This window comes from Lissotriton vulgaris, chromosome 3_1 (genome assembly GCF_964263255.1).
Source record: "Lissotriton vulgaris chromosome 3_1, aLisVul1.2, whole genome shotgun sequence".
Lineage (NCBI taxonomy): Eukaryota > Metazoa > Chordata > Amphibia > Caudata > Salamandridae > Lissotriton > Lissotriton vulgaris.
In genome coordinates, this window is record NC_141689.1 from 675,365,084 (window position 1) to 675,437,172 (window position 72,089).

Sequence of the window (72,089 nt, forward strand, 5' to 3'; positions counted from 1 at the left end):
AAGCAGGCCTATATCCCAATATGGCCAGACAAAGGAGGATGCCTGTTACACATCACAGCTTTCATGCAAAAAAGAAAATCTGCATTGCTAAAAAGGTTGGAAAGTTATACAACAACAACACATACAACAAAGGCATTTATTAACACACATCCAAAAAGTTAACTACACCCCAAACACCACATTTGGGAATTCAATCCAATGCCATCCATGCCCTAAATGATGTTTAAATACAACAGTCAACATAGAAACAGCTACATCAAGCACCGCCGTGAGTACCTCTGAGACTCTAGGCCTACTGGCAGAATAGGCCACAAGTTTTGAGTCCTATGGCAAAAGTACAGTGGAAGGTCATACAAAATGGCCATCACCACAGGGCCTGGCCACCCACAACAACATGAAAAGAAAGACAAGACAGACAATGCATGCCTATAGCAAAAGCACAATGCTTGGCTTCCCAAAATGGCCACCACCCACATGGTCAGCCCACCCTCAAACAACAAAGTACATACAAAGGACAGGAACAGGAAGTTGAGGTCTCTGGGGAACTTCCTTCCTCTTTTAAAAAAAATATGAAAACAGAAAAATGACTCCATGCTCCAAAAACTACAACCAAATGACAACCAGAGGAGATTTTTTAGCAAAATGAACAACATCATCATTTTCGAGAACATTTTATGCAACTCGAAACCTATTGCTCCCGAAATTGCAAATTCGGCGTGTTTGGCAGCGCAATCTGTACAAAAAGTTGTTATCGAGTGCGCGAGCACGCAGATTGCGCGCACGAAGAAGACAAAAACTGTAAGGTCGCGTTGTCGCACTGTGCAAAGTTACCAAAACTACGCGAGCTGAAGTCCTAGGGTTATCTACTGGCAGAAAAAGCCCTAATATTTAACACACACCCGAAAACTGAAATTCCACCTCAAAATCCACATTTTGCAAATCAATCCAAAGCCATCCATGCCATATAAGATGTTAAAAATTAAACAAACACCACAAAAACAGTTGTTTAACCTTTATGCACCCATGATGACTTGAGTAGTACCTCTGGGCCTACTGGCACAAGCTTGGAGGCCTATGGCAAAATCACAGTGGTTTGTCCCACAAAATGACCGTCACCACATGGCCAGGCCACCCACAGAAAGCACATACAATGAACTCAAGCAGACCTACACTAACTATATGAACTCCTAGGGTTACCTATTGGTCGAAAAGCCAATATTTAATTAACAGAAACAAAAAAACTGAAATTCCACTCCAAAAAACACAGTTTGCAATTAAATCCAATGACATCCATGATGTTTAAAAACTTGAAATTCAACAGACACCCCAGAAACATGGTTGATCCATGGGTACCTCTGGGCCTACTGGATGAAATTTCAAAGAAATACAACTTGGCTCCTCATGAAAGTACAGGCCTCCCGCACCAATAATTTTTAACAAGGATTGAAAAGCCCAGAAAACTGTAGGTGAAAAAAAAGCCCAAATAAAACAAACATGTACACCAATTCTCCAACTTACTTGTAAAATAAAATTTCAAATCCAAAAGTCCTCAATAAATCCAATCCAATGATATGATGCAGCAGACATGACAAAAAGTGATCCTTCCAGCTCCAAATCCGAAGTAAAGTGAACAGCACATGGACAAAGCACTGGGAGGAGCCTGCTAGACAGGAACAGGAAGCTGGAGACTCACGGGCACTTCCTTCCTCTTGAAAAAAAGAGTAGAAAAAAAGAGGATTCCTTGCACAAAAGACTACAGCCAAATCACAATCTGAGGGGTTTTCTGAGCAAAATGATTATTTTCAAGAAGGTTTTATCATGCTCGAGAGATATTCTGTGCCAGATTGTAGTTTTTTCCGGTTCGGAAACACAATCTTACCAACACTGCACCGGAAGGAAGATTGCGCGTCCGAATGACATGATCGTGCTTCCAAATGACATAATCAGGTTCACACAGTTTCCCGGGATTGTGCGTACCGATTCCAAACCTTGTGGCGCACGCGACCAGGAGAAAAAATCAAGTAGGCGAACGAAGAACCATGATAAGTCGTTACCCCGCACACGAAAACTCTATTGAGCACTTGAGGAAGAAAACAACTACGCTACGCTGTAGATTGCAAAGTATTCGACAACTTTGCAATCATTGCGAAGCTTGAAGTTGCCAAAACTTTGCAAACTCCATGAGCGGAGCATAGTTCACCGCCCATGGGTATTATATACCCATTTATTCATCCATCGACCCTGAGATATACAAATATAAAACATATTTAATTTTCAGAAAAACACACATTCACTGAATGATGTCATCAGTGATGTCATTTGAGAAGTCATCAGTGATGTCATGAGTGATGTCACTGACCATGTCATGAGTGATGTAATATGTGACGTCATCAGCAGTGCATTGCGGGCGCGCAAGTTATAGTTAGCTGAACTAACTATAACGGGGGAATTTCTATGGTTTTGTATGAGTGAAATGTCCAACTATCTATAACGCCCCTGAAACCTATGTTTTTTCAGTGTTTATATATATATATATATATATATATATATATATATATAAATATATGCGTCCGTTGTAGTCTCTCCCACCACCTCACCAGCGATAGAAAAAGACCACGCGACTCCAGTGTTTATATTAGGCAAGTTGATTTATTTTCGTCATGCCACCAGATCCGCGCGTTTCAGGCGTCCGCCCTTGCTCACAGATCGTCAGGTAAGTATTTTTTCACACTTTATATATATTTTTTTTCCCGTTTTTTTTCAAACCCATTACATCAACACCCCTTGTGACTATAGATGTGAAAGACATACTACAAACATTAGGCTTAGTAGTCTGTTTTCTAATGATGTTCTCTACATATATATTTTTAAAAATTGCAATTCGTTTAAAAATACATAAGTGTTTAAATTTAAAACATATGTTGCTATATACAAGATTAGAAAGGGAGTATAACTGCATAAATGCTGTACAGCCAACATGTAAAGTAGCAGAACAAAAGAAAACAAATTAATGGTTTAAAATCCAAGTGTGCAAATTACGCAAAAGATTTTTTGGTGCAACATAGAGCATATAAAGTGCTATGTGCAAGGTGCAAATTTCGCAAGCAATCAATAACTGAGCAAAATAACGCGTTGTAAACAAGAATCTGTAAACAATCGAACACTGTGAAAAATCACGCATTGTAAATAGTTCTTGGAACCCATATATAGATACACTACATAATGGGAATGGTTCTGTTACATACATATGTTCCTAGGTATTACTGCATAAATGCTCATTTGTGTGGTTGGCTCATGTACATAAAATCTTGCATTGTGCAACTCTATAATGTCAAAACAAGATTGCAAAAAAATGTATATGAAGTAGAAGAGATCTAGCCTAAGGACTACTTATCATCATGCCCCTTTGTCTATGTCTTATAATATGTAGTGCCCTCTACTAAGCGGCTATCTATCATCCAAAAAGGAGGAAGATAGAAATAACAAATTGGAAAAAATATATCAAGAAAATTAATTCATAATTGGTGCTGTTAAGATAATGTGAAAAGGTAGAAATAAAATATTTCTTTCAGAAACTCATAGGTAAGGAAGACGGTTGAGGCAGGAAGCTCCAAAGCCAATCTAGCCAATATTTGGTGCTCTCTATATTAGAGGAGTACATGAAGGTCCTCAGTGGTATTCAGACCATTAAGGAAACGACTATCTAGTTCCGGAATAAACTGGGATTCAAGTCTTCTCAACATTCTGTCACAATCACCTCCCCTGGGGGGTCTGGACACTGCGGCAATCACAAAGTATGTAAGACCTTGTAAATTATTATTGTGGACTGCCTTAAAGTGTCTTGCCACGGGGTAGGAGCTATCATTGTTAACTATTGCTCTGAGGTGTTGTAGTATCCTGACATGCACCTGTAGTCGGGTACTGCCCACATATCTAAGACCACAGGTGCATGTCAGGATATAGACCGCAAATTCGGTTTTGCAATTGAAGGATCCCATGATTTTGATTGGGATGGGATTAAATGGTGTACAATACTCTTTGGTATTAATCTCGAACTTGCAGGCCCTGCAGTTAGGACAGCGAGTAAACCCTGGTCGAAGCATCCAATTGTCTTTTATGGTTAGTTCAGGGAATTCTCTGCTAATTTGGGTCCTAAGGCAAGGGCCTCTTCTATATGTTATGTTCGGTCCTTCTGGCAATCTAGGTGACAAAACTAGGTCTGTTTTTAAGACTGGCCATCTTTGTTTTACAATTGATCTGATTTTCCTTTCCTGCTTGTTAAAGGTCATAATTAGTCTAGGGGCCATTGTTTCTGTGCTTAAATTAGAGATAATATCAGTATTGTCAGATGTAGTTTCAGTTGCCAATAAAGATTCTCGAGATCTTGCTTTGGTTTTGGCAACGGCTTGTTCAAGGATGCATTCTTTGAATCCTCTGCATCAGAATCTTTCTAGGGATTCCTCCATACATCTGCTGAAATCTGTTTCCGTACTACAGATTCTCTTGAGTCTCAAAAGGTCCCCATAGGGGATATTATCAATAATGTGTTTGGGGTGAGCACTGCTGGCATGAAGAATGCTGTTTCCAGCAGTGCTTTTGCGGTGCAATTTAGTGGCCAATTTTCCTTCATAAATGAAGACCTTAACATCTAAAAATTCAGCTTCCACATTGCTGATGGATGATGTAAATTTAAGGTTTTGGTCATTGATGTTTATATTTTTGATAACGTTTTCCGCACTCAATTTGTCCCCTCTTCACAGAACAAACACATCGTCAATAAAACGCATCCAATGGACTACGTTGTTGTTCATTATGGCTCCATATGTGCGCTTGAGTACCTGCTCCTCCCACCAGCCTATGTGTAAACACGCATAGCTGGGGGAGAAGCAGGCACCCATCGCTACACCACGTTGTTGCAAATAGATCTCCCCGCCAAACATAAAGAAATTATTATGAAGACACCAAGTAATTAGTTCCAACAGCATTTTGTTATGTTTATAACAATCAATAGTTCGTGTTCCTAGGAAGTGTTCTAATGCTCTTAAACCAGTTTCATGTTCGATGCTTGTATAGAGAGACTCTATATCGAGTGTTATAAAAAGCAATTCATCATTCCAGTGAATATTTCTAATTTTGCTGATGAAATGGCCAGTGTCTTTTATGTGTGTAGGTAGGGTTTTTACCATATTTTGCAGGAAGTAGTCAATGTATTCCCCAATGTGCTCAGCAACACTAGATATGGCAGAAATTATGGGGCGACCAGGTACAGGAATGGTTTTTTATGTACTTTTGGTAATAGGTATAGTTTGGGAAGTACGGGTGATTCGACATGGAGAAATTCATGTTCACATTTGGACAACATACCTTCTCTCTTCCATTTGTATAATAGTTTTTTCAGCGATTCCTTTGCCTCATTATACATTTTCATGTTTGTTTTTGTGTAACAAGCCCCATCGCCTAGTTGTCTTGAGGCCTCTTGAATATAGTCTGTTTGGGGCCAGATCACCACGTTGCCTCCCTTGTCTGCCATTGTTACAATAATTTCTTGGTTCTTGTTCAATTTATTAACCAAAGTCATGTATTCCTGTTCCTTTAGGCTTTTGTAGCGTTTTCGGTGCTTTACCTTGTGGTAAAGTTGTTTCAGATCCTCCACTATAACGTCGTGAAACGTGTCTATAGCATCCTTAGGCATGTTTGGTATGAAATTAGATTTGGGCTTGAAGGGGCTCATACCCATTCCAATTTGTGCAATTTGTGCCATGTTTAATTCTTCTTGAGTAGAGGATGGCTCATTGTTTGTTGTTGTGGGCACAGCCAATTGGTGCATTGTTAGAAAGGTTCGTGTGTCTCCCGCTTGAACATTTGGATTTTTTTCAACTGTTGTCCCTTTTGCACCATTTGTATTGGGGTTGTTAGCTAAGTTTTCCTTCAGGCCATCTTTAATGTTAAAGAATTTCATTAGTTTCAGCTTACGAATGTAGCAAAATATATCAACCCGAGTCCTTGTATAATTGAAGTCAGAGACAGGACAATATGTTAGTCCCAAACTGAGGATTTGTTTCTCCGCCTCAGTAAGTACTGTCTCAGATAAGTTGATGATGACATTGTTATTTATTTCTTTTGCCACCAATACTGCCGCTTTGTTTTTTTTGGTGATTTTTTGTTTTTTGCGGCGGTTCCTTCTCCTTTTGTTACATTCAGATCTATTTACGGCTGCTGTTCTTGTCGCTTCCGTGGTCTTAGGGTCTGCAGGCGGTCCGAGACTAAAAAATCAATCTCTTCTCCTAGATTCAAGATTGTAGTGCTTACTTCCAGGGATTGCCCCTCACCGTCATCTGATGTTGAGCCACTGGTCAGTGATTCGATCTCACTGATTTCTGCTGCATCGTCACTTCTGGCTCCCGCATTGGCTGATGTTGAAGCTGAGGCATTAGATTGTTGTTTCGGTGCACTTTTTCCAATTTGCTGTGCTACTTTTGTTTTTTTGGCTATTTCATATTTTTTTGCAAATGTGAAAATGCGGCCCTGGGCTTGTCTCTTGCAAATTTAAATATTTTGCGTGTTTTGATTTTTTCCTCTTGTAGTTTTAGTCTATCATCAATTTCTTTCCGAGTTGTTGTGATGAGTTCCCTGGGTTAAAATGAAGCCAGTGTCTCATTGATGTTATCAATTTATTTCATCAGTTTCTCCCTGTCAATTATAGCATATTTGACAAGGATCTGAATTAGTTTGCTCGAGGAATCTAAATTCGTTTGTCCCCACTCTTTTAGCATCTCGGGGTTTGGGTCTTCGTAGCTGGGCGCCAGAAGTATTCGAAGGCCTCTTGGGACGCGACCCTCCTCCAAGTATTTTGTGAGGGATTTGTGCTCCCACCACTTCGTAAGTTCCTGACGCATGCATTTCTCAAGCCGTTTCAATGCCGTTTTTATTTTGCCCTCCTCCGTGTCGTTGTTTTCATTCGGCGCGGGTTTGATGTTTCCCGGCTTCGTGGGCACTTTGGGTAGATTAGAATAGAGCACATCTGCCGACGCCTCCCTTTCTCTTACAGTTTCCGCTGACATGTTACGGTTGGCTTGAAAATACTTATACGCAAAGATATTATTACAATAAACCTTGAACGCGATTAGTTCCCAAAGTCTTATTGTTATGTGCCTTAAAACTCCTCCCCACCGTTCACGATTCCGGATACACTCACCGCTACGAGATAAGTCAGTTTCAGCGTTTTCAGCGTTTCATCAGATGGATTTCGCTTGAGCCAATTCTCGTGGAGTTAGATTCCGGTTAGGAGCGGGGGCTTCTGCTTGAAGCTTTCCTTGGAGAAACAAACAAATCCTGGTTGAAAGGCTGCAGCCAGCTTATGGGGAGTGGAGTCGCCTCGGAAGCAACCACCTTCCGATTTCAAATGCGTCCGTTGTAGTCTCTCCCACCACCTCACCAGCGATAGAAAAAGACAACGCGACTCCAGTGTTTATATTAGGCAAGTTGATTTATTTTCGTCAAGCCACCAGACCTGACGCGTTTCGGTCGTCCGCCCTTGCCCACAGATCGTCAGGTAAGTATTTTTTCACACTTTATATATATTTTTTTCCCATTTTTTTTCAAACCCATTACATCAACACCCCTTGTGACTATAGATGTGAAAGACATACTACAAACATTAGGCTAAGTAGTCTGTTTTCTAATGATGTTCTCTACATATATATTTTTTAAAATTGCAATTCGTTTAAAAATACATAAGTGTTTAAATTTAAAACATATGTTGCTATATACAAGATTAGAAAGGGAGTATAACTGCATAAATGCTGTACAGCCAACATGTAAAGTAGCAGAACAAAAGAAAACCAAATTAATGGTTTAAAATCCAAGTGTGCAAATTACCCAAAAGATTTTTGGTGCAACATAGAGCATATAAAGTGCTATGTGCAAGGTGCAAATTTCGCAAGCAATCAATAACTGTGCAAAATAACGCATCGTAAAAAGAATCTGTATACAATCGAACACTGTGCAAAATCACGCATTGTAAATAGTTCTTGGAACCCATATATAGATACACTACATAATGGGAATGGTTCATTTGAGATGTCATGAGTGATGTCATGAGTGATGTCACTGACCATGTCATGAGTGATGTTATATGTGACGTCATCAGCAGTGCGTTGTGCGCACGAGAGTTATAGTTAGCTGAACTAACTATAACGGGGAAATTTCAAAGGTTTTGTATGAGTGAAATTTCCAACTAACTATAACATGTATGAAACCTATGTTTTTTTAGTGAATTTTCAAGGTTTTTTAAATGCTAGTTCCAAACTATAACGTGTGTGAAACCTATGGTTTTTTCAGTGAATTTACAAGGTTTTTTAAATGCTAATTCCTAACTATAACGTGGCTGAAACCTATGGTTTTTTCAGTGAATATATATATATGCACTGGAAAACGAAACACCCACTTCCTTTACAAAGAAATGGAAACTTTGCATCTCTGCAACCGCTCTAATTTTTCACCGTAGTCCTCTTCCGTTCAATCAACACAACAACCACAAATACACACACCTACTTGCTACCATTCTTAGCTGAGCTTATCAATTATTCTTCTTTAATTCAAATTCAAAGTGCAGGCCATTTATTCAGCCTTCTTGAATAGCAGTGGGTAATTTGCACACTTCCGTCCTTTCTTGCGTCTTTTCTACCACACACTGGGACTGGTTTACAAGCCCCTTGTGCCACTTTTGTATCAATTTTCCCACTAGCTTGTAAATCTGCCGAACTGTGTGTACACATCATCCACACATACACACATCTAATTGCTGCATTCCTTAGCTGTGATTATGAACTATTCTTCTATTTTATATTCATATTCAAAGTGCAAGCCCTTTATCAAGCCTTTTTGTTGTAACTCCTGCTCCAGGAATTCTGCTCATACACAGAACTATGCATTAAGACTTAGGACCTCAGTGAATAACGGTGTACCAAAACCCACCTTACTACACAAACCCCCTACCAGACTAGCAATAAGGGACTCATTGGTTCTTCACCCTAGACCAAAAACACCAATGACTAGTCCACCCAGAACATGCAACTTAAATTACATGAAGTAAAGTGGATAACAAGAGCACTCTTTAACTATAGTCTTACACCAGTCTAAAACAAGATGTAAAAGGTAAACACATTTTAAATATACCAACATTTCACCCTTCCTAACTAGCAGTTTAGTTTATAACTACAGAAAGTCTCATAGGATTACATGAGCAGACCCATACCTCTGGTAGTCAGCAGTAGTGGATCACATTCAGTGCTCCACAAACTGTCAAGATACGAATGTTCTCCAACTGTGTGGAACTTTACCTCCGCAATGCATTATGAAACGTGCAAGTATCAGAGGTGGCAACAGCTGCATATGTGTTATGGCTCGGACGTGCGAGGATCATTCTGAATAACAGACACAGTATTCAAGATAACCTTGATGTTCCATGCTCTCACTATACACACAAAACTAGCGAGTCAGTTTACAAATCTAGCATACCAAATTGTTCTCATATAAACTAAAATACTCAGCGTTCTCTAAACAATATCACATGTACATGTCGTGTGCAAAGCAGAGCAGGAAAGCAAAAATAGCATGTAAGCTTCTAATAAACCCATGCTAACTTAACAGGGTGTGACTGCAAGGCTCAGCCCCACGGCACCCTTCCTTGATCGAAGCATGTGATATAAATGTGGGCGAATTAGGAATGCAGAGTCCAAGCCTAAAAAGCAGAGTCAAGTTCAGATTTCCCCAAAAAAATGATTCGCTCTTTTTTTTGAAAATCTGTTTATTAGCATAGTAGGTAAAGCAGTTACAGAAATTTCCAGTTCCCGTAGGAAACAGGGTAATACATTCGCATGTTCGCTTAAAACATATAATTGCATAGTTATCTTGATTTTTCATTTTGTTGATGACAATAACCGTCACTATATAGATAAACCCCGGTCAACGCAGTCCCTCCCCCCACCCTCAACTAATCCACCCGACACTCTCACAACAATATATGCCTGGATGATCAATGAACTGGGTCCCTTACGGCATTACAACATACGGCTTCATCTGTCTGTACAATTAGGTGGAACGAGGCAAGTACAGTGGTGTGAGGTTCCTCGCACCTCATCGTAGTGCTCCACAGTCAGTGACAGTGCATGACAGTCTGGCTAAGGACACATTTATCCGACATTCGGCGAGGCACATGTATCTTCGTCCTCCCCGTCTTCCCCGGTTTCAAACATTCCCAATGTGGCAAACCAGTCCAGCGAGATTGGCGTTTTCCGCAGACCTCTGTATTCCTCCCGCTGCAGTGCCTCTCCCTCCGCCTTACCCCACCGCACCACCTCTGCCTTCCACAGTTCAGGGTTAGGAGGTTTGGGTGACTTCCATCTCATCGTGACGGCACGTTTCGCCAGTAACAGGGCCAGGTCCGAGAAACGTGCCGCCACGGTTCTGGTGCGTTGTGAGGGTCCCAACCCCAGTAAGTGTACTCTAGTGTAGGAGATCGGGACAGAGCACCCGCTCTCTCTAGTGAATCATGGACCGTGGTCCAGTAATAACCTAGTTTGGGGCATTGCCAAAGCATGTGTATCAGTGACGCGTCTTCGGTGTTGCATCTGGGGCAATTGCTTTTCGCATCAGGGAACATCACATGTATGCGGTGCGGGGTCAGGTAGGCTCTATGTAATAGCATCAATTGAATGAACTTAAACTTGGGATTCCTGGCTACCTTTTTGGGAAACTGAAGGATGCGTTCCCACTCTTTGTCCCTCAGGGGCCTGCCAATGTCTCCCTCCCATGCTTCCCGGAGTGGTGACAGATCAAATGCCCTCCCCTTCTTAATGCTAGCAGTGAGCCATCGTGTCAAGTGGGCGCCCGTGCCCATCAGGTAGTGCATTGTGATGAGAGGGTTTGTAATCGGCTCTCGGCCCTCAGGGGACCACTTGTGTGTGATATAATGGCGCAGGCCAGCGTGAAGGAGGAAGGTGCCTCTAGGGACTCCATGAGTGGTTCTAAAGTCTGCAAAGGACAACAGGTGCTCTTCTGCAAACGGGTCACCTACATGCGACACTCCTGCGTCATGCCACAGCTCCAGCGAGTCCGCCGTTAGAGTCCCCGTGGCCAGCGGGATGCCCAAGAGCGGGATCGTGGGCGCATAAGACGACGCAGGGGACGTATACTTCAATGCCTTCCGCCAGTAAATTATCGCTAGTTTAAGGAGAGGCGGGGCATCCCTCGGTATTACCGAATGGGGCAAAAGTAACGTGTGTAATTTTCCTATTGTATGATCCCTATCCGACATATCGATCTCCTGAAGATTGCGACCCGCCACCCAGAAGGCCAGCCATTGTAGCTGACACGCATAGTTGTAAGCTCTAAAGTCCGGCAGGCCCATGCCACCAGCGTCAGAGGGGAGCTGCAGCTTGGACAGACCTACACGCCTGCGGCCGTGCCCCCACACAAGTTCGGTGAGTAGAGTGTCTAGAGTCTTAAATGTCGCTGCTGGGATTAGGTGTGGCAAGTTAGTGAAGTGGTAGATGAGACGGGGGAGCATCACCATCTTGGATACAGCCGCCCTGCCGGGTATGGAGAGTGGTAGTGTAAGCCAAAATTGTATTTGCGATTTCAGTGCTCTGATGGCCCTCCCAAGGTTACCGCCAATCATCTTGTCAGCTTCCCTATAAATCTGCATCCCCAGGTATCTGAAGGTGGTGTCAGCCATCTGGAACTCGTGGGGGGCGAAGGGCAGGGGGGCAGTCAGACCTGCAGTTGCAAATGCGAACCCATAGGACTTGGATTCGCTTATGGTCAGGCCAGAGATCGTTCTAAAGTCCTCAAAGACCTGGGCAATAGGGCTCAAGTCGTTCCTCAAGTCTCGGAGATATAAGATAATATCATCCGCGTAAGCGGACACTATATGTGTCGACCCATGCCTTAGGATGCCATATCGGGGGGCCATCAGCCGGAGTTTACAGAGCATAGGCTCAAGGGCAAGGACAAAGAGGAGGGGGGAGAGTGGGCAGCCCTGTCTGGTGCCCCACGCTATAGCTATAGGAGCTGAAATATGGCCGGAAGTACGCACTCTAGCTGTGGGGATGGTGTACAGCAATCTGACCCAAGTGAGGAATTCGGGTGGAATCCCAAATTTAGACAGCATGTCAAACATATAGTCCCACCTAAGGGAATCAAATGCTTGCTACAAATCTAGGGATATGCAGCCTTCGAAGCTCGTGTCCTCCTGGTCTCCGAGCATGAGCTGGGCCAATCGCCTGAGGTTCATGGCCGTGTTGCGGCCCGGTACAAAACCACATTGGTCCGAGTGGACCAACTGTGGTACGTATTGCACGAGCCTCGATGCCAGTACCTTGCTCAAGATCTTGGAGTCAGTATTGAGAAGGGACATGGGTCTGTAGTCAGCCATCTGAAGCCCTTCTTTAGAAGATTTCAAAAGGGACGTGATTAATGCCTGCATAGACGATTGTGGTAGGGCAGTTGTCCGTAGTGCTTCCAAATAAACAACGTGTAACTGTGGGGCCAGTAGGTCTATGTATGTTGCATAAAAGTCGGCTGGTAGGCCATCGGTTCCGGGGGTCTTGCCCTTAGGGAGGGCTCATATTGCCTGTCTGATTTCAGCTATTGTAATGGTGCGCTTCAGGTCATTGATTTGCCTGTCAGTGAGGTGAGGTAGTTCTAAGTCCCTCGTGAAAGCCTCAAATGCTACCTCAGGGAGGGGCTGTGGGGGGCTGTACAGTGTGGTGTAGTACTCCTTGAACGCCGTGTTAATCCCAACCTGGGTGGTAGTTGGGCTGCCCGTCTGGTCTAAGATTTTCAGAATAGGGTGGTTAACTGGGGAGTCACGTAAGAGGCAGGCTAGAAGGGGGCCAGCTCTATCCACTTGTGTATGCTGCCTGTTCGTGTATTCTCTATAGTCTAGGAGCCTCAGGTCTTCCAGCAGCTCTGCGTGTCTAATGTGAGCCTCCTGCAGTGGAGTGAAGGGTGCATGTGTGCCGGCAGCTTCATTCTCTAGGGACGCTAGTGAGCCCTCCACCTCCTTCAGTTCATTAAGTACCTCCCGTTTCCTGCCCACTCCAGCAGCCATTGCTGCCCCCCTCAGACAGACTTTAAATGCGTCCCATTCCACTTGACGGGTGCTGGCCGTGTTCGTATTCGTGGAGAAGTAGGTTACTATAGCATCGGACAGAGAGGCCCTGAATACCGAGTCTTCAAGGAGGTCTGGAGACAGTCTCCAAGTGGGGATGGGGGCTAGTCGCCTGCCCCACTGCCAGGTGAGTTCTACGGAGCTGTGATCGGATAAAGTTTTCCCCATGTGTTGGCTCTGGACAATTGCATCTGCTATGGAGCGGGAGCAGAAAATGTGGTCAATTCTGGTGTGAAGCTGGTGTGGTGGGGAGAAAAAGGTATATTCCCTCTTCTGTGAGTGTGTGCTGCGCCATGCATCTGTCAGGTCCCAGCCCTCAGCCCATCTAGTAAGAGCATCCGCTTGTTTCCTACTCTCAGTTGCCTGTAAAGGGGGATGAGACCTATCCAATGTAACATCAAGCACAGCATTGAAATCACCCCCTATGAACCAACGATGATCAGCCCATTCCGCAAGCACCCCGTTCACTGTTAACAAGAACTCCGACTGATGTGAGTTCGGCGAGTATACACAGCCAAATACAATAGCATCCCCGTCTAATAGCCCCCGCACAAATACATATCGACCCTCATTATCGATTCTTTGCTCCAACATCTGGAAGGGGACAGAGCCGCGAAACCATATTGCTGCACCTCTCGAAAACAAAGAATAGGAGGTAGCAAATAGTTGCCCCCTCCATTTCTTGTGCAGCTTCACAGTTTCAGCAGCGTTCAAAGGTGTCTCTTGTAAGCATGCAATCTGTGTCCCCCTGCGATTAAGCTGGGCCAATATTCGATGACGTTTCTGCACTGCTCCCATGCCACGCACGTTCCAGGTGCATAGTTGGTAATTATTAAGTGGCCCCATAACCCTCTATGTGATGCGACCCAGTGAAACACCCGGGTACCCATGTCAGTTCTGCTTTGCGATAAGGTGAGAGTGTCGTGAGAACAAACAACCCCTGAACAAAAAGGTCCCCAAGCCAAAGTGCCCGGGAGCCAAACCGTGGTGCCCAACGTGGGCACAAGTCCATGAAGTCCGTGTGCATACCGGGGGGTGACAGGCCTCTGTCGACTGTCACTGTACGGTCTGCAAGGGCTAGGTAGCCCTCAACAAAGTGGGTCCCCCATGTAACCCACCATATACTAAAGAAGGGGGGGGTCAGTTATACATTACCACGCGGAGGGGATCATAGACTCAGCAGATCAGAACTCCTCTGCCATCTGGGCTGTAATTTTCGGGAACAGCGGCAGGCTGTCCAGTGACCCAGACACCTCAGTATGGGTGTCGGTGGTGGCGGTGTGCCTGTCTCCAAGTGCCTCCGCGTCGTGAGCTGCCAGCGCCTCTTCTGTGAGCTGTTGTCGCTGAGTTGAAGACGAGTGGGCTGTCATCCGAGAGCCAGGAGGGTGCGCCTTCGCTGATGGTCCATGGGAAGAGTGGTGTCCCGGGCTGGGAGTGTTTTGCCGTCGATCCGGAGGGTCTCTGTGGTCGCTGTGTTCGCCTCCGTGGCTATCCTCAAACGGGTCCTGCGAGGTCGGCGGCGTTAGAGTGACTTCCATCCATTCCTCTGCCTCCTCTGGTGAGTCGAAGAAGTGAGACTTATTGTCATGTAGTATTTTTAGCCGAGCAGGGAACAGCAGTGCATATTTCATATTCCGGTCTCTTAATTTGCGTTTTACACCCATGAATGTGGACCTGGCGCGCTGGACAGTGGGCGTGAAGTCAGGGTAGACCGAAATGTTCTTATCCTCGAAACGTATCGGTGCCTTCTCCCTGGCCGCACGCAGTACAGTGTCTCGGTCCCTGTAGTGGAGGAGGCGCGCGATCAGGGGACGAGGAGGCGCCCCCGGTTTGGGGGGCCGTGGAGGCATCCTATGCACCCGTTCCACACTGTACAGGGCAGTGAGGTCTTCTTGGCCCACCATTGTTCGTAGCCAGTCCTCCACAAATTGGGTGGGGTTCCTCCCCTCGCTTCTCTCCGGAATGCCCAAGATGCGGACGTTGTTGCGGCGCGCTCGTCCTTCGGCCTCGTCCACCCTGTCCCAGAGATGTTTAAGCTGTTTCTCCACGCCTTCCAACTTCGTGGAATGTTCCGTCTGCTGTGGCACTAGGTCATTCAGCGCTATCTTCTGCTCCACTACTCGTTCCGCCAATTTGTTATGGTCCGCCCTTAATAGTGATAGGCCAGTCGCCATATTGTCTATTCGCGATTCCAGGGCTTCGCGAGTCGCGCGTATCTCATTGAGGATAAGGTCCAACTTTGCGTCCTGGGATCTTTTTCCAGTCGGCGGAATGATGTCAATGTTGGAGGAGGCCAGCGGGTCATCGGAGCCCGTTGATTGCAGGTCCGCCGCCGCGCCCCGGTCATGGGTCTTGCCCCTCTGTTTGCCCATGGCTCTCGTCAGCAGGGTGGCGCCGGAAAGGGCACAGCAAGCTGCCGCCGCCCTCGCACGTGTCGACTTTGAACGCTGGGCCGTGTCCACCGTAGGTATAGGTGGTGATGATCAAAGGTGGTAGGCTTGTAGACCCCCGGATTGGTAGGGATTGCGTGGGATCTCTGTCTGTAGCGTCGGGAGGGACGGCGTCCACTGGTGGGCCCTGTGGGCAGACGTGCCCTTGGTTCTCCAGGGAACAGACGAAGAGAGATAGTTAGGCCACTGCAATGGGCAAGTGAGTCGATCCCTAGCAGGAGCGCGACAGAAGTCCGGACCAGCGCGTGGTGGCAGGTCCGCAATGCACGTGAATCACTCCTCCACTACTGGTCAGGGCTGGCAGCCTGGGTATTCAGGGTCTGTTGTCCGATGTCTGCTGCCCACCGCTGGACACACTGACCCCAGCCGCGCACCACCTCGTGCCAATTCTCTGTCCCAGATCCACCGGTCAGCAAGTGTGAGGGGCCAGAGTGATGTCGCAGCTCAGGCCCAGGGACACTGCTCGCCTCGGGCGCGAAGACAAAATGGCGCCGGCGGCACTGCGTTCCAGGTCCGCAGTGTCTGGGGAGGCCCGGGGGAAGCCCGGCCCCTAGCGCCGATGTCGAGTGTCCGGCACCTTCTGCCCCTCTGTCCCGGTCGGCGCCACAGGCAACAGGCGTGTCACGTACCGTGAAGGCTGGCGGCGATCCGGGTAGCTGGTTATGTAATGCTCCCTCTTGCTCCGTAGGTCCCACAGCAGGGCGGCCGGGCAGGGCTCAGCTGCAGAGAGGGAGGCCGCAGGGTAGTAGGAGGAGTAGGGCGCTTTGTTGTTGCCGGCGTCCGCCGCCGGCGTCCGCCTCCGCGCCCGGCGCGAGTTCCCGACCGGACCGCGCCAACAGCTATGGGTGGGCCGGGAAGGCTGTCAACTCGAGCCCGGGGCTTCACTGCGTCCCGCAGGCCGCGGCCGGAGTCGATGCTGCAGCGCGTCCGCTGGGCGGACGGAGTGGAGAAACACCGCGCCGCTACCAGCAGCACCCCCCCCCGGTGTCACAGGCACAGAATTCAGGTGGGCTGCAGGTGGGGGAATCAGGATAATTAGCTTGTATGGAGGGCTACGGACGGAGCTCTAGAGCTACACGTCCACCATCTTCGGCTCCAGGCCACGCCCCCCCAATGATTCGCTCTTTGATAGAAAGCAGTAGCTAAATAATAAAGAATACGTAGAAAAATCAAAGAGTCTTAATCCAACAGCGTGTAAGCACAGTATGTAGCACCAGCCTCCAACAGGAAGCCATTGTTCTCATCTGAAAATATTTCAGCCATCCAATTCAATAGTGGGAATGAACATACATGTTCCTCAACAACCGGAGCCTCTATCACCATCAGAGGAAAACTCAGGTCATCTTCAATGTAACTGCATGCCAAGAAGTCATGCACCGCTGCAAAAACATTCCAACGTCCCATTATTCCATGTGTCGCTGCTAAGGCCATCATCCCGCCGCCAGAAAAGAGCAATTCATGAGCAACTAAGGGGCTCATCAGCTGATCATAATCCGCGTTAGGAGACACCGTACTACAGAGACACAAATCCAGGGCCCAGTCGAAAACGCAGCTCAGGCAATGGAAGACAGGTTGAACGCAGGTGAAAAAGGAAAATCGAAACGATAATCCATAAGCTACACTCAATGTAGCCAGAGGCAGCTCTCCGTAATAACTAATCATTCGGTTGCGAACCATCAACAGCCGGGACATATTGTCGTCTGCTACAGGATGTCCATCCATATTTATGTAAACAAATTAATAAAAGCACACCGGCAACTAATGCGAGTATTAAGCGCAATCCACCAAAGATGCTGGAAAAAATCGAATGAAAAAATCCAGAAAAGACACCAAATATACTTTCTACAGAAGTCACAAGGCCACAGCTTCTAATTATAAAAAAGTAAGGTAACCCCGTAGTCAAGGATACATTAAAGATACTCTAAATTAACTCCCCAAAATTCAGGAACACGTCTGTATTTAATAAATCATGCACTTCTGTGCAGGTGTTTGCTACATGAAGGACAAATGTTTCTGTAGCAGATATAACAGCAACCTCTTTTTGAGACAATAGCGCTCTTATGCAACTCATTTGCTTGACTCTGCAAGGACCATGTCAATCTGGCCCTGTCTGAACACTTAGCCCGGTCCAATGCCCTCGATCCCACACAGAATGGATTCCGTGCTGGCCACAGCACGGAGACTGCCCTTCTGGTGATGGTGGAACATCTCCGTGCAAGGCTGGATGCTGGACAGACGTCGGCGCTGATCTTGTTAGATCTCAGCGCCGCATTCGATACTGTGTCGCACAGCATCCTCCTTGGGCGGCTCGAGGCGATTGGTATCGGTGGCCAGGCGCTACAATGGTTCCGCTCCTTCCTAGACAACCGCTCCTTCTGTGTTGCCATCCCTCCCTTCAAGTCCGGGTTCCAGCCTCTGGCCATGGGGGTTCCGCAGGGATCCTCGCTGAGTCCCACGTTGTTCAATCTCTACGTGAGACCGCTGGCTGATGTCGCTAGGCAGTGGGGCCTAACCATGGTCTCATATGCCGACGACACACAGCTGGCGGTTACTCTCAGCGGGGATGCGGAACAGGATGCCCCCAGGTTTCAGTCCGGCCTGAAGGCGGTGGCCAGCTGGTTGACAGGTAACTGTCTCCAGCTTAATGCCACAAAAGCAGAGGTGATGGTTGTCGGGAAGGGAGTGGAGCTTTGGGGCGATCAGTGGTGGCCCTCGGAGCTTGGCCCCACTCCGACCCCAGTGTCGGAGGTGAAGAATCTCGGGGTCTGGCTAGATGCTGGTCTCACTTTCATAGGGCACACCAAAAAAATCGCAGCCTGTTGCTTCGGTCTCCTAAGAGGGCTTAGGCCGGTGCTTAAGTTTTTCGACGCCCCGACCAGACAGCTTGTGGTCCAGGCAACTATCATCTCACGCCTGGACTACGCAAGCTCTTTGCTGGCGGGGGCTAACCAGGCCGAGCTAACTCGTCTGCAGCGGGTGCAGAACGCCGCGGCGAGAGCTATTGTTGGACTTCCTAAGTTCTCCCCGGTGTCTCATGTCATCCGCTCCCTGCACTGGCTCCCGGTCAGGAAGCGTATTCTCTTCAAGGTCCTGTGTTTGACCTTTAAAATCCTTAGAGGCATAGGCCCTGAGATCTTGGCCAACGCTATCTCCTTTTATGTCCCTACCCGCAACCTTCGATCGCAAGGTCAGGCCCTTGCTGTTGTCCCCAGATTTAGGCTCAGCAGGATGGGTGGCCGTTCCTTCAGGGTGAGAGCTGCTTTAATCTGGAACACCCTCCCTGTTGAAATTCGGCAGATAGAGGACTTGCTGTCGTTTCGTAGAGCCATACAAACTTTTCTATTTTAGCCCCCTTGGTTCAGCACTTTTTTGTTGCTTTCGCCTTGTTGTGTTATGTCTGCTCCGTGTCTCTGCGCCAGGATGCTCCTTCGCTGGAGTCGCTGCGCGCATAATAAATTGTTATAACATAACATAACATAACATAACGTATTATCAAGCCCATTCTCGCAGTTTTATCGGCACTTTCCTGCCTATAAAATGATGATGATTTTATCACCGGTCCTTGATAATATGCCCCTTTGTTTCCGAAACAACAACAAATTATTGGTGAAAGGAGAGACTAGGTAGTCTGCAGCACCTTCACTGTGTAGAAATGTATAATTACCTCCAAGCAGTAAGAATAGATAGGTTAAAACAGTCTGAAAAACATATCTACAAGGTTATTGCGCCACTTTACTGTCACTTTTAACAATGGGCAAAGTGAAGCAAGGAGCTTGTAAATCTACGTCTGACTTTTCAAAAAAAATCTCAACTCTGCACTGTGCGAGACAGTTATAATGTTGTTTTCTCTCTCTTTCTCTCTCTCACTCTCTGACATCATTTCTCTTTCTCTCTTAAACTTATAGACACTGCTGTCTGATTTGACGTGTAGAAGATCAGCCAAACTGAAGTTGTGAATTCAACTGGCCGAAGCGTTTGGCCGCAGTGTTTATACAAGGGTAAGCCCAGACGCCTTGATCTACAAAGCCTTTTCATTTGAATAAACACTTACCGTGGGCAGCAGAATCAGCGCTTGTTGCACCTCCGGCTGTTGGTCCCCCCGCCGCCGCAACAGGAACACCACGTGCCCGCTGAGCGGGGGGACTACAGCCCCCACAATCCTTAGCGGCCTGACTCCGCCCTCTTTCGCCTACTGACGCGCCCGGAAGGCGCTGAAAGAACAGAGCTCCATCTGGGGAGCGGGCGACTTATCATTTGAGTAAATACTTACCGTGGGCAGCAGAATCCCAGCATTTGGAGGCTTCACCGGCCACAGTATTAGCGCTTGTTGCACCTCCGGCTGTTGGTCTCCCCCGCCGCCGCGACAGGAACACCACTCGGCTGCTGAGCGGGGGGACTACAGCCCCCACAATCCTTACCGGCCTGACTCCGCCCTATTTCGCCTACTGACACGCCCAAGAGACGCTGAAAAGAACAGAGCTCCATCTGGGGAGCGTACGACTTCTCATTTGAGTAAACACTTACCGTGGGCAGCAGAATCTCAGCGTTTGGAGGCTTCACTGGCCACAGGACTATCAGCGCTTGTTGCATCTCCGGCTGTTGGTCCCCCACGCCGCCGCGACAGGAACACCACACAGCCGCCGAACGGGGTAACTACAGCCCCCACAATTCTTAGCGGCCTGACTCCGCCCTCTTTTGCCTACTGACACACCTGGAAGGCGCTGAAAAGAACAGAGCTCCTTCTGCATTGTGGGACGTGCGCGGGCGACGCCGGGCTAAGCCCGGGCAAAGTGCGCGCCGTCTGTCGGTCCGGGGCCTGAAGGGGACTGGACTGGGCCACCCCTCTTACATCTTGCCCTCTGGGACTTGTGATCTGTGAGTAAAGTGCCTCTCTCTACCTTCATTGAATTTTACCTAAGTTCCTGTCTTTTGCCACTCTGTAGCTACCAAAACTGTTTGGCATTGATCTTACGATAACTCATAGTTAAGTGGGGCACTGTACGTACACTATTGTCGTTGCTGGAGGGCTAAAACTAATATGAGCAAGAATAAAAATACACCTATGTCGACTCGTTCGACTACAAGGAAAAAAGCTCAAACTATCAGGCCACTTCCAAGCCTGACTGCAATTGATAGAATGCTACAAAAAAACATTGGTGTTGTTGTTACTACTATAGAGAGCACGGAGAGGCGCCTCTCACTACCTCCAAGTATGTGCCTATCTACCCAACCCACTAAGGAAATAAGTACGCACACAAATTTTTCTGTAACTAATGCGTACTCACAGGACTCATGGAATCATATGCTGACTTTCCAAAAAAAGACACTAATTGTGCTACTACACCACGCCGATCTCCACCTAATGACTTTGTTAACCGGGAAAATAGATTGTCATTGACCCCAAATATGCGGATAAATGTTGACTACCCCCTATTAATTAATGTGTCAGAGGGGTCTGATTTCGAAAAGGGAGTAAATAAGAGCCATGCTTCAAGGATTGTCAATAGCGCCGCACAAAAGTCAATACTTGTAGATCCAACTCAGGTAATTGGCAACCAAAGGATTATGGCCACTGACACTACTGCCATAGAGTTGCTCGACCAGGCATCGGATAATAACATTTGTGTAGCGACCCTCATGCTAAGGAGGGAAAACCTAATGAAATCACTTATGCTTCATATGCATGAAAGGGTCAAAAAGATAGGGGAGAAACTGGAAAAAATAGAGGAAATGGTACAACAAAACAACGAAACTTTAGTGAAACATACCAAATCTTCCTTGATACAGACAAAAATGACAACAAATGATAAGCCAGTAAAACCACCAAATAATAAGGAAATTCTAGAAGTCGCACCAGACAAACATAAGCCTGTTAAACAAACACATGCATCCTCAACGCCGGGCAACGGGCATAAAGAGTTATCAAAGGACCCTCCAGTAAATCTAGGTAGGAGCAGAGATAAAATGCCTGCTAACACCCAGTCTAGAGCACCAGAGTCTAAAAACATAAATGGAATGGATGAGCACAAGAGGGGAGCTGAGGGTCCAAACACAAATATTCAACTGAAGCAGCCACTAGATAGAGTAAGACCATCTAATAATAACACACGCATTGATTTGCCACCCAAATCCCACCCTTTTACTGTGGTCATGATAGGAGTACCAGTTCTAGGAGAGGGAAAGTTAGAAAGCGACTCTGACCTAAAAAACAAGGTTAGCCATTGGCTAAGTAGGCACAGGCCAATCCCTCCTTTTTTTAATGGCCAAATACTTCACGTCAGAAGACTAAGCTGGGTGGGACAGAGGAAAAAAGATCAAGAAGGTGATTGCATTATAATAAACTTTAAAGATAAGCGTGTGGTAAACTATATTAGAGGTTGGAGGGAAGGTGACCTAGAAAGCAGGGTCCAAACCGTAGATCTTAGTTACTTTTAGCCTCCTTCTCCCATGGCCCAATGTCATAGGTACTCAAATTGTACTCAAGGAAGAAGGTATTACGAACCTTATGAAAACCAATTCACGATACCTACCAACAATCGATTTGATGCCTTTCCTTTCCAGAAAGGTCTCGAGGGCATGGACTGACTTGATGAGGAGATAGGGTCCACAATAGCTCACATCTCGTTTAAATCCTTAGGAGCATAGTAAATAGGGCACAGGTAAAGGCGGATACTCACTCTGCATTAGCTATATGGGATAGCTCAGATTTATTGATATCAAACACCTCGAGGGAAAGGTTCAAGATTGAAAAGCACCCAGGACATCTGGCACCACACAATGATCCTCAGAATGACAAAAATCTAGCCAATTACCCACCCGCCCAAATATCACTAACCCCAGTTGCTGAAGCGACAGCAGAAGCTAGGAGAGAAACCATAAGCCTTAAAACAAAGTTAGTCTCCTGGAACATCGCTGGACTTAACAAGAATTTAGTAGATGGCACCTAGATTGAGTTCATAGACCAGTATGATATAATATTCTTACAAGAGACGTGGTCACAAGAATACCCCCAGAGACTGGGTTACAAAACATATAGTGTAAATGCGAGCAAGTGTGGTAGAGGCAGACCTTCAGGAGGTTTAGTAATTTGGATCAGTATCACCTTAGAAGTAGATATAATCCCTTTATGTATTGACTCCCCTGATATATTGGGGTTAAAAGCTGTAATGCGCGATAACAGAATATTATATCTATTGAATGTTTATAACAGGCCTCATAGCAGTAGTAAAGAATCACCAGTTATTGAACAACTGAACCACTGTCTAGCGCTAGTAGAGGCTGAGTCAGGTGTAATCTGCGGCGGGGATTTTAATTGCAAATACGAACCCTTGACAGGCATATGTGACCTTTTTGAAGAACAAGACTTAGCTTATAACATTCCCTCTCTTGATCATAGTAGCGGAGACAACATGTACAGTAGCAGCGACACAACTCTTAAAATTAACAGTAGAGCACAAACTACGGGCGTGCAATGGTTGCCTACCCTCAGATAGACCTGGAGGTTGTACATTCCATAGACGTAATTACTTAAGCCAGATAGATTACATAATGCTGTCCCTAAAGCTATGGTACAATACAATAGATCTAAGGATTATTACTAGGGAGGAGAGCGACCATTATCCTCTAGAATTAGTACTAGAATCTGATCTATTTAAAACTAGTAATACACGAGAGGAAGAGAATATACTATCTACTGGAGAGCTACAAATAACTAATAATAGAAGAGCCATAAAATGGCCCTACATCCTAGCCAAAGACGATAAAATGGCAGATATTTATAACACATTCTCAGACATAGCTACTCCACTCCAAGAATTAAAAGAAGGAGAAGATAAGGTGTTACAGTTACACTACACCTTAGTAGAAACTCTACTCCCGTTACTGACGAAATTGTACAAAAAGGAAGATAAAGGGTCTAGCAAGCATCATGAGATTGCCAAACCCTGGTACAGTAAGGAATGTAGAGCAGCAAAAACGGAGCTTATACATGCCATTAAAAATAAGAGCTATTTAGAAATTAGTACGTATAGGCAAAAGTATAAAAAGTCACTATTAGAAGCTAGGAAGGCCTAGGACAACGACTTATGGTCGGACCTAATAGCTGCTGCTAGAAGAAAAGACCAGGCTGCCTTCTTTTGCCTCATTGCCAAGGGAAATAAGACCGGGAAAACTAATAAAGATCTCTATCTAGATGAGAAAACCTGGGTCGACCATTTCACTAATCTCTACCAATATTATAGTGGGGATGATTGTACAATTAGAAATGGCATATATGTCAACAGTTTGACCACTGTACAGTACTTTAGCCAGGAGGAGACTACTAAAGCAATAGGTGCTATGAAAGCTGGGTAGGCGCCAGGACCGGATAGGATCCCAGGCGATTTATTAAAACACGACTTAGAAGTCTGGGGCCCGTATGTAAATTTTTTGTGCAACTCGATAGCCGCTGGGACACCAATTCCCCATACGTGGAAAGGGGCTGAGATAGTTACAATCTTTAAAAAGAGCAACTGCCAAGATCCAGCTATCTACCACCCAATTAGTTTACTGGACATACTACAAAATATTTATGCTAGGCATATTTTAAACAGAGTAACAGAATGGATGGATGAGATGGACATTTTAAGGAAGTTTCAAGCGTGTTTAGAGCGAAAACAAGCACACTTGACCAAGTTTTTAAGTTCATGTGTATTTACTGGAAATACATTTTAATTAGGAGGGGCAGCCTTTATGTCGCTTTTATAGACTTAAGGGCTGCATTGGACCTAGTCCCTCGCTCTCAGCTATGGGAGTCCTTAAAGAAAATTGGGGTCCCTTTGGAAATACTAAGGCAACTAATACAGCTACATACTGGGAACTATGCCACAGTGCGTTGGGGGCCAGGGGGAGAATTAACAAAACCAATTCCGGTGGGAAGAGGAGTAAGGCAAGGGTGTGTATTGGCACCAACCCTTTTCTCACTATACGTAAACGACATCCCCGACTTTCTATCAGGAAGTACGCATGATTCTCCTTGTTTGGGAGGAGAGGTGGTATCGGCTTTATTATTTGCCGACAAAACTATTTTAATATCTCAAACACCAAAGGGACTTCAATCACTAGTAGACACCTTCGATAGATATTGTTTACAAAAGGGACTTGAAATAAACTCCAGTAAAACGAAATACATGTCACTAAACCCCCACAAATCTTTAAAAAAAAAAACCTTGTTTTAAATAACCAGCCACTGGAATACGTAGACAGTTTTAATTATCTAGGAATCAACTTGGATAGCAAAATGACCTGGAAAGGTCCAATTGAAAAAAGCAGGATTATGATGGTCCAGAACTCGGTACCAATCTTGAAAAAACATGAGGTTAGCACATCCAGAGCTGTTTCACCTGCACTGGAGGTATTCAAATTCAAAGCACAATCCGCCGCGCTCTACGGAGCTGAGATTTGGGGCCACCAGTGTAGGAAGAGCTTTGAGCGGTAAGAAAACTAATTTTACACGCAAATATTAAAGATCCCCAATAGGACCCCTTTGCTGTTAGTTTCTTTGGATTTAAATATAAAACGTACGGACCATCATGCGGCCTTAGGACCACTTTTGTTTTGGGTCAGGATCTGGATCACTCCCGAACTGATCCATTATAAAACTGGCTTCGTTGAAATTTTAAAGGCCAATCGAACCAAGGATATTCCATGGTTAAATCATGTTATGACGTGATTGCAAAAGCTAGACCTACCACACTACTGGGACGACCCACAACAGCTACAACCATTAAGTAAAAAACAGCTAAAAATGATATTTTGGGACGACATAAATAACAATTTAATACACAATCCATCTGTGGGGCCTCTAACTGTGGACTGTGGAGATGTAGCTTCCTTAGAGCCATTCTTGGATGAGATAGAACCTCCCTTAGCTAAATCCTTATACTTACAGTTTAGATATGGTATTTTGCAAATAGGCTCCAACACGGCTAGTTGAAAAGGAAACGGGGCGGGCTCAAGAAATATCACATGTTCTAAATGTGTAACATTAGAAATAGAAAATGAAGCCTATATATTATTTTTTTGCCCAGCGTATTCAACTGCCAGAAACCGCTGGATCAGACCCCTATGCAAGCTTTTAGGCATAAGGCGTTATAGTGTTGTTGAGCGCATATTGAAAACTGACTCATTACAAACTATAGTCTTTTCTGTAAGTAGATTTCTTTTTAAGGAAAAGAATGGGATTGAAATTTTAGAGTTGCACGTAGCCCAAAATATTATCCCAAAGCTGAATTAACATAAGGTCTATTTTTATCTCTTTTAACTTTTTGTGTGACAATTTCTTTTTAGCCATCCCCATCCACCCTTTGAGGTCACCTTGTGTATGATCTTTTTTAACGATGTAATATTTATAACTGTTCTTAAAACTAAATTCTAATGTATTAATGTATTATGATCTGGTATATTTTGAGTGTGTAGTGGCTGTGCCACATGTTGAATATATCTTTGAAATGTAATATGTAGACGCTGCACTGACCTGTGATGATTTTATGAACTGTATCTTTTATGGTCCAAGTGACCTAAAATAAAGAATAAATGAAATGAAATGAAACAAAGCCTTCATTGCAATGCATTAGAAATAAGTCTGCATCTTTACAATCCAGTTGTGCCACTTTTGAGTCAGTATCACAGTTGGCACTTCCATATAGACACCACTTGAACGCGCCACTATAACAAGTGAAATGTACCAGGTACACTGCACTAGTAAAACCATAGTGTTACCTTTATTTCCTAAAGGAGAGAATGCGTAGTGTGCAGCAGCTTCTCTGTGTAAAATGAAGAATTTCCTCCGAGCAGTGACAACAGATAGGTTACAACAGTCTGACAAACAGATCTACAAGCTTATTACACCACTTTTGTGTCACTTTTAACATGGGGAAAGTGACACAAGGAGCGTGTAAATCTACGTCTGACTTTTCAAGAAAAAATCTCAACTCCAGACTCTGCGAGACGGTTTTAATGATCTTTTCTCTCTCTTTCTCTCTCTCACTCTCTGACATCATTTCTTTTTCTCTCTTAAACTTATAGACACTGCTGTCTGCTTGGACGTGTAGAAGAATTGTTCAAAAGAAGTTGTGAATTCCACTGACTGAAGTGTTTGGCCGCAGTGTTTATACAACAGTAAGCACAGAGGCCTAGATCTGCAAAGCCTTCATTGCAATGCATCTGAAATAAGTCAGCCTCTGTACAATTCTGTTGTGCCACTTTTCTGTCAGTAACGCAGTAGACACTACCATATAGACACCACTTGAACGCGGCACTATAACAGAAGTGAATTGTACCAGGCACACTGCACACGTAAAACCATAGAGTTACCTTGACTTGTAATGCTTCAGCTCATTTACTCACATCTACATGATTCTAAACTCTAATTTTCTTTTTTGTTTTGCAGATTACCAATCGGACATCTTTTGGAGTCCATTTCTCAATTTGTTTATAATATTGTTTTTTTAAAAGTTATTTTACTAGTTGCTTCTAATATAGTTATAATTAAGTTTCGTTTACAGTTATTGTTTTATTAATAGCTAATAAAAAAACTACATACTTCTTTTATTTTGTCGAGGGGGTATGACGGTCCACAATAAAAATAATGTTGAAATACTATAGTAAAATGTTCAAGACTAGGATTGAAAAGTACTGAGTTATATTTCCTCTGGATAGACTACAACTTAGAAAAGAAATCAAAATAATACGAAACTATGTGTACCACATTTACAAACCTCATGCAACATTTTCCCGTGCAAACCTACCCCCCTACAAAATTAAATGTGTGTGCCTCAATGAAGCCCCTCAAACCACGGAAACAATGACCCCACAACAATTTCTATATTGTATGAGGGGCTGCGTTGCCCTCCACCTACTGCCTTGCAGTCCACAATGTCCAGACCAAATTGCTACACTGTCCATTGGGAGGAAACAGGCATTACAACGAAGGTATAAGCATGCTTGATCATCACCACAAAGCCATTAGCACGCATGCCTTTACCACACATGCTTTTACAACTAGTATACATTTACCACGCATGATAAAGGCATAATCATAATAATGTCTTTCTGTTGACGAACACGCGTTCTAATTCCTGTGGCTTACGTGCTTCAATTTAGTTTGTACGTATACGTGTGTCCAAGTCTGATAACATCTGAGGCCACAGGCAAATACGTGGTGTCTGTGGCAGGAAATCCCATCGATCACAGAGAAAATAGGAAGACGGTAAAATGAAAGTAACAGATATAATAAAAATAATGGTGAAAAACTACAAAAATGGCGGTGGGCGGAGTACATAATCAACGTTTGGCGCCTCGGCACTACTTTTCAAATAAATATAGATAGAATATAATTATTAATATATTACAAAGGTACAGCAGCGGATGACACACACAACCTGGAAAAAGAAAGCGGCAAATTTAATACCTGAAATAAAGAAAGGTTTGCTTGTTGAACTTGAAGAAAAAGAAAAAAAAGTTGGCTTGGAAACGAGGCTGCGGATGCGTACACAGTACAACTGCTGCACAAAAAGAACAAAAAGTTTTACAGACTATCATAGAAATATAGCTCTTTTTTTAACCAGTTAACTTAGGGGCATATTATCAAGGACCGGTGTTAAAATTATCACCGTTTTATCGGCATGAAACTGCCAATAAAACGGCGATAATGGGCTTGATAATACAGCCTTGTTATTTCCCATAGAAGCCCATATTAACACCAGAACATCGGCTTCTATGGGAATTAACAAGTGCGTATTATCAAGCCTATTATCACAGTTTTATCAGCAGTTTCCTGCCGATAAAACGGCGATCATTTTATCACCGGCCCTTGACTCTGTTTTTTTTCTTTTAGCCCCAATGCCCCCATGATCCCAGACGGCTCCCCGCGTCCTACCAATCTGCTTTCCTATTCCAAAGAGAGAGCAGATTGACTTGCTTTCTCTTTCAAATAGAAAAAACAGTTTGCTATGGTAAACTGGGATTGGCGTCGTGGCGACAGTACCGCCCTACCATAGCAAACAGCAGTGTCTCTTGAGTACACACCCCGACACACTGCAAGAGCCGGCCCTGAGAAATGGTGCTCCCCAGGACCATCAATGGTTCCACTAAGGGGGGCGCGCGATGCCCTCCCAAAATTAATTTTAAAAAAACAGACAGTGCAGGTACCCGGAGCTGGAAGGTAATTTTACATATTACTGCCCCAGAAAGGGGGCGTTCCCCGTGACGTGTACGGGGAGAGAGGGAAGAAGAGCTCAAAACATTTTTTTTTTTAAAAAGCCCTGAGGGGTGCCGCTCCCCGAGACTGAGGGGAGGAGGACCGTAACCCCCCGCATACTTCAAAATAAAACCAGGGGAGTGGCGTTCCCCAATGCTCGGGGCACCTTACAAGCCCCCCATTATGGAAAACAATTGCCCCCGTAATTTACTCCCCGGGACCTAATGAATAAAACAGACTTCTAGTTTTTTCCCATTTTCCACCGCGTACGAGTACCACATGAGTACCCCTCGATTTTTATTTTAAAAAAATAAAAAATTTAGCCTAAAAGATCCATGTTCTACCCCCTGAGCAAGCCTATAGGGTCAGAATGTTTCTACACTGCCCCCTTTCCGTATTTCTCAACTTTATTTTACTCTTTTGTTGTGACTCAGTTCTCGCAACAAACAAGATGGCTACCAACACTTCCTGGTTTGGAGTGTTGACAGCCAATCAGCATGAAGCTCGCAATTGTACGGATTTCCATACTCGTACGCCACAATTTTTCATTTAAAAAGAAAAAGGGCCTAAACATCCATGTACCACCCCCTGACCAAGCCTATAGGGATAGAATGTTTCTACCCTGCCACCTTTCCTTATTTCTCAACAATTTTACTGTTTTCTTGTGCCTCGGTTCTACAGAGACACAAGATGGCCACCAACACTTCCTGGTTTCAACTGCTGACAGGCAGATGACAGCCAATCAGCATGCAGCTATCGCTCGCACTTGAACGGATCTCCGTCCGCGTGTAGAAATCTGTCTCTAGATATCGCTATGATTTTACTTGTAATTTTCTCAGAAACTACTGAACGGATTTACACCATTTAACAAAAAGCACAATCTGTGAACTGAACTCTACCTCTCTGCCAAATTTGCTGTAATTCCGTTCAGCCGTTCGGGCTGTAGCCCTGGCTAAAGGTTCCTATGGAAAATTGCATGGGGAAAACACGTTGTGGGACCCCCTTTTTTTCTCGGCCCCCACTTGATGAATCATCCCAAAACATTCAGGGAAGGAGCGGAATGGAGCAGGCCATGTTCCTGGAGAAATTAGCAAAGATTTGTCCACCGGCGCCAAAGTTATTCCAAATAGAATGTTGTGGCTTTCCTATGGAAACTATGTCCTAACTATAACTACCTACTATATATATATATATATATATATATATATATATATATATATATATATATATATATATATATATATATATATATATATATATATATTACCTACTGGCGGTCGCCAGTAGGTATATATAGTTAGGATTTTTTCTCTATGGGATTTTTGAAAATTCTATGTCTAATAACTTTGGCGTTTGTGGACGGAATTGGCTGAAATTTTCAGGAAAATGGAACATTTTGTTTCTGAGCAGCACCTGACAATTTGGGGGGGTTTCATCAAGGGGGGGCCGAGAAAAAAGGGGGGTCCCAAAACGCGTTTTTCCCATGTTAATTTCCATAGGGCGGTTGGCCTCACTTTTAGCTCGAACGGTTGAATGGATTTGCACGAAACTTGGCAAAATTGTAGGGAGTGTTAGCCCAATGTGCCCTTGCTAGGTCTCAATATATGTGCTCCAGTGGATTTTGAGTAATTTAGGTTCAAAAAAGATATATATCTGGGCGGAGCCTAACCACACATCTGATCTGATTGGCTGTCAGCACTTCATCCAAGAAGTGTTGGCAGCCATCTTGGGACCAATATACATGATAGCACCTCATTAAAAAGCATTGTAGTTAATAGAGGGTTTTAGGACTTTAGTTACATTATAAATCATTTGTTGATGGTACCATGTGGTGGGTTCTAAGGTGATTTTACCATGTGAAAAAACCTTCTGCTGTGATATCATGAATATTGTTTGAAAGAAAACTAATATCTCATGATTTTCCCACAGTGGTTTGGAAGGGGATCTATAAGCTAAACTGAAAGCATATTTTCTCTAAATTCACATTATCTTTCTCAGTCATGTGAAAATGAAGTCTGACATTCTCAGTAAAACATGTACATCCAACAAGGACAGAGACTGTCAGTTGATTCCTTTGTGTTCTACTGCAGCCTCCTAGAGTGTTCTAAAGAACAACTAGAGTGCTAACAGTCCTACTTATTACAAAGGTATGGCACACCTGAAGCCATCGTGATGGGAATAAAGTGGTAACTCTTAAAACAATTAATTTAAAAAGGAACAAAATGAGGGGGTATATTATGCAATAGAAGGTATTATTAGTGCTGCAGAAAGAAAAATTAGGGCACATTTTGAGTGACTTTTCAAATCCTCTTCTATTTCATTAAAAAAATTCTGACATGCAGTCTCCCAAAATGGCCACCACAGACAAAAGAGCCCAAATGTAGCCCAAATATCACCCAGATGTAGCCCAAGTATAGCCCAATGACAGAATGTCCCAGAGTGTTCTAAAGAACAACTAGAGCGCTAACAGTCCTACTTATTACAAAGGTATGGCACACCTGAAGCCATCTTGATTGGAATAAAGTAGTAACTCTTAAAGCATTTAATTTAAAAAGGAACAAAATGAGGGGGTATATTTTGCCATATGAATTATGATTAGTGCTGCAGAAAGAAAAATTAGGGCACATTTTGAGTGACTTCTCAAACCCTCTTCAATTTCATTAAAAAATTCTGACATACAGTCTCCCAAGATGGCCACCAGAGACAAAAGAGCCTAAATGTAGCCCAAATATCACCCAGATGTACCCCAAGTATAGCCCAATGACAGAATGTCCCAGAGTGTTCTAAAGAACAACTAGAGCGCTAACAGTCTTACTTATGACAAAAGTATGGCACACCAGAAGCCATCTTGATTGGAATGAAGTGGTAAGTCTGAAAACACTCAATTTAAAAAGGACCAACATGAGGGGGTTAATTTTGCCATAGAAAGTATGATTAGTGCTTCAGAAAGAAATATTAGGGCACATTTTGAGTGACTTCTCAAATCCTTTTCTATTTCATTAAAACATTCTCACATGCAGTCTCCCAAAATGGCCACCAGAGACAAAAGAGCCCAAATGTAGCCCAAATATCACCCAGATGTAGCCCAAGTATAGCCCAATGACAGAATGTCCCAGAGTGTTCTAAAGAACAACTAGAGCGCTAACAGTCCTACTTATTACAAAGGTATGGCACACCTGAAGCCATCTTGATTGGAATAAAGTGGTAACTCTTAAAACATTTAATTTAAAAAGAAACAACATGAGGGGGTATATTTTGCCATAGAAAGTATGATTAGTGCTGCAGAATGAAAAATTAGGGCACATTTTGAGTGACTTCGCAAATCCTTTTCTATTTCATTAAAATATTCTGACATGCAGTCTCCCAAAATGGCCACCAGAGACAAAAGAGCCCAAATGTAGCCCAAATATCACCCAGATGTAGCCCAAGTATAGCCCAATGACAGAATGTCCCAGAGTGTTCTAAAGAACAACTAGAGCGCTAACAGTCCTACTTATTACAAAGGTATAGCACACCTGGAGCCATCGTGATGGGAATAAAGTGGTAACTCTTAAAACAATTAATTTAAAAAGGAACAATATGAGGGGGTATATTATGCAATAGAAGGTATTATTAGTGCTGCAGAAAGAAAAATGAGGGCACATTTTGAGTGACTTTTCAAATCCTTTTCTAATTCATTAAAAAAATTCTGACATGCAGTCTCCCAAAATGGCCACCACAGACAAAAGAGCCCAAATGTAGCCCAAATATCACCCAGATGTAGCCCAAGTATAGCCCAATGACAGAATGTCCCAGAGTGTTCTAAAGAACAACTAGAGCGCTAACAGTCCTACTTATTACAAAGGTATGGCACACCTGAAGCCATCTTGATTGGAATAAAGTAGTAACTCTTAAAACATTTAATTTAAAAAGGAACAAAATGAGGGGGTATATTTTGCCATATGAATTATGATTAGTGCTGCAGAAAGAAAAATTAGGGCACATTTTGAGTGACTTCTCAAACCCTCTTCAATTTCATAAAAAAATTCTGACATACAGTCTCCCAAGATGGCCACCAGAGACAAAAGAGCCTAAATGTAGCCCAAATATCACCCAGATGTACCCCAAGTATAGCCCAATAACAGAATGTCCCAGAGTGTTCTAAAGAACAACTAGAGCGCTAACAGTCTTACTTATGACAAAAGTATGGCACACCAGAAGCCATCTTGATTGGAATGAAGTGGTAAGTCTGAAAACACTCAATTTAAAAACGAACAACATGAGGGGGTTAATTTTGCCATAGAAAGTATGTTTAGTGCTGCAGAATGAAAAATTAGGGCACATTTTGAGTGACTTCTCAAATCCTTTTCTATTTCATTTAAATATTCTGACATGCAGTCTCCCAAAATGGCCACCAGAGACAAAAGAGCCCAAATGTAGCCCAAATATCACCCAGATGTAGCCCAAGTATAGCCCAATGACAGAATGTCCCAGAGTGTTCTAAAGAACAACTAGAGCGCTAACAGTCCTACTTATTACAAAGGTATAGCACACCTGGAGCCATCGTGATGGGAATAAAGTGGTAACTCTTAAAACAATTAATTTAAAAAGGAACAAAATGAGGGGGTATATTATGCAATAGAAGGTATTATTAGTGCTGCAGAAAGAAAAATGAGGGCACATTTTGAGTGACTTTTCAAATCCTTTTCTATTTCATTAAAACATTCTGACATGCAGTCTCCCAAAATGGCCACCAGAGACAAAAGAGCCCAAATGTAGCCCAAATATCACCCAGATACTCCACAAGAGCTGGAAAGAGGATTTCCAATGTATTTGTAGATTCACATCCCCTAGGTCAGAGCCCCATATTGACTCTGGTAAAACAAAGTGTCCATCTACCTCCTCCATTATAGAGTTGTACCATCTAGATATTTCTTTCTTTTCTGGCCCTCTGCTTAGTAGATCGGAGATAAAGGGGCTATGTCCACCTAGTTTGAACTTATTTTTATTAGCAGGAGATGTTTTATAGGCTGCTGTCCAACTGTAAATCTGGTTATATTTGAAGCGAGAAAAGTTAGGACCGATCTTGGCTTGCAAATATTCCCATGGAAATAAGTCTCCTTCGTAGAAAAGATCCCCCCAAACCTCCATGCCCGCCTCCCTCAAAGGGACTGCCAGGATATCATCAAGCCAAACCGGACCTTCGGGTAAGCCCCACAACGGGGTTTTTTCGCAAAAGTAGTTTACTTTTATAGCTTTCATGATTTCTGCCCATGTTCGTGCAAGACCCTGTAAGATCTTCAGTTTAATCTTCTTAAAAAACTTAGGATTTCCAAACTTAAAAAGAAAACTAGAGTGATTGATATTTTCCCCCTCCAACATTGCTGCATACATCATACCCACCCCAAGGAGTCAGGGTTCTTTAACAACATCCTTGAGTGGGATAATTGAAAGGCCCAGGCATAGATTTTTAAATCCGGAGCCGCCAAGCCTCCCTTTTCACGTCGCCGTCTTAGTTTTTTCCAGGCAATTCGTGGTATGTGGTTGTGCCAGATAAAAGAAGAGACGTTTGATTGAAATTTAGCTAAGATTTTTTGATCAAAATATAGGGGAATGGTATTAAATAAAAACGAAATCTTTGGAAGAATAGACATTTTGATAAGATTTATCCTACCTATTAATGAGAGGGGAAGATGTAACCAAGATTGAAGAAGCTTCCGACAGTCTTTAAGTACTGAGGACAAATTAACCTGGACTATTTTATTTATGTCTTTTACAATTGTTAAACCTAAGTAGCGCATTGAGGTGCTAGGATGAAGTTCTATAGGTGGATTCTCATCATTCCAGATAAGCATTTCGGTTTTGGTTGCGTTTATCTCATACCCCGACACCTGACCAAAAGCGGTAGCTAGCTTCACTATGGCAGGGAGAACCGTGACGGCCTCTGATGTTAAAATAAGTACATCGTTGGCATATAATGCCACCTTTCTCGTCCAACCTTGATAATGAAACGGTTTAATGGTGGGCTCCTCCCTTAAATATTGCGCAAACGGTTCGATGTAAAAATCAAAAAGTAAGGGGGAGAGTGGACAGCCCTGTCGAGTTCCCCGGGTAATAGAAAAAGGACTTGATAATTCACCATTCATGAGAAGAGATGCCGAGGGATTGTTGTACAAGAGACTGATCGCCCTACGAAAACCACCACCCACACCAAATTTGGCCAAGGCCTCCGACAGGTAAACCCAATTAACCCTGTCGAAGGCCTTGGTTGCGTCCAGGGTCAGGGCTGCCAATGGAAGCTTATTAGATGTTGCTATATCTATGGCACCAATTAGATCAAAGGTTAGTTCATATATTTGTCTTCCCTTTAAGAATCCCTTTTGATCCAGATGAAGGACCGATGGTGCGATTTTGGCTAATCTTGATGATAAAACAGTGGTAAAGATTTTATAATCCACATTCAGGATAGATATTGGCCTATACGACCCACATTCTTCCTTCGGTTTACCTGGTTTTAAGATAAGGGTAATAGAGGCACTATCCCAGGATGTTGGAGGAGACATACCTTCTAAGAGAATTTGATTAAACAACTTTGTGAGAAAAGGAGCAATCTCTGAGTCTAAAAGTTTATATAATTCAGCCGGAAGGCCGTCGGGACCCGTTGCTTTCCCCTTCTTAGAATTCTTAATGGCTGAGATCACCTCACTCTCAGTAATGGGGCTGTCAAAATATTGGGAATGTTCTAAAGAGAGAGAAGGTAAGGTAATATTATCCAACCAGCTCTTAACAGACTCAGCCGATATCACTTTGTCTTCTTTATTAATAACCTGAAAAAATTTCCTAAATGCCTCCCTGATGTCCTCATCGGAGGAGAGATTAGTATTACCTATTTTTATGGTTGCAATGTTGTTCCGGACCTGGTCTACTTTAGTCTTCCAGGCCAGAAGTTTGCTTGCACCTTCACTATATTCGAAGTGGGCCAGCTTGCTGGCTTCCCACCTCTGTTGGACTCTCAAACTCAAAGTTGATGCCAGGGTCCCCTTCAGGGTCGTGAGTTTGTTATGTAGGGGGTCTAATATTGACCTTGAAAATCCATTACTTAGATCAATTTCCCGTTCAATAGAAGCCATATCTGATTCTATAGAAGAGATCGTTTCGTTGTAGCTCTTTCTCTGGAAGGCAACTTTGGCAACAATCCACCCTCTCAATGTTGCCTTATATGAATCCCAGATAATTTTATCAGACGCAGTACCATCATTAGATTGGGAGAAATTACGTGTCTCTGTTTTTAAAAACAAAATGTCCTCCTCATTAGTGAGCAAGGAACGATCAAAAGACCAAACAGTCGAGGTTTTTTTCCTGCGAAGACTCATCACTAATTTAACAGCAGAATGATCTGAGAGGTGTGACGGGAGATATTCTATTGTTATAACTGAATCGGCCAGTCTTTGGGTCATTAAAATGTAGTCTATCCTAGACTTATGGTGATACTTATGATTCTTATAAGAGACCCCCTGTTGGTTTCCCGATCTTTGCCGCCAGACGTCGACGAACCCTTGCTGTCTCATGGCGTCTAATAAAAAGGATCTGGTTTTAGACAAAACCCTGGAACGATTGTTGGGAGATTTATCCAGGATGGGGTCCAAAACAATATTAAAGTCACCTGCTAAGATAATGGGTCCTGATATTGATAATAACTTCAAAAATATTGTTTCCAGTATCGTGGGGTCATCCTGATTCGGACCATAGTAGCCAACTATTGTAATTGAGACCCCAGAAATAAGAACTGTGGCAATAGCCCATCTGCCAGAGGAATCCACAACCTTTGAGATTAACTTGGCTTTGGCTCCCTTTTTAAAAATGATAGCAACCCCTCTTGTATGGGATGTTTGTGTGGTAGTAACCATAAAATCAATCCATCTATTCTTTTTAATTATTTCCAACATTTCAGTATGCATAAGATGGGTTTCCTGCAATACAATGACCTGCACTGCCGAATCTTTCAAATATTGTAGAATTCTGTTTGCACAGGGCTTTGTGCGCAGGCCATTGATGTTCCAGGAAAGGAGGTCTATACTACTCATCTCCTAACCGATGGAACAGTTTGATTAATGTTGCAACAAAAAGAGATCTTTGTAGTGCTGTTAACTGATTGTATCCGGCGATTATAAAAATATGAAGGTTATGTACAATATATGAACCAATAATTATTATTCCAAAAATTTCGATACTAATTATTGAGGACATTTTATAATTTTGCCACCCCTGTGCACTCACCCGCTCAAGGTGAGAGCCCCCCCCCCCCGTGAAGAACCCTTGCATTATCTAACCGGAACATAGTCCCAGTAGATAGTGCCCCACCGGTTGATCCCCTACAGAAAAGTCCCACCGCTAAGTATTCAGGTGAGTAGACCTAAGTCCATAAGATAATTTTTGTGTTTTATTTATTTATTTATTTATTTTTTATTTATTTATTTATTTATTTTTTCCCCGCCCTTTAATTAATTGCCCTTTTCCCTCTTTTTTTTAAAATCTTTTTTCCCCCCTTTTTTTTTCTATTAAGTTCCTTATCCAACCCCTTTCTGTCTCATTTTACCCACATGTAGCCACATGTGGAGATATGTACCACTGGTCAACTTTATCAAAATTAAGACTATGAGAGTATGAAAAGACAAAGATCAAACATATTGAGTCCATTTGGTATTGGGGAGAGGGGGGAGCTAACTATATACAAGATTTATGCCTAGATTCTTTCCATTCAAGCCCACTTATGGGTCATTACTTATTATTCAGATCATTGTTTTACTTTTGCCCTAAGATGCTGTTTTACCCAGATCCATCAGCAACTCATCTGCCGCTTGCACTGACCTAATGTTATACATCTTGTTATTATGCATAACTTTAAGAGCTGCCGGAAACATCAGCTGGGCCGTTGCCCCCAATCTTCTGAAAGTATCCAAGCGTTTGCCAAACTCCCACTGTTTTTCAAGTGTTATTCGGGACAGGTCAGATCTTATCAAAAAAGTAAAGCCTTTCCCAGACAAAGACTTTTACTTCAGGGCCATATTCAAAATACGTTCCTTCAAGACGTAAGTGTGAAAGTTTACCAAAATCTTTCGTGGTTTAGAACGCTGAGGATTAAGCCTAAAGGGGTCTCTATGTACCCTCTGGATGTCAACAGACAACTCCTCGGTAGTGTGTTCTAATGGCAAAGTTTCTTTCAGTAGTGAGACGATGTATTGCTTTATATCTGACCCTTCAGAGCCTTCCGGGACATTTAAAATGCGGATATTTCCTCTTCTCGCATTATTCTCGAGGGTCTCCATCCTCTCACTAAGGGCCAGATCTTCCTTTGTAAGTTTGACTATATCCTGCCTCGCTTGATCCAGATAAACTGTATGAATGCCTACTGTTTCCTCTAATACTCCTGTTCTTATAGTTAGGTTTTCGATTTTATTGTCAAGGGATTCGCAATAATTCTTGAACCCTTGTTGATTAGCTGCAGACTCAGCAAATCCTTTCCTTATCTCCTCAGTGAGGGCTGAAAACATCTCTAGTACAGAGGCTGCTGTCAACGGAGCTTGAGAGATTAGAGGGGCTAGTAAGGAATTAATCTCGAGTTGAACCGAATTTGCTGAAACTTCTTCAAGTGTTCCCCCAGATGCCCCACCAACAGCCCCCAAATCAGTAGGTTCTAATTCTTCATCCTCTTGAAAAAAATCTATAGTGGGAGATTGAAGTTCACTCAAGTGCTGCTCCAGAAACAACTTTGATTGTGACTGATGTTTGTCTGGATCTAATATTCCTCGCGAACTAGCCTCTCCACCAGAGATTATGTCAGTAGCTTTAGCACATTCAATCATTTGATCAGGAAGTTTCCCGTCTAGAACCGACTCTTTGGATAATACTGTATCATTTGATGTGAGTGATTTAACAACTGATGTAGTATTGGAATCCGATGTTGCAGCCATACCGTGACTATTTAAGCCTTCAGAAAGGCGAAGAATCTGAGGAATGGCTTTAAAATAGGCACGAAGTGAGGGTGTTAGTTTAGAACCTGTGGGTAATACCTTGGTGTCCGTGGAGATACTCTTGGCTTTTAATTTGGATTTAGCCCTCACACTTGAGGCTTTAGACTTAACTTCGGTATTTAAATATGAAGAGGATTTTGGTTTGGATAATGTTTTAATTACTTCACCTGCTTCTGCCCCCTCTTCTAGGGTTCCGTCCTTATTTGGCACTACCTTCTTCTTCTGTCGATGACCGAGACTGCTCTTAGTACCACTTTTAGGAGTATTAGATAAGTCGCTAATTGCATTAGATGCACCAGATGCTGCTGACGTGTCTTTATCAAGAAGGGACTGTGCTTGCTCCCCTACCTTGACTGTGTTACCCCTCTGATCAGACAGAGCGATATCTAGTAATTCCTGACTGTTAAAGCTGATGTTAACCAACTCGTGCTCAAGAGACCCCTCCACTGTTGAGATGATAGCAGGAGCTTGTAAGTATTGGGGGGCTTCGTGAGAATCACCCTTAGAAAAGAAAACCCTACTTGTTTCAGGCTTTAAAACTGTATTTAAGTTCTTGGGGGGAGAAAAAAGGAGGTTCCTCAATGTTTTCCCTTTTCTAAGCTCCAGGGCGGCTGTGCAAATCCTCGGACTAAATAACGATGTTTTAAGGCACTTGTTAGTAGGAATTAAGGAAGTTGAGGGAGATATAAAGTTGCTTCCAACTCCTGCTTGATGTGGAGTACAATTAATGCAAAGAGTTTCAAAACCTTCTCCACTCGAATCACCACCGCTCCGACTGCAGCAAATTCCAACGTTCAGAACAGAAACAAGCGACTTACCCTTGGGTACTGAAGCCTCACTGACTCCCCCGTTACACCCGTTACCTCTGCCGCCACACTCGCCACACTCGCCACACCCGCAGCCGTCCTCCTCGCAGCATACCTCCCAGCTGAGCTCGCGTTCGAATGCAAGGTAGCATGGAGGTAGAAAGAGGACTCCTGCTCTGCTCCAGCTGCCTCGCCAGGCAACCACCATTGAGACGGGACGGGAAAGCGAAAGCGGGATCCGTCAAAAGTAGGTGGAAATGTTTGTTTGTTCGCCGTTTGCCGTTTGCCGGTTACATTAAGCATAGAAGTGCTTTATTCAGGGCCTCCGTGGTCGTGCAGTCATAGCTCAACGGGACTGTCCTGCGGGGATCGACCTGAAGCACCGCGGCGAGCTAGTGCGCTGCCGCCATGTTCTCCTAAAAAAGATTTGTTTGTATTTATATAGATATACAGATGATATATGTTTATATATGTATGTATATATATATATTCACTAAAAAAACCATAGGCTATAGACCATATATAGTTAGGAATTAGCATTTACAAAACCTGAAAATTCACTGAAAAAACCATAGGTTATAGACCATATATAGTTAGGAATTAGCATTTACAAAACCTTGAAAATTCACTGGAAAAACCATAGGTTATAGACCATATATAGTTAGGAATTCGCATTTACAAAACCTTATTTTACTCACACAAAACCATTGAAATTCCATATATAGTTAGTTGCACTAACTATATATCGCGCACCCGCAATCCACTGCTGATGATGTCACATATTACATCATTCATGACATGGTCAGTGACATCACTGATGACATCACTGATGACATCTCAAATGACATCACTGATGACATCTCAAATGACATCACTGATGACATCACCGATGACATCTCATTTGACATTACTGATCACATCACTGATGATATCATTCATGTGATAATACGATGAACCTCTTCAGACTCTAATATAACCTTAGATACAATCAGTGTAAACAGACACTCACAGACTGTCACTCATCCATGGAGTTACTCACACACCTAGTCAGTCATGCAAAGAATCAATCACACCTCCATTTCCTCAACTATACAGTTATACAAACTTTACTTATTCAAACATATACTAACACATATTTACTCTCTTATACAATCTCTGATACAAGTTCACAATGATCCATACAGCCACTCACACATTCACTGGCTCTCATGCACAGTTATTTATATATGTCAACTCTCACATGTACTGTGTTTTACATATGTACTTACTTTGACATGTAGCACTGAGATATCCATTCACTCACCAATACACTCATGCACACAGTCAACCGCCCATACAGCTGTTTCCACATGCACTTTTGAAACCATACATCTAGTGAATCAACTGCTCACACATCTATGCACAGAGTCATACACCTCCCAGCCACCCACACACACACTCAGTCTCCCATACAAATACTTGGGCAACCAATCAATAACCCATATAGTTACTCATATAGCTACTTATCAACACATGCAACAGTTTACAGAACAACAGACATAATGATGCACAAATTAAGACAGTTTAGTCACTAACCCATGCACTCAGTGAGACACATTTAATCACTCACTCATACAGTCAGTCATGCACCTACTAAATCCTTCATCCAGACACTTATACATCCACTCATTCTTCAATATGTAAGACATATTTTAACTTTACAGAAACATACAGTCACTGGATGTTGTCATCAGTGATGTCATCAGTGATGTCATTTGAGATGTCATCAGTGATGTCATCAGTGATGTCACTGACCATGTCATGAATGATGTAATATGTGACATCATCAGCAGTGTATTGCGGGTGCGCGATATATAGTTAGTGCAACTAACTATATATGGAATTTCAATGGTTTTGTGTGAGTAAAATAAGGTTTTGTAAATGCGAATTCCTAACTATATATGGTCTATAACCTATGGTTTTTTCAGTGAATATATATATATATATATATATATATATATATATATATATATATATTTATATATATTGAAAACAGCTTTTCCCTCTTTCTCTACAGCAAGAATTCATGGCACAACAACAGAGGTAAATGTTAAAAGTGTTTATTGGCACAGCATGGTGGAATACAAGATTGAGAGGACGGTCAACGCGTTTCTTCATTTATTGGCACACCATAGTGGAAAACAAGCTTAAAAGGATGGTCTACGTGTTTCAGCTTCCCAGCTTTCTACTGGACCATAGATTCCCATTGTCTAGAGCATGTCTTAAAGTGCACAAGTGCTAGATCCCTCTTTACTTTTTACTGCTAGTCAGCATATAGACTGTTCATCCTCAAATGAAAGTGATGACAAATATAATCACCCATTTTTACCATATTACTTGTGAAGTAAAATCAGTTTTTATCATATGCAAAAGGGACATTTTAGTTAGGTGAAAATGTCAATGACAACATAACCTTTTAAATACAAGAACCACTGAGATTCAGCAGTTATCTCTAGTAACTATAATTCGTGCCCTAAGGCAACTATAACTCATTCCTGCCATACACAGTGCTGTCATCAATGATGTCATTGAAAATTGTGCAGTGCTACTATCAATGATGTCCCAGAACATGTCATGAGTGATAAGATTTAATGTGTGGGGTAATTAGCTATGTCTGGTAAAATATAGTATTTTTTTAGTTTAAAATGTCTTGTCTTTGATATTTTCACCTAACTATAACGTTAGTTTAATCTTTGTATTTTTTTCAAGGAATATATATATATATATATATATATATGTATATATATATATATATATATATATATATATATACACACTGAAAAAAACCGGGGTGAAAGTGACAAATTAGGTAATTGAAAATGTTATTTAAAAACATTTTAAACTGAAAAAACCCTTAAATTCACCTGTTTTAGAGTGTTTGCCCCCACCATGCCCAGTGTTGCATTGATTGATGTTATTTTGGGTGCTATTAGTGATGACATTAATTATGTCATTGAACATGTCATGAGTTATGTAATCTGTGAAGTCATAAGCAGAGCATGGGAGGAGCAGATGTTCTAATTAGCTGAGTTTTTAGACCTGATAACCGTTAGGGTTTTCTTCCCTCAAATGTTTTGCCTACTCACCTCTTGTTGCTGGAATTATTCTTTGGACTCAGTGCACTTTACCATTACTAACTAGCCTCACCTGATTGGCAAATTTAATTTAGTTTTAAATCTCCAGTAAAGTGGCAGAACGTATACCAAACGTATACCCAGAGCCTGCAAATTAAATGGTACTAGCGGTCCTGCACCCCTTATTGTGCAACCCACTAAAGTATCCTTTTAACCATGTCTCAGGTCTGTCATTGCAGCCTGTATAGATACTCACTCACAATTTACAAAACTCATTCAAAAGGAAATACGGGCACCTGCGGGGTCTAATAATAATAATAATAATAATACTGATATTTGTAGAGCGCGAACAGCTACCTCGCGATGAGGTGTCCCGGCGCTAAATGAGCAGTTTTAGGCAGAGCGAGAGGGGGGAGAGTGCTTAGGTTTTCTGCATAAAGAGCCAGGTCTTTAGTTGCTTCTTAAAGCTAGATTCTATAGTGGCATTTTAGATGGTGGAAAGCAGGGTGTTCCAGAGTATCGCCGTGCCAGCAGAAAAGGACCTGCCACCAAGTCTAGCTTTTCTGGCTCGTGGGACGAGTAGCTGGAGCAGGGAGTTGGATCGCAGGCACCTCTCCTGAAGGTATCGGGGGAGTCTAAGTTTTAAGTAATTGGGACAGGTCCCCTTAAAAAGTGACATTTATTGTATCAGTGAGCAAACGCATGTTGGCCACTGCCTCTGTCAATGCTCCCTTAGATTACATCAACACCCCTGCAACAGTGCTCCCATTATAGGATTATACTTTTTTTTTGATTTTCAAAAACCTTTATTGACAAAATTTCAAATATATAAACCATACTTGCATCGAATAAGAGCACCGTAAACATTAGTACATTTGTTGTAAAATCAAAAAGCCAGTAAGACAGAACAACGTGAGGCAACAGCTTTTACAGACACCACGAGGGCATATTTGGACCACAAACCACTGCAGTGGAGGAACATATAGACTGCGGGAAAAGAGAGTAGGCCTGAACTAAGGGGAGTAAGGATGGGAAAGGAGTGGCTACTGACCATCACCGGTGGCCGCCACGGGTGAAATGCCAGCAGGGATCGCGGGAGATGCAGAATGGCTTTGGGGTGCACGAGCATGGAGGTATGAAACTAGGGGGCGCGAAAATCAAGCGGGCGAGATCTAGCGGGCATGAAATCCCAGAATTCAGATAGTAGGGTCTGGCGGTGTGATGCATCCTAGAGCCATTGGCGAACTTAGCCGCAGGTCTATGGCCCCAGCACATGGAAACCCTACATCGCGCGAGGACAAGCAGCATGGCAATTAAGCGGCGGGAGGGGACTGGACAACATTTAACAAAGCCAAGGAGGCATAGAGGGGGATCAGGCTGAACAGGAGCAGAGGTGATGTCGGATATTGCAGAGCAAACCTACCACCAGTAGTTGCAGACCTTTGGACACAACCAAGAAAGATGGGAGAATTCCGCAGCAGGAGCAGAACAGCGCAGGCAACTGTCACTGGGAATGAGTCCTAACTTGTGAAGCTGAACAGGGGTGCGATAGAGCCTGTGCAAATATTTAAAATGTATGAGGTGCAGGTGATAGTTCAGAGATAATCGCTATGTTTGGTTGCAACAGTAAAGCCAATACAGAGGTTGCTCTTATGGGAACGTGCCTCCAAATCCTCATTCTTGGAGCAAATTAGTTCCAGGATCTTGTCCATTTGAAGGAGTTTTTGGTGGTCCTGAGTGGAAGCATCTTCAGCGTCGGAGACACTTGACTCGACATGCAGCAGGCGGTTGTCGTGAGAGTCCACACGAATTTAACCACATCAAGGCAGGAGGACAGCTGTTCCAACTGAGTAGTGATGCCAGAGACTGCGGATTTGACCTCCAACATGATGGTCTTGAGGTCACCATCACGAGAGACTGCCATCCCAGCGGGGGTAGTCCAATCGCCCGCAGGTGATTGCACCCTCCTGGCGCATCTGTCTGCGCTGGTTGGAAGTGAGCCTGGGTTGCTTGGGGTGGTACAGAAATGGGAGTATACACAAAGTAGTCACTGGGACCTGGGTTGCAAATGGTACAGATACAAGTGGTCCCAGCGTGGAACCGTTAAGAAACAAAGAGAGACAAATTGAAGATTTGAAAAGAAATTAGAGAGAGACACTTGAGATTCAGTGTTGAACATTTACATTGAAATAAATAGACAATATATGGTTCACAATTTAATGAAATCACAGATAGGTTCAATAATTTAAAAATGACCAAACAGCAACAGTGCCCCGAGGAGGGAAAGGGAATAGTGCAAGGAAGGTGTGTGGGTTTGGGGGACAAACAGTGAAATAGTACTGGTTGATAAGACCCAATTATAACAATGATTACCACACGTGTTGGCTTATAAATTCAGCCACACTAAGTACCTCAATGTTATAAGACATTGGATCACAAGCCTTCAATGATAACCATTTGGTTTAATACAACAATATGGTTGGTTCATAGGCAGAAAAAATGATTGTCAACGTTTCAACCCCTCAAGTTCTAGGTAACAGTGGTACCTTAGGCTGGGGTCTTCATCAGGACAAATGAGGAAGGGGCAGGAAACCTGTGAGGAGGGGGGGCAGACAGTAAGTACGATGCAATGTGTGAATGAAAAAAGACACAAATCATATGTGGTTCGGGTTGTTTGAGGGCAGCCTTTCCCATTGCGGCCACTCAAAATGAGGAGCGCACAGGGGGGAGCTCAACAGAATGGTGAGTAAGCGATAGAAGGTCGAGTAATTGCTCAAGTGGGGAAACAATGAGGTTGGAGGGCAGAGAGTGTGAAGTCCGTCTGCCGCCAGGGGGCAACCAGCCTGGTCCCCGGGACAATGTAGCTTATAAGCTGGGCACTTGTGCCATAGCACAGGTCAAGCGAGACCGGAGAGAGGGTTGGCAGTAGAGGCCTTCACCCGCCCGTGGGGTGAAACGTGCCAGGGGGGGCGGGTCCAGGGGGAATGGCAGCAGCTAGGACGTAGGGGTGGTGCACGGTAAACCACCACGAGGTCAGGTCCAACAAGTAGAGAGGGAGGCAGTAGGAATGTGGCGAGCATTGGAATTTTAAGCCCGCAGCTCAGGGGACACTGGTCGGGGAGTAGGAAAATGGCGTCGGAGTGAGAGGACGTACCGGCTGCTTGCTCCGTGAGCTCTGATCTGAAGTCTCTCCTAGCAATGCTGGAATAAGCTCTGCCAGTTGCTGCTTTGCTCGACTCACTGCTTTTCCCGTTGGCAGTTGCCGTCGAGGCCGATGGTCTAAAAAAAAAAAAAGACTCTGTTTCTGGTACTGCAGGTACTGGCACTGAGGGCGATATGCGATTTGCAGCGGCGTGGTATGGTAGTGACGGTGACGACAGCGTGCTGAGATTGTAGGCTGTGGGGAAAAGAAAAGAAAAAAAAGAAAGAGAACACCCTTTCCTTCGTCTTTCACCCGCTATCTCACCGGGGGTCTGCAGAGGCGCTGCACGGTGAGGAAGGTGCAGCATCGGTAATGAGGGAAAGATAAGGACAAGGATTAACCAGAGAATTGCGACCTCCAACCAGTGACCCTGCCTTGAGCTCTCAAGCGTGGACTTGGCTTGGGCTTGGGTCTGGACGTGTCTGTGGATATTGGGATTGAAAGGAGCTGAGACATTTCAGGACACCTCAAAAGCCTGTTTAAGTACAGCTGCATGTAGCACTCTGCACCATCCACCGTGCTGGGCCGGCCGAACGAGGCTTACTCCCCGCTGTCCTCCTAATGCTTTATATTTTCATCTGCTTTCACCCAGCTTCACACACATACCTTTATTGTCTGCGGTGCGGCAGAAGGGCGTCCTGAAGGGTCACGGCAAGTCGGAAGGACACGGCATGCAGTGTGGGGCCTTGTGAAGGAATCGGGCGCTTACTGAATCATTAAATCACTGGTTAAGCATCTGTAGCTCCGTGGCTCCGTGGCTCCCTGCGTTGCATACGCACTGAGGAGGTGATCAACTACTCGAGTGTCCCAGGCAGATTCTTCACAACATCTGCAGAGTATGAGATGCTGTGCTTTAAGAGCTTGAAGGATTAAAGGGCCTCTGACTTTTTTGCTTAATTTATCATTCATTTTCGAAAAACTTAGTGGCTTTGGCAGGCATCCAGCCGCTATCAGTGGAATTTTCGTGGCATCTCCACTCTCATCCTCATTCTCAGCAGCTGCTTCTTTAATTGTTATTTGTTAATTGTTCTGAGTTTCACTGCTAATTAGCCGAGGCCTACGTGGCAAAAAGCTGGGAAAAAAACTGAGACCACACAGGGCACACAGACTGGGCAGATCGACAGACAAAGAGCAAAGAACAAAAGTAAAGCAAAACCGATACAAAGTTAAGCTGAACAACAAAATAGAACCGAGGCCAGTTAAGAAAGAGAAAATAGCCAAAGTATAAGTAAAGGCCAGTTGCACTGCATGAGTTTTTCAAATACTATCAATGCTAATCTGCTGCCACGTATAGTGCTGTGTTTGTGCTGTATAAGTGCCAATATGCCTCTACCACTGCGCTGCTCCTGAGCTATTCTGAAGGTCTACAGTGCTGCTCTGCTGATTGACTATCTATCTTGGTACGGCTCAGGGCATAGTAGACTTGGCAAAGAGGCAAGAAAGACAACCCTAAAAATAACTTAAAAACAGTCAAGGCTGGTAGACTAAACAACCAACTAAGTAACCAAACCCCCAACAACGAAGAATAAAAAAGCTGAGCAGCTAACTCCAGACCAGAAATACGGGTGGGGTGGCTTTTTAAAGGCTTGTTGAGGTAGAGTTCAGGCTCACTTCGATAAACTGGGGGGGACAGCAGGGGCTCAAAGAACGGGCACTCGGGTGCTTGTGAAGTTTAAAAGACAGACCGGTCAGCCAAACGCTTATGCCAAACTCCAACCAGGCAGATGCGCACCGTATTACCTCCACCGCATGCCAAGTGACAGAAATACCATAAGTGGGTGGTCTGCGCGAGATCCACAATCATTTCTAAAACATAAAGGAAGGGCATTAGCCGTATCAGTGGCCTCTGAGGTAGTGGCAGCAAAGGGGTCAAAACTCTCTAAATTCTCCACTATAACCATTATAGCTACTATCACTCTTGCCCTAAGAACACACAAACGAACTCAGGCACAGCTGAGCAGGCAAGCTGCGGGCCAAAGCCTGACTCAGGCACAGAGGATATACGACATGGCAGATTTTACTCGGGCAGAGGGACAGGCATCGAAGCAAATATCCGAAAAAATATCTGAACACTTAATTGAATCAAACACTCAACAAGGTAATCCAGAAGACCCAGAAGGGCCAAAAGTGCCAGAAGAACCCAGAAAAGCCACTTTAGAGACACAAAACACCAACAATGTCCAAAAAGCAAAAGATGGGCAACGACGACCTGAAACCAGAGGGTCCAAGGCTAAACAAAACCTCGATGAGAAAAGCAACGCTAGTAGTAGCAATGTGGAGAAAAATAAAAATAAGGACAAAAACAAAAATAAAGCAAAGGAAAAAAACACAGACAAGGCCTTTGATAAAAAACTGGAAAACAACATTGATAAAGATAACGACAAAGACAAGAACAAAAATGAAGGTAATGATAAAGTAAAGGAAAAGGACAGAGTAATCCTAATAAAAGAACAAAGCGATGACAATGAGAATCTGGAGTTGATAGCCAAAAAGGCAAGGAGGTTGCAAAATATAAAAACCTGAAAGCAGCAGCCAAAAACACAGGTCAGCAGGTAGACTCCCAGCCCAGGATCTCTAATATTTTTACGCCATTATTCAAGGAAGGGCAGAACAAATTGACAGCAAACTCAAACGCAAATACGAGTAAAAACACTCTCTCATCCGCAAATACAAGTGATGCGACTGAATCTTTGCCTATACTCTCAACTGAACCACTGAGAGTTGAACACTCTTCCGCAAGGGCCCTAGTACAAACATCTAGTGATGGTGGCGAACTATACCCTGAGCCTAAAGTATCCGCCATAGATGTGGACTCTGACTCGGACATCTATGAGACAGGAGTATCTATTTCTAGTGCGACAACTGATTCAAGCGAGGCAGGAGAGGAAGATAATCCAGCTGAAAGAAGCTCAAGCCTCAAACTGGTAGAAGCAATGCTGGAGGTCTCTGATACCATAGGCAAAGGGAAATCAGGGGCAGGGTGTCAAAATCCAACTCCCAAAAAGAAGCTGGAAAATAAAAGAACTAGACATAGAAGACACTGTAAACTATCATATGATGAAACCACTGACCCCGGGGGTAATACGGAACATGCTAAAGAAAGACCTAACCATACCCAGAACGACTCATTATTTAAAAAGCCCATAGAATCCGAATCAGATATGTGTTCTAATCGGTTTCCATTGGAAATGGCTTCAGCACAAAATGGAAAGTACAGCGACAAACATGAAAATACAAATGAACCATCTCTGAGTGAAGTACTCAATTCTATAAAACTCTTCCATAAGGTTGTCAAAATGGACAGCAACAGGAATCATGCGGCTATACAAAAACTCCAAGATGCTGTACAAAAAGTAGACCAAACTTGCTCCGAAATATCTAACCGAATGGCCTCTGTCAAAACCCGTACTGAAAATCTCGAGCTCGATGTCACAAAACTCCAAACTCAGGAAAAAGAACATGAAGGTGTTATTAAAGACCTGATGCAAAAGGTTGAAGACCTTGAGAACAGAGGCAGGAAAAACAATCTGCGCTTTCTCGGCATTCCCGAGGGCGCAGAGGGAAATGGTCCAAGGGGCTTCATGGTTGATCTTCTGAAAACATCTTTTCCCGAACTCCAAACTTGGAACCTGAATAAAGAGATCCAACGTGCACATCGCTTCCCCTTCGTACTCCCCAAACATAACCATCAAACCCCACAGTACCCGAGGGCCATGTTGGTCTACTTCGGAAATTTCATCTTAAGGGAAAAAATCTATGATATTGCCAGACCGTCAAATAAAACAGAATTCAAGGGATTTACTTTCTTTGTGCGCGGATAAAGTAGCAAAGGTCCAAGAATTCCAAGGCTTTAACAACGCTTAAATAAGCTATGTTTGTTGGTGAATGGAGACACACTCGAAGCTCTGGACCTCTTGGGCTTCATGTAGAAAAACAAGTTTAGGGAATGGTGAGTGTGTACTCCATAGAAGATTTCGAGAGCTTTTCCAAGATTAATATCCGTTCTTTTAAATTGTGGTACAAAGGACAGAGCTATTTTTCATTGCAGAAAGGTTTTCTTTATTGTTTTTCATAGAACATGGACAGCCGACACGTGTTTCGCCCCCTCATGGCGATTTGCGCCGGGGCTTTCTCAAGGCTGTAGAAGAAGATGAAATAGATTGTTAAGGTGTGCGATGTGATAGCAGTTGACCCCAATAGGAACAGAGAAATCACCTAAAGTGCAAGAGTGATTGGGATGATTTGTGGTATCATAGCATCAAGGCCTTATCTGCGTTTTCAGGTAGTGGTGAATCGTGAGTCAAATACAGTTATTGTGACTAAAGTTATATTGAGATAGTGCAAGTTAAAAAAGTGCAAGGGAACAGTGAAACAGATGTGTTAAAAACGGCAAGGTATTTGAGAGTGGTTTCTCGATGTTCAAATTTCTTTTGGCAACCCAAAAAAAAGGGAGAGAAGAAGTGTCCCAAAATGCCAGGTCAGAGAAAGAGTGGGTAGACAAGAGAAGAAATCACAGCATAAAAAACAGTATATAATAGTAATACCTAATTTTACTTTTCTGGCGTAAAATATTTTGGTTTCCAAATAATGTCAATGTCCGAAATATCGTAAATATAATTTTTCAGGAACAAGGGTTCTTCTGTCAATTCAAAAAGAATTATTAATACATTAGTTTTTGTAACCAAGTCTGATGCTTCCGCATAGTATGTAAAGTAAACACTTTTAGCAAATAAGGAGTGCAGACAATACGTTCAGTGTTAGTAGCATCTATCTATGGTAACAAGTGATCAGAATGGTTCACATTTGCTCACAGACTTTGTATTATGTTATTACATTTTGTAGGCATTGCTGTTTTATTCACTGTATCAAATTTTGTCTAACCCTGCATGGTAACACCTCTACTCATAGGAGTTGGACCTGGCTGATATGCCTACATAACAGGGATTGCCAAATGAAGGACATGTATTAGGGGGTGGCTCGAGCTGTGAGTAGTTAGAGGAAATAACATTAAAATTAAGCGTACATATGAAATAAACAAAACCAGAGTAGCCTATATTTCATAGGGTTTGCTTAGTTTCTATAATCAGGAACACTTAGTTTAAAATAGCAAAACTGCACACATTTGTTACATTTAAAAGGAGAAATAGTACCTGTCTTTGGTTATTTAACAAGGTTGGACATTATTTACGTGATAATACAAGTATTTCGCCATGTGTATTAACTTCTTGTCAAAACGGCGTAAAAAGGGCCCCTTGATTTTAGCTAAACCACATTACAGGACAGACACTGTTTTTTTAAAAAGAGCAATTTTACACAACTAGATGCGACTGGTGGTAAAGCGAACCGATAATGTGCAGGCTACTGTGCAGCGCGTAGTGCCCAAATAGTACAGTTTAAGAAGGAGCACATTGAGTGTGAGTGTGTTCCCCTTCACACCATATTAGTTGTATCAAAATGCATGTTAATGCATTTTGTTGGTTATGTAGGCAAGTCGTAAATTACATTGCGTTTAATATATTGCGGGGCAGAGACATCGAACCCGCAGATATGTTTGGGTTTAAATAAACGGGGACACGATGTATCAGAGTACGGAAGTAAGCACGAGCACTGCGGTAAACTTTCCGTCCCGTGAGTGAGGGCCGGCATACGAGTAAGTTACACACGCCCGATTAGTCGGCGTTCCCGAAAACTTACTTGTTGGGCTAATGCCCTCTTTGGTCCCTGCTCCTAGTTCTCCAACGTCAAAGCGGTTCTCGGGTTGAATCCCAGCGGTTCCCACGCCCGCGGTCACCCGGTAGTTAAGGGATGTAAACCGGAAGGAGATCCGGAAGGGCGTGTTATCTCGGTTAACTTTGCTTCGCTTTGGATTTTGTTATTATAATTGTTAGGGAACCCGATTTGCACGCGAAAAGGACTGTGCTATATAAGTTTATAAATACGTTGTGTGAATTGAGCCAAAACAAAAATTGCTTCGAGATTTTTTCAGATGGAATATAATTCGCTCAGTTCGGTAGCTGCCATTTGTAAGTGGTGTGGATACCTAATTAGCGAAATAGCAGCCTGTAATGGCCTGGGCATCACAGGGCAAATGTCGTTCTTAGTGATTATATTCCCTATGGTTTGCATGTTTTTTCGTCAGTGTTACAGAAAAGATGAGTATTAGTGAGTAGTTTTTATCGAAAAGGCAGGAATATAATTGAGATTGAGTTGGCAAAACTCTGTCAAAGAACGGAAATTCATAACCTACGGGGCAGGTGGAGAGGGGAGTATAAAAACTATTAACCGGGCACAGCAAAGTACCTCAGACTGAGTCCTGATCTAATATTAGATTCTTGAGGATAATCTAAACCATGTTAATTTATAGGGATTGTCAGTAAGACAAGCATCAGTATCACATTTTCTTACGTTTGTACATTAGATCTCAACAATTCCACATTCTTAACTGAGCAAGTCTTATGGAAGAACGGAGGTTTGACTGAAAGGTTCTGTCTGGGGAAACTGCACATTTATACAGGGCCTAGTACAATTGTTCATATCATCAGTTGTAAGCTTATGGCTATGTTCATGGCATTGTTTCATCATCTCATAGAGTGGAAAATAAAGTTGATTACAGCCAGTGATGCCATTCATATTCCTGATTCAGGCCATTTTTTACTGTTTCCATTCCTATGATTAGTGAACTCTCTTCTCGACGAAGCATTTGGTCCAAATCACCTCCTCGTTTGGGTATTTTTAGTCTTTTTATACCAACAAACGTAAAGTTCAAGTTGTTCTTATGGTGTCGTAGGAAGTGTTCTACAAGGGACTGTCTAGTGACTGTTCCATGGATGTTCCGATAGTGTTCTTGTATTCGGACTTTCAAGGGTCTTTTTGAACTACCGATGTAGTGTTGACTACAAGGGCATGTTATTAAGTAGATTACATGGGTGCTTTCGCAGTTAATGAGATCTATGATCTTGTGTTTGTGGCCATTAATTGAGACCTCTTTGGTTCTTGATTTGCCCAGTTTACAAATTGAGCAGTTCGTGCAAGTGTAAAAACCCATGGTCTGAGGTGGAAAAGGTCTTGGTTTTGGTTTGATATCCAGAAAAGATGGACATAGAATGTCTCTTAAGTTTCTGCTACGTGAGAAGCCCATCTGGGGTTTATCTTGTAATGCATTGGACAGGGTTGGATTGTCTTTCAACAAGTGCCAGTGTACGTTTGAAACAAAGAGGTTATAAGGAACAACCACTAACTAAGACACTAACTAAATTCAAAACGACTGACAGGCAAAGCTTATTACACAATAACCAACTGCGAGAGAGGAAACAAACAATTTGGTTCAACACTAAATATAATAGCGGACAACAATACATCCGCAAGACCCTGCAAAAACACTGGCACTTGTTGAAAGACAATCCAACCCTGTCCAATGCATTACAAGATAAACCCCAGATGGGCTTCTCACATAGCAGAAACCTAAGAGACATCTATGTCCATCTTTTCTGGATATCAAACCAAAACCAAGACCTTTTCCACCTCAGACCATGGGTTTTTACACTTGCACGAACTGCTCAATTTGTAAACTGGGCAAATCAAGAACCAAAGAGGTCTCAATTAATGGCCACAAACACAAGATCATAGATCTCATTAACTGCGAAAGCACCTATGTAATCTACTTAATAACATGCCCTTGTGGTCAACACTACATCGGTAGTTCAAAAAGACCCTTGAAAGTCCGAATACAAGAACACTATCGGAACATCCATGGAACAGACACTAGACAGTCCCTTGTAGAACACTTCCTACGACACCATAAGAACAACTTGAAATTTACGTTTATTGGTATAAAAAGACTAAAAATACCCAAACGAGGAGGTGATTTGGACCAAATGCTTCGTCGAGAAGAGAGTTCACTAATCATAGGAATGGAAACAGTAAAAAATGGGCTGAATCAGGAATATGAATGGCATCACTGGCTGTAATCAACTTTATTTTCCACTCTATGAGATGATGAAACAATGCCATGAACATAGCCATAAACTTACAACTGATGATATGAACAATTGTACTAGGCCCTGTATAAATGTGCAGTTTCCCCAGACAGAACCTTTCAGTCAAACCTCCGTTCTTCCATAAGACTTGCTCAGTTAAGAATGTGGAATTGTTGAGATCTAATGTACAAACGTAAGAAAATGTGATACTGATGCTTGTCTTACTGACAATCCCTATAAATTAACATGGTTTAGATTATCCTCAAGAATCTAATATTAGATCAGGACTCAGTCTGAGGTACTTTGCTGTGCCCGGTTAATAGTTTTTATACTCCCCTCTCCACCTGCCCCGTAGGTTATGAATTTCCGATCTTTGACAGAGTTTTGCCAACTCAATCTCAATTATATTCCTGCCTTTTCGATAAAAACTACTCACTAATACTCATCTTTTCTGTAACACTGACGAAAAAACATGCAAACCATAGGGAATATAATCACTAAGAACGACATTTGCCCTGTGATGCCCAGGCCATTACAGGCTGCTATTTCGCTAATTAGGTATCCACACCACTTACAAATGGCAGCTACCGAACTGAGCGAATTATATTCCATCTGAACAAATCTCGAAGCAATTTTTGTTTTGGCTCAATTCACACAACGTATTTATAAACTTATATAGCACAGTCCTTTTCGCGTGCAAATCGGGTTCCCTAACAATTATATTAACAAAATCCAAAGCGAAGCAAAGTTAACCGAGATAACACGCCCTTCCGGATCTCCTTCCGGTTTACATCCCTTAACTACCGGGTGACCGCGGGCGTGGGAACCGCTGGGATTCAACCCGAGAACCGCTTTGACGTTGGAGAACTAGGAGCAGGGACCGAAGAGGGCATTAGCCCAACAAGTAAGTTTTCGGGAACGCCGACTAATCGGGCGTGTGTAACTTACTCATATGCCGCCCCTCACTCACGGGACGGAAAGTTTACTGCAGTGCTTGTGCTTACTTCCGTACTCTGATACATCGTGTCCCCGTTTATTTAAACCCAAACATATCTGCGGGTTCGATGTCTCTGCCCCGCAATATATTAAACGCAATGTAATTTACGACTTGCCTACGTAACCAACAAAATGCATTAACATGCATTTTGATACAACTAATATGGTGTGAAGGGGAACACACTCACACTCAATGTGCTCCTTCTTAAACTGTACTATTTGGGCACTACGCGCTGTCCAGTAGCCTGCACATTATCGGTTCGCTTTACCACCAGTCGCATCTAGTTGTGTAAAATTGCTCTTTTTAAAAAAACAGTGTCTGTCCTGTAATGTGGTTTAGCTAAACCCAAGGGGCCCTTTTTACGCCGTTTTGACAAGAAGTTATTACACATGGCGAAATACTTGTATTATCACGTAAATAATGTCCAACCTTGTTAAATAACCAAAGACAGGAACTATTTCTCCTTTTAAATGTAACACATGTGTGCAGTTTTGCTATTTTAAACTAAGTGTTCCTGATTATAGAAACTAAGCAAACCCTATGAAATATAGGCTACTATGGGTTTGTTTATTTCATATGTACGCTTAATTTTAATGTTATTTCCTCTAACTACTCAAAGCTCGAGCCACCCCCTAATACATGTCCTTCATTTGGCAATCCCTGTTATGTAGGCATATCAGCCAGGTCCAACTCCTATGAGTAGAGGTGTTACCATGCAGGGTTAGACAAAATTTGATACAGTGAATAAAACAGCAATGCCTACAAAATGTAATAACATAATACAAAGTCTGTGAGCAAATGTGAACCATTCTGATCACTTGTTACCATAGATAGATGCTACTAACACTGAACGTATTGTCTGCACTCCTTATTTGCTAAAAGTGTTTACTTTACATACTATGCGGAAGCATCAGACTTGGTTACAAAAACTAATGTATTAATAATTCTTTTTGAATTGACAGAAGAACCCTTGTTCCTGAAAAATTATATTTACGATATTTCGGACATTGACATTATTTGGAAACCAAAATATTTTACGCCAGAAAAGTAAAATTAGGTATTACTATTATATACTGTTTTTTATGCTGTGATTTCTTCTCTTGTCTACCCACTCTTTCTCTGACCTGGCATTTTGGGACACTTCTTCTCTCCCTTTTTTTTAGGTTGCCAAAAGAAATTTGAACATCGAGAAACCACTCTCAAATACCTTGCCGTTTTTAACACATCTGTTTCACTGTTCCCTTGCACTTTTTTAACTTGCACTATCTCAATATAACTTTAGTCACAATAACTGTATTTGACTCACGATTCACCACTACCTGAAAACGCAGATAAGGCCTTGATGCTATGATACCACAAATCATCCCAATCACTCTTGCACTTTAGGTGATTTCTCTGTTCCTCTTGGGGTCAACTGCTATCACATCGCACACCTTAACAATCTATTTCATCTTCTTCTACAGCCTTGAGAAAGCCCCGGCGCAAATCGCCATGAGGGGGCGAAACACGTGTTGGCTGTCCATGTTCTATGAAAAACAATAAAGAAAACCTTTCTGCAATGAAAAATAGCTCTGTCCTTTGTACCACAATTTAAAAGAACGGATATTAATCTTGGAAAAGCTCTCGAGATCTTCTATGGAGTACACACTCACCATTCCCTAAACTTTCTTTGTGCGCCCCGACTTCGCTCACGCGACAGTAGAACGCAGATGGCGAATGAGACAACTATTCGCCCCATTTGAACAAACTGGAGCAACAGTATACCTACAAAACCCGGCGCATCTGAAAATCATCTATAAAGGAACAATTAAAACTTTCACAAGTGAGATCCAGGCTGAGGCCTATCTAAAAGAAATTACTGAGAAAAGCAAGCAGAACACTGGAAAATAACCAAAAGGCATTCTGTAACGGTCTTAACCATCACAGCATTACAATTTATTGATACGGATTACACACCGGCAGTTCAGGAAAGGAAGAAAAATAAATAAATAAATAAATAAATAAACAAAAATATAGGACCAAGATAAAGAAGGAGAGCATCTCAATTTTGTAAAAATTTGGGTTAGGATGACAACAAAGTGAAGTAACTTATATGTATTCTATGTACCCAAAATGTATATATTTTTGATCAGGCCACGGTGCATGCATGCTGGGACGTTCAGTCCCTGCCGATGGCCACACCTGGGCGCCCTATGACCCAGGATGTCTTGCAGGGAGAGGGGGGATAGGGGGAGGGGAGGCGGGGGGACAAAAGTGGGGGAGGGGGGAAGCATTTAAAAGAAACTTAAAAAACAGAACCAGAGTCAATCCAAGTCTAACTTTTTATTTTCAATCAATATTACTCTTACGGAATAGGGCAATCAAAATCAAGTCAGATCAAACATACTATCAATATGAGCTCAGGGCACTGGCTGATTATGGCTTGCTAAACATAGGACCATGGGGAAGTTAACTATACGAACTTGGAATGTTTCAGGACTCTTAGATAGTGATAAACGCCAATGGCTGGGAGAGATAATTTACAGAAACCCAGCAGATATCATCTGCCTTCAAGAGACACACCTGCCCTGGCTGAAAAGACACCTTCTTAAAATCAGAGGATATAATTTATTAGCATGTACCACACAAACCTCCAATATTAGGGGGGTAGCAGTGCTTGCTAAAACTTTTCTGGGACAGGCCACTCATAAAGTAGTAGACACTCATGGCAGATGGGTAATTATCAAACTGGGCATTGGTATCACTATCTGTTCTATCTATGGATCCAATCAAGATGATCCGACTATATTTGAGACACTTGAGCTCGAGCTAGCACCTATACAGGGCCCACTTATATTATGTGGCTATCTAAACATATCATTAGGCCCTCAATTCTGTAGTCATACACATCCTCACTATAATAGCCATAAGCCACGAGTCTTTAAAGCTCTTAGCAGACTTTGTGATAGCTTTGGGTTAAGCGATGTATGGGACCTAAAAAACTATCCGGACCCTGGCTACACTTATTATTCCTACCCCCATAGCAAATATGTCAGGATTGACTATCTATTTGCTACTAGTGATTTGGCTGACAATGCTACAATTATAAGGGAATCTAAAATTATCTCGGACCATAATGCTCTAACTCTCACTATTAAACTTGGATCCATTAAAAGGGAACATAGAATCTGGACATTTGATAGGAAGCTGTTAGCCAACAAAGATTATGTTACTCACATTACTAGCTGGGCCCAAGAGTTTTTTTATATAAACAGATATAGTGCCTCTAGGGTTGTTGTATGGGATAGCTTTAAAGTGCCTCTAAGAGGAGAAACTACGAGCTATCAAGCTAGAATACGGAAGCAAAACAATATGGGATATCATCAACAATTGGCTGATTTGACCAGAGCCGAGGAAGAGCACATGGCACAAATAGCTCAAGGCGAAATTGGGAAACTAGCTATGCACTGTCTGGTAGTGTTAAAAACCTAGCTTAACTCTGGCCAAACTCAGAAAGCTGCTGAGACATATCAAGCACACCGGAAAGAAGTGTACGAGAACGGGGAGAAAGTTGGCAAACATCTCTCACTACGTACACGCCAGCATATGTCCTATAATGCCAGCACAAAGATACAATCACAAGGGCAGAGGTTCACACAAACACCAGAAATAATTGGGGCATTTCAACAATACTATCAGACCCTCTACAAGGATGATAACAGAACCAGCAGGGCAGACGCAGACTTATTCTTGAAATATCTTCTTGATCAACCAGGGGTAAACAAGACTTTAGATGATAATACCAGAGAAGAGCTTGAGAAAGAAATTACCCTTATAGAAGTCCAGCTTGCTTTGTCTTCACTGGCTTCTGGGAAGGCGGCAGGCCCCGATAAAATACCTCAGGAACTATATAAAATTCTCAGTCATACCTTGGGCCCACTAATATATGATCTATTTTTAGGGATCCAATGGAGTGGTATCCCACCCACCTTATGGAGAGAAACAAATATAATTATCTTTCCAAAAAAGGGCAAACCTCAGGATCAATTATCATCATATTGTCCAATTTGCCTAATCAATTAGGATTACAAATTATACGGTAAAATAATGGCCATCCGGCTCAGACGGGTCGTTGAACATCTGGTCTCCTCGTGGCAGCACGGGTTTATTCCCGGCAAAGGTACGACCGACCATACTCGAAGAGCAATCTCCCTGTTTGATGTAATGTCTGCAACAGGAGGCCAGATGTAGATGATCCTTCTGGATGCCAAGGCCTTTGACTGGGTGTCCTGGAACTTTTTATGGGATGCCTTGACGCAGTATAATTTCGGCCCCAAATTTATCAAGTCTGTAATGGCTATGTATTCTAAACCAATAGCAAAATTACAAATAATGGGCTCTGAATCAAGTATATTAGAGTATCCAGAGGCACACGCCAAGGCTGTCCATGTTCTCCGATATTATTTGCCCTGTATATAAACCCTTTAATTTTGAAACTCCTAGAGAACCCACTAATCACACCTATAGTTGTTAACAAATTTGAAACCAAAGTATTGGCCTATGCCGATGATATTGCGATACTAACGCCTTATCCTTCTGTGGCAATATCAGAAATAGAGGCAGTAGCGCAAGCCTATGGACGCTACTCTGGATATTCTCTGAATAAAGAAAAAACAATCATCCTATGTACGGATAACATTATTTGTAATGATCACTGGAAAACTGATAATGCTACATATCTAGGTGTTAGCATAAGCCTCGATGTTACACGAATCACTCAACTCAATTATGAGCCATTACTAGACACTGTAAAGAAAGATCTAGATCGGGTTAATAGTCTACAGTTGTCAATAATTGGTAGAGGAAACTTTTTAAAAATGAATATCTTGCCAAGGGTGCTTTATCTTTTCCGGGCTATTCCATTGATACCTGAAGAAAAGGTCCTCAAAATTCTAGACTCTCTTATGTCCAAATTTATATGGACTGGAGTCAAGCTAGCGGGGCTGATGAGAGGTGTTACCTCGAAACCGGTCCGGTCCTCGGATGCTTGATTCCGTTCTGGGAAGGACATGGCTTTTGTAGTTCGGACTGGACTGTTCCCATGGGGCACAGGGTCAGAGCTGATTTGCATATCGCCATTGTCTAACCCAGGGTGGTGTGGAGTGCAAAAAAACGATGGATTTGGGCCCAGATCTTTTGACTGAGATGAATGTGTGACATTGATCCACATTCGGTCCATCACCTGTTTTGTTTGCAATTGCCGCCATAAGTGCGCTGGGGATGCTCAGACGTGGGTCCCAGGCACTCCACACCACTGGGGTCAAGCTAGCCGGGCTGATGAGAGGTGTTACCTCGAAACCGGTACGGTCCTCGGATGCTTGATTCCGTTCTGGGAAGGACATGGCTTTTGTAGTTCGGACTGGACTGTTCCCATGGGGCACAGGGTCAGAGCTGATTTGCATATCGCCATTGTCTAACCCAGGGTGGTGTGGAGTGCAAAAAAACGATGGATTTGGGCCCAGATCTTTTGACTGGGATGAATGTGTGACATTGATCCACATTCGGTCCATCACCTGTTTTGTTTGCAATTGCCGCCATAGGTGCGCTGGGGATGCTCAGACGTGGGTCCCAGGCACTCCACACCACTGGAGTCAAGCTAGCCGGGCTGATGAGAGGTGTTACCTCGAAACCGGTCCGGTCCTCGGATGCTTGATTCCGTTCTGGGAAGGACATGGCTTTTGTAGTTCGGACTGGACTGTTCCCATGGGGCACAGGGTCAGAGTTGATTTGCATATCGCCATTGTCTAACCCAGGGTGGTGTGGAGTGCAAAAAAACGATGGATTTGGGCCCAGATCTTTTGACTGAGATGAATGTGTGACATTGATCCACATTCGGTCCATCACCTGTTTTGTTTGCAATTGCCGCCATAAGTGCGCTGGGGATGCACAGACGTGGGTCCCAGGCACTCCACACCACTGGGGTCAAGCTAGCCGGGCTGATGAGAGGTGTTACCTCGAAACCGGTCCGGTCCTCGGATGCTTAATTCCGTTCTGGTAAGGACATGGGTTTTGTAGTTCGGACTGGACTGTTCCCATGGGGCACAGGGTCAGAGCTGATTTGCATATCGCCATTGTCTAAACCAGGGTGGTGTGGAGTGCAAAAAAACGATGGATTTGGGCCCTGATCTTTTGACTGGGATGAATGTGTGACATTGATCCACATTCGGTCCATCACCTGTTTTGTTTGCAATTGCCGCCATAAGTGCGCTGGGGATGCTCAGACGTGGGTCCCAGGCACTCCACACCACTGGAGTCAAGCTAGCCGGGCTGATGAGAGGTGTTACCTCGAAACCGGTCCGGTCCTCGGATGCTTGATTCCGTTCTGGGAAGGACATGGCTTTTGTAGTTCGGACTGGACTGTTCCCATGGGGCACAGGGTCAGAACTGATTTGCATGTCGCCATTGTCTAACCCAGGGTGGTGTGGAGTGCAAAAAAATGATGGATTTGGGCCCAGATCTTTTGACTGGGATGAATGTGTGACATTGATCCACATTCGGTCCATCACCTGTTTTGTTTGCAATTGCCGCCATAAGTGCGCTGGGGATGCTCAGACGTGGGTCCCAGGCACTCCACACCACTGGAGTCAAGCTAGTCGGGCTGATGAGAGGTGTTACCTCGAAACCGGTGCGGTCCTCGGGATGCTTGATTCCGTTCTGGGAAGGACATGGCTTTTGTAGTTCGGACTGGACTGTTCCCATGGGGCACAGGGTCAGAGCTGATTTGCATATCGCCATTGTCTAACCCAGGGTGGTGTGGAGTGCAAAAAAACGATGGATTTGGGCCCAGATCTTTTGACTGGGATGAATGTGTGACATTGATCCACATTCGGTCCATCACCTGTTTTGTTTGCAATTGCCGCCATAAGTGCGCTCGGGATGCTCAGACGTGGGTCCCAGGCACTCCACACCACTGGAGTCAAGCTAGCTGGGCTGATGAGAGGTGTAACCTCGAAACCAGTCCAGTCCTCGGATGCTTGATTCCGTTCTGGGACGGACATGGCTTTTGTAGTTCGGACTGGACTGTTCCCATGGGGCACAGGGTCAGAGCTGATTTGCATATCGCCATTGTCTAACCCAGGGTGGTGTGGAGTGCAAAAAAACGATGGATTTGGGCCCAGATCTTTTGACTGGGATGAATGTGTGACATTGATCCACATTCGGCCCATCACCTGTTTTGTTTTCAATTGCCGCCATAAGTGCGCTGGGTATGCTCAGACGTGGGTCCCAGGTACTCCACACCACTGGAGTCAAGTTAGCCGGGCTGATGAGAGGTGTTACCTCGAAACCGGTACGGTCCTCGGATGCTTGATTCCGTTCTGGGAAGGACATGGCTTTTGTAGTTCGGACTGAACTGTTCCCATGGGGCACAGGGTCAGAGCTGATTTGCATATCTCCATTGTCTAACCCAGGGTGGTGTGGAGTGCAAAAAAACGATGGATTTGGGCCCAGATCTTTTGACTGGGATGAATGTGTGACATTGATCCACATTCGGTCCATCACCTGTTTTGTTTGCAATTGCCGCCATAAGTGCGCTGGGGATGCTCAGACGTGGGTCCCAGGCACTCCACACCACTGGAGTCAAGCTAGCCGGGCTGATGAGAGGTGTTACCTCGAAACCGGTCCGGTCCTCGGATGCTTGATTCCGTTCTGGGAAGGACATGGCTTTTGTAGTTCGGACTGGACTGTTCCCATGGGGCACAGGGTCAGAACTGATTTGCATGTCGCCATTGTCTAACCCAGGGTGGTGTGGAGTGCAAAAAAATGATGGATTTGGGCCCAGATCTTTTGACTGGGATGAATGTGTGACATTGATCCACATTCGGTCCATCACCTGTTTTGTTTGCAATTGCCGCCATAAGTGCGCTGGGGATGCTCAGACGTGGATCCCAGGCACTCCACACCACTGGAGTCAAGCTAGTCGGGCTGATGAGAGGTGTTACCTCTAAACCGGTGCGGTCCTCGGGATGCTTGATTCCGTTCTGGGAAGGACATGGCTTTTGTAGTTCGGACTGGACTGTTCCCATGGGGCACAGGGTCAGAGCTGATTTGTATATCGCCATTGTCTAACCCAGGGTGGTGTGGAGTGCAAAAAAACGATGGATTTGGGCCCAGATCTTTTGACTGGGATGAATGTGTGACATTGATCCACATTCGGTCCATCACCTGTTTTGTTTGCAATTGCCGCCATAAGTGCGCTCGGGATGCTCAGACGTGGGTCCCAGGCACTCCACACCACTGGAGTCAAGCTAACCGGGCTGATGAGAGGTGTAACCTCGAAACCAGTCCAGTCCTCGGATGCTTGATTCCGTTCTGGGACGGACATGGCTTTTGTAGTTCGGACTGGACTGTTCCCATGGGGCACAGGGTCAGAGCTGATTTGCATATCGCCATTGTCTAACCCAGGGTGGTGTGGAGTGCAAAAAAACGATGGATTTGGGCCCAGATCTTTTGACTGGGATGAATGTGTGACATTGATCCACATTCGGTCCATCACCTGTTTTGTTTTCAATTGCCGCCATAAGTGCGCTGGGTATGCTCAGACGTGGGTCCCAGGTACTCCACACCACTGGAGTCAAGTTAGCCGGGCTGATGAGAGGTGTTACCTCGAAACCGGTACGGTCCTCGGATGCTTGATTCCGTTCTGGGAAGGACATGGCTTTTGTAGTTCGGACTGGACTGTTCCCATGGGGCACAGGGTCAGAGCTGATTTGCATATCTCCATTGTCTAACCCAGGGTGGTGTGGAGTGCAAAAAAACGATGGATTTGGGCCCAGATCTTTTGACTGGGATGAATGTGTGACATTGATCCACATTCGGTCCATCACCTGTTTTGTTTGCAATTGCCGCCATAAGTGCGCTGGGGATGCTCAGACGTGGGTCCCAGGCACTCCACACCACTGGAGTCAAGCTAGCCGGGCTGATGAGAGGTGTTACCTCGAAACCGGTCCGGTCCTCGGATGCTTGATTCCGTTCTGGGAAGGACATGGCTTTTGTAGTTCGGACTGGACTGTTCCCATGGGGCACAGGGTCAGAACTGATTTGCATGTCGCCATTGTCTAACCCAGGGTGGTGTGGAGTGCAAAAAAATGATGGATTTGGGCCTAGATCTTTTGACTGGGATGAATGTGTGACATTGATCCACATTCGGTCCATCACCTGTTTTGTTTGCAATTGCCGCCATAAGTGCGCTGGGGATGCTCAGACGTGGGTCCCAGGCACTCCACACCACTGGAGTCAAGCTAGTCGGGCTGATGAGAGGTGTTACCTCGAAACCGGTGCGGTCCTCGGGATGCTTGATTCCGTTCTGGGAAGGACATGGCTTTTGTAGTTCGGACTGGACTGTTCCCATGGGGCACAGGGTCAGAGCTGATTTGCATATCGCCATTGTCTAACCCAGGGTGGTGTGGAGTGCAAAGAAACAATGGATTTGGGCCCAGATCTTTTGACTGGGATGAATGTGTGACATTGATCCACATTCGGTCCATCACCTGTTTTGTTTGCAATTGCCGCCATAAGTGCGCTCGGGATGCTCAGACGTGGGTCCCAGGCACTCCACACCACTGGAGTCAAGCTAGCCGGGCTGATGAGAGGTGTTACCTCGAAACCAGTCCAGTGCTCGGATGCTTGATTCCGTTCTGGGACGGACATGGCTTTTGTAGTTCGGACTGGACTGTTCCCATGGGGCACAGGGTCAGAGCTGATTTGCATATCGCCATTGTCTAACCCAGGGTGGTGTGGAGTGCAAAAAAACAATGGATTTGGGCCCAGATCTTTTGACTGGGATGAATGTGTGACATTGATCCACATTCGGTCCATCACCTGTTTTGTTTTCAATTGCCGCCATAGGTGCGCTGGGTATGCTCAGACGTGGGTCCCAGGTACTCCACACCACTGGAGTCAAGTTAGCCGGGCTGATGAGAGGTGTTACCTCGAAACCGGTACGGTCCTCGGATGCTTGATTCCGTTCTGGGAAGGACATGGCTTTTGTAGTTCAGACTGGACTGTTCCCATGGGGCACAGGGTCAGAGCTGATTTGCATATCTCCATTGTCTAACCCAGGGTGGTGTGGAGTGCAAAAAAACGATGGATTTGGGCCCAGATCTTTTGACTGGGATGAATGTGTGACATTGATCCACATTCGGTCCATCACCTGTTTTGTTTGCAGTTGCCACCATAAGTGCGCTGGGGATGCTCAGACATTGCTCCCAGGCACTCCACACCACTGGAGTCAAGCTAGCCGGGCTGATGAGAGGTGTTACCTCGAAACCGGTCCGGTCCTCGGATGCTTGATTCCGTTCTGGGAAGGATATGGCTTTTGTAGTTCGGACTGGACTGTTCCCATGGGGCACAGGGTCAGAGCTGATTTGCATATCGCCATTGTCTAACCCAGGGTGGTGTGGAGTGCAAAAAACTGATGGATTTGGGCCCAGATCTTTTGACTGGGATGAATGTGTGACATTGATCCACATTCGGTCCATCACCTGTTTTGTTTGCAATTGCCGCCATAAGTGCGCTGGGGATGCTCAGACGTGGGTCCCAGGCACTCCACACCACTGGAGTCAAGCTAGCCGGGCTGATGAGAGGTGTTACCTCAAAACCGGTCCGGTCCTCGGATGCTTGATTCCGTTCTGGGACGGACATGGCTTTTGTAGTTCGGACTGGACTGTTCCCATGGGGCACAGGGTCAGAGCTGATTTGCATATCACCATTGTCTAACCCAGGGTAGTGTGGAGTGCAAAAAAACAATGGATTTGGGCCCAGATCTTTTGACTGGGATGAATGTGTGACATTGATCCAAATTCGGTCCATCACCTGTTTTGTTTGCAATTGCCGCCATAAGTGCGCTGGGGATGCTCAGACGTGGGTCCCAGGCACTCCACACCACTGGAGTCAAGCTAGCCGGGCTGATGAGAGGTGTTACCTCGCAACCGGTCCGGTCCTCGGATGGTTAATTCCGTTCTGGGAAGGACATGGCTTTTGTAGTTCGGACTGGACGGTTCCCATGGGGCACAGGGTCAGAGCTGATTTGCATATCGCCATTGTCTAACCCAGGGTGGTGTGGAGTGCAAAAAAACGATGGATTTGGGCCCAGATCTTTTGACTGGGATGAATGTGTGACATTGATCCACATTCGGTCCATCACCTGTTTTGTTTGCAATTGCCGCCATAAGTGCGCTGGGGATGCTCAGACGTGGGTCCCAGGCACTCCACACCACTGGAGTCAAGCTAGCCGGGCTGATGAGAGGAGTTACCTCGAAACCGGTCCGGTCCTCGGATGCTTGATTCCGTTCTGGGAAGGACATGGCTTTTGTAGTTCGGACTGGACTGTTCCCATGGGGCACAGGGTCAGAGCTGATTTGCATATCGCCATTGTCTAACCCAGGGTGGTGTGGAGTGCAAAAAAACGATGGATTTGGGCCCAGATCTTTTGACTGGGATGAATGTGTGACATTGATCCACATTCGGTCCATCACCTGTTTTGTTTGCAATTGTCGCCATAAGTGCGCTGGGGATGCTCAGACGTGGGTCCCAGGCACTCCACACCACTGGAGTCAAGCTAGCCGGGCTGATGAGAGGTGTTACCTCGAAACCGGTCCGGTCCTCGGATGCTTGATTCCGTTCTGGGAAGGACATGGCTTTTGTAGTTCGGACTGGACTGTTCCCATGGGGCACAGGGTCAGAGCTGATTTGCATATCGCCATTGCCTAACCCAGGGTGGTGTTGAGTGCAAAAAAACGATGTATTTGGGCCCAGATCTTTTGACTGGGATGAATGTGTGACATTGATCCACATTCGGTCCATCACCTGTTTTGTTTGCAAATTTATGTGACAACAGGGCAAAACCAGAAGATCCTTGAAGCTTTTGTCACTACCACAGAACAAAGGTGGACTAGCTGTTCCAAACATTCTGCTATATCTCTGGGCTTCATTCCTCCAACAGATGGCTCCTCTACTTTATGAGAATCCTAGTTCAGATACTATGGAGCACGCACCTATTCCATCTATATATGAGCTATCCCTATTGGAAAAAGCTAAAGGCCTTTTTCTGAGACAAGTAGAGAGAAGCTACTACAAGAAAAATAAATTCAAAGTTATCACGAGTGCCTGGACAATCTGGTTAAGGATTACGAAATATATGCACATCCCAAAGCTTAACAGGTATTCTCCACTATGGCATTCTAACCTTCTTCCCGAACTAGGGAGCGATGTTATCGCAAAGAAATGGCACTCTGTAGGAATTACATCAGTTGGTGACCTTTTAGGTGCAAATGAGGCTTATACTTTTACTGATCTACAACAAAAATGTCATCTTCCAAATGGGCACTATTTTAAATATTTGCAGATTCATACTATGCTCAAACATAAGAACCCTAATATTAACTCGGAGAAAATTGAAATTATCGATATTATCGCTAAAAGAACAGCAAGAATAGGTACAATCTATGGTCAGCTACTGGATAAGGTACAAGATGACCTAGAACATACAGAAATTGCGTGGGCAGACAGACTTGACAATCCGAATGTAGATATTGACATGAGTCTCTGCCTATCATCACGGCTACTTATGTCAGTTAGTTTAATAGCCCAGACCTATAAGACTATCTATAATCTATACTATACTCCGGCCAAACGATATGCCTGGGGCAAAAGAGAGAACGATCACTGCCCCAGATGTCTTAAAGGCCCTGCAACGCTTATTCACATGTTCTGTGAATGCGACCAATTAACACTTATTAAAAAAATGATCTGTGAATTCTGGGAGGAAGTGTTTGGCCATAAAATACCCAACTCTCCTGCTCTATATCTGCTAGGTACTGATAATACACCAAATCTGAGCAGGGAAGAAGAGGACATGCTTTTTATAAGCTCGGCAGTCCTCAGGGTAATACTAGCAGCACGGTGGAAAGACTCAGATCCACCGAGTTTATAAATGTAGTTAGCACGTCTTCACGGGGTCTTCAATCAAGAAAGTGCTATCTATGCCACTGGAGGGCTAAGATCCGGTATGCGTGGTATGGCGATCTGGCAACCCATCACTAATTGGAGAAGGAGGCTTAGCACAGTAGAGTATGATAATGACTTACTCTAATATCTCGTTTTATATGTCTATTCACTGCCCTTTTTTCTTTCTTTTTCTTTCTTTTCTTTTTTCTTTTTTTTCTTTTTTATTGTTTTCTTCATTTTTATTTCACTTTCCCTCTCAATATGAGAATGAAAACAAATCAAACATGAAAGCTATTGTTTATTGCACAATATTATCGTATTTCGACTACTTTTTCTTTTGTATGTACCTGTTTTATCTGGTTCTGAAAAATAAAAAAATTTAAAAAAAGGAATTTTAGGCCCGTAGTAGGCGCCCACGCCCCCAGCCCCGCCACGAAATCCCCTGCAGTCCGCAACCTCACATCCGATGATGAACATAGACCACAGCAGGAGGAGCAGGTGGGTCCAGGCTGAATAGGTAAAGCTCTCAAGGCCGGGTGCAGACGGAGGGAAGCAGAAGTGACCGGACCCGTATGGCTGAAGTCTGTAGGGCTAACGAGTGGGCTGCATTCCGCAGCTGACAGGCACCCTGGCAAGGAAGAGGGAGGCGAAGCTCACAAGTCCGGGTGCAGGTAGAGGCAAGCAGAAGTGCCCAGACCTGTATGGCAGAAGTCTGTGGGGCCCATGAGTGGGCCGCAACTGAAATGCAGCATGGTGAGGTAGAGGGATGCAGCCGATAGCAGACTCTGCCGGTGCTGACTGCCTACATCGGAAGCCACAGCGGGAGGGGGATGAGCCCACAGCGGGGAAACGCGGGGAGCGCGCCGCCTGCTTCACCAGGCATGATGGCGTATGGCTGCTACAGCAAGCGCCGGAGGTGCTGCCTAAAGACACCCGCCCGTGATCAGGCCGGGCCGGGTGTTGCAAAATGTGTGCTCCTGCCCCCGACGCATAGCGACCCCCCCACAGCAAGACTTACCGGCTCGGGCACTGGAAGCATGGATGCAGCCTCCGGGGTGATAAAGCAGCCTCGATGGGATCAGAGACGTGCAGCCAAGTCCGATCCAAATTGCAAATTACTTTGGCATGCTTTAAAAAATCTTCATGAAATTTTCAAAACCAGTTTGCCACTCACTTTGACTGATGGTTGGAAAGTTTTGAGGTGATTTCTCAATTCGGGGCCAAGAAAAATACACTTTCCCGATGCAATTTGCCATGGGGATTTTGAAAACAACTACTCCCCACACCGTGGAATGGAATTACAACAAATTTGAAGAAAGCTAGATCTTGGTCCAGGGATATCTCTTTTTTGTAATCTGGTGTAAATCTGTTCAGTAGTTGTGGTGTTATTAAATAAACAAGACTTATAGATATCTAGGTAGGTAAATCCTCCGTGGATCTGACAGATCTCAAAAAGAGATCTGATTGGCTCTCAGCACTTCCACCAGGAAGTGTCTGCAGCCATTTTGGGACTTGGATTCGTACATTATTTTTGTTTATTGTGTCACAAATTTCCAGAGGATCAGGGGCAAAATTGAAAAAAAACACAAGCGCCGTTACCCGCAGTTGCTTTTATTTTGCCCTCAGGTGGGCAAAAATGTTATTTGGGGGAGGGGTGTGCTAATAGACCCCTTCCAGGGCTGATTTTAGCCCAGAGGGCCCCACCTCCCGGGCCTTGCCTTAATCATTTTGGGTGGGGGCATCCGGCCTCCCTCCTGGGCAGAGTTAGGCCCCAGGAACCACCAACCACCACCACTTGTGGCCCAGCCATAAAAAGTGTGGGGAGGTGGCAGCAGTCCCCCTACCTGGGCTGTTTTTGGCCAAGGGGACCCCAACCACCAGGGCCCAGAGCCCAGTCATACAGAGAAATTGGAGAGGGGCCATGCTGCATCCTCCAGAAGCCATTAATGGCCCAGGGCTGGCTCCAGCTATGTCCTGGAGTACCTACAACCGGGACATAGTGGTACCCCTGCATTTGTTGGGGTGGGTAGGGAAACCTATGTTTGATCTTGCTTGGCTGGAACAATTTTAAGCTCTCGCAACTGAGAGGAAAATCAAAGTCCAGTCCCAGAGGGCAGGAACATCAAACATTCTCCCATCTTAAAGGAGTGGACTTTTCATCTGTTTCCATGCCTGCATTGAAGCAGGAAGGGAAACAGTTGAAATAATTTCTCCCACCCACACGAGCCAGAGATTTTAGCTGCTCTGTGTCGGCAGGGGGCTTTGGGGTCAGAAATCGGACAAGGAAAGGCTGCTGCTCAGAGGGCATACATGGCAGCAGTTGGATTAAAGAATGGTAATTAAATATTGGTTTATGTTTGAAAAATACTCGAAATTCACTGAAAAAATAAATGTCAGAGGGACATTATATTTAGGAAATAGCAACAAACAATGGTAGAAATTCACTGAAAAAACAACATTTAACCCCTTCCATGCTGATGACGAACCCCAGCCGTCATGCACTACAGTGCTCGTGTGCTGATGACGGCTGGGGTTCGTCATGACCCGCCCCTGTTCATTTGTTTACAGCACAGGGGCGGAAACGGGCCAGCAGTGAAGGGGTTAAACAGAGATTATGGTTCAGGAACTAGTTCAAATTTACTAAAAACCAGAGGTAATGGAACGTTATAGTTAGGTTCAGATTTTACACACACAAAACCATAGAAATTTAGCAGCACATGCATCATGCACTGCTAATCATCCCACATATTAAATAACTCATGACATCTTTTATGATGTTATTAACAATATCAGTAAAAAATTTGCAGTGAAATTATTGATGAAAAAACTGCATGGCAGGGCGCAAGTTATAGTTAATTTAGGGCACGAGTTATAGCTACTTGAGAGATCTCTCCCTACACTTCCTTCCTCTTACTGAATGTCATGAAATATTGACAATAACATGTGAAAGGAAATCATGTTGAGAATGAAGCAGATTGATTTGATCCTAGCCCTTTTATGTAAATGACCTCATTATTTATTATCATAGCATTATAGAATCTGTTTTATGCCTAAAACCATTATCAACATCGTAAGTTATTATTCTATGCATTGTAAAACAACTGTAATCGGTATCGACATTAGATTTTTGCTATAATTATGATTCTAATTGAATCAAGAGCATTAACTGTCCCTAGAAGTGTTTCACTCATTTGTTTAAATACAATTTGATATGTTTTGGCAGGCGATGGGCAGCATGGCAGTGTGATTAACAGTATTACTATTTTTCAAATTCGGTACAGAAGGAACACATTTTTAAAAACAGTCATACATTGCTCCCCATTTAAAAATTCACTTTATGTCCATTGATTTGCACTCTGAATTAAAATGCACATCTAGTATGATACATTTTTTTTCAAAATGTGCTCATTAATGTGCATTTTCTACACAGATGCTTCGCTGGCAACTAGTCTGCCTCTCTTTGTTGGACACTGTCATATATCGTCCTGCCTCTTTTCAATGAAATACCAGCATTTTTATGCTTTCGCACACACTGGAGAAATTGTTCAGATACATGAATGTTCATGTCCCAGATAAGAAATCACTGATGTAGACTTTTGCTACAATTTTGTGAAAAAGTAAAACATTCTGGGCCTGATCATGATGTCGGTCGGAGTTGCGTCAGACTGACACCATTTCGGTAAAGGAACCGCTCAACCATTGGTTTGTCGACCCACGCAGATTCCACAACTTTCCATCACAGAAACGTGAGGAAGAATTATTTTTTTTACAAAGTTTGACGCTTGCATGGGATTTTGGGTATCAGAACCTGGCAAGAGCCAGAAAAGTCACCCCACCCTGGATTGTTCTCGCTGTCTAGATTTTTAAAAAGTATAGGTTTGCTATGTTTCCTTAGGTACCGGCAGAGCTAGGGTTCAAAATCCACAGCTTCGAACTTTGTAAATAAAAGGGTCAGTTTTCACTATAAAAATATGGTGTGTCCATGTTTTGTTTTAGGCTGTTTCCTGTCGTAGGCACTAGGCCTAGCCACACCAGTGAGGTATAATTTTTCTTGGAAGACTTTAGGGAATGCTGGGGGGAGGAGGTTTTTGGATCCACGCAGATTCCAGAACTTTCCATCACAGATATGTGAGGAAAATG